The 72089-nt window shown below is 39.4% G+C and overlaps 2 protein-coding genes across 3 annotated transcripts; one reads left to right on the plus strand and one right to left on the minus strand.

The window, feature by feature from the left end:
- Positions 1-7759: 7759 nt before the first annotated feature.
- Dad1 (defender against cell death 1) lies at positions 7760-27550 on the minus strand. The gene is made up of 3 exons (XM_046465326.2): positions 27250-27550; positions 17881-18055; positions 7760-7996 (listed from the first exon to the last, which is right to left on the minus strand). Exons 1-2 carry the CDS (start codon positions 27458-27460, stop codon positions 17925-17927), a joined length of 342 nt encoding a protein of 113 aa, XP_046321282.1. The 5' UTR covers positions 27461-27550; the 3' UTR covers positions 7760-7996; positions 17881-17924.
- A 5947-nt stretch (positions 27551-33497) lies between these two features.
- Abhd4 (abhydrolase domain containing 4, N-acyl phospholipase B) lies at positions 33498-47027 on the plus strand. Of its 2 annotated transcripts, none has more exons than XM_046465295.2 (7): positions 33498-33606; positions 37166-37254; positions 39371-39743; positions 39904-40058; positions 41765-41876; positions 44236-44422; positions 45558-47027. In XM_046465295.2, exons 1-7 carry the CDS (start codon positions 33545-33547, stop codon positions 45645-45647), a joined length of 1068 nt encoding a protein of 355 aa, XP_046321251.1. In that variant the 5' UTR covers positions 33498-33544; the 3' UTR covers positions 45648-47027. The 2 variants fall into 2 exon arrangements, with proteins under 2 accessions (XP_046321251.1, XP_046321252.1); XM_046465296.2 differs by lacking the exon at positions 33498-33606 and adding an exon at positions 33616-33718.
- Positions 47028-72089: the final 25062 nt, after the last annotated feature.

The raw sequence follows: 72089 nt of genomic DNA on the forward strand, positions 1-72089 counted from the left end.
TGACCACACTAAGGTCCAGGGCCCAATGTCACTTCACTGATCCACTTCAGCTTCTCCACATGACCCACCCTAAACCCAGTCTCCAGTCCACCTCCTCATGTAACATGGGGGAAGAAGGTGAAGTGAGCCACACTGAGACCCGGAGCCATCCTTCCTGCTAATAAACATACTAATTGCTGCAGGAGGTAGGGGGTTGGGAGGGCTGCAGGACAGCCAGTGCCTTCCCTCTGTGTAGAGGCCACTTGGGCAACAAGGCAGCCTACAGGCCTCCTCCACACAGACACACACATACATAGGGTTTCCTCTGAGCATCACACAGAAAACTGCATTTTGAAATTAATAAACAGGTCAGACATTGAGTCAGTAGCCAGAAGTAGAACAGGAAGTGGAAAAAGGCTCCCACTTCCCTCCAGGTGTTTGGGGCTGGGCAGCCCCCTCCCATTTCCATGACGTTATGGTTGCTGACAGGGGCAAATAGGGCACCCTTTGAAGCCTGCCCACAGAAGCCACATCCTCTGGAAAGAAAAGTTAAAAATACAGAGTTAGAGATAACATCTCCCCAAGCCACGTGCCAGGAGGAGGCAGGCTGGGCCGTTACACTACCCCCAACCACAGGTGCAATAAGAAGGCTACCAAACCACATTGGGCGGGGCTGGCAGGCCCCTCTGCTGACTAGCACTCACACCCACACCCCCACAGCAGTGGGGGAGGTGCTGTCCCCCACTGCTGAGAAGCCTCCCTCACCCATCTCTGCCACCCCAAGATCAAACCTTTTCAGACACTTAGTCAAGGACAGATTTACAAAGCTTATGTCCAGCCCATCCTCCCCTGGGCAGGAGGGATGTGAGGGGATACCTCTGACCACACTCACAACTGGGCTGGTTCTCTGAAGGGCATTGTCCCCCAGGGGCCCCACCTTCGCTTGCCTCCATTCCAAGTTGAGACTGAAGTACAGGCAATGGCCCTGTGGACCTCTGCTCCTCCGGGACCAGGAGACCAGGACACTAACTACAAGAGAGGAGGCAAATAAGCAGAGACCTGAAAAACACCAGGCTTTATATCTTGTTTTGTGGTAATGTCCCAAGCCACCCACCTGGGGGCAGCAGTGCTCCACCAAAAAGGTCTCTCATGCCCTTGCTCTGTTTATTCTAGGGAGGGAAAGTCCCCAAAGTTTAGGAAAACCTCTTTTCAAAGGAAAATAAGATGGCAGGTGACTTCTCTTGTTTCACAGGCCCCTAATTGGTGCCAGACAGTCACTGCACTGGGGCTTCAGGCCTGCATGATCCTGTAGCCCTACAGAAGAGAGGAGTAGGGTCAGGCCCTCAGGCTGCAGGGGGCACTACCTGCCCAGGATATGAGACCAACTTGACTAAAGGCAGCCCAAAGAGAAGCTGGAGGTGCACTGCTGAGAGTTTCCAATCAGGATCAGGGAGCCTGGGCCAGCCCAGCATCCATGGTTTTCCTGGCCTCTTGCCCTGGACAGGTCACTGACCACCTACAGCCTGCTTCCCAGTGGGGTCCAACATTCTTTTCTAAGCTTTCTTTCACATAGTATACCTGCCATGTGCCAGACACTGCAGAAACTGTGCCAGACTCTGGGGATTTGGCCTCTGTACAAACAATGTGACTCCACACAGATAAAATTCAAAAGCAATTACTGGTGATAAATACTGGAACATGGGTTACCTCTAGGGTAGAAGGACTGATTGGAAAGGGGCACAGGAGAACCTCTTGAGGCAGAGGTTCTACATCTATTTCTGGGTTATGAGCATGTGGGATGTACACATGGCAAAGAGACATAAAAGTAAGATTATGTGTATAAATTACATCTCAATAAAGTACTGTTCCTGTTCAATGCTTACACACTGAGTTCCTGAGCTCAAGGAGTTTTTTGTCAGTGAGTACATGGGCATGAAGGAGAGGTGTCCATGGCTGCAATTTCATGGCTTTTGTTAATATATTATGGGGGTAATCCTCAGGCAGGAATCAGGAGAAAACCAGCCCTTTATCTATAAGCTTTACAGTCCCTCACTAGCCTTCTCTCCCAGGGCTTTTAACTTTTCTGAGCCTCCGTTTTTCATTACTCAGATGGAGAGAAGAATACCTGCCCACCTTCTTCTCGATGCTATTGAAGGGATTGAAAAAGATAATGGATTTGAAAATGCTTAGTGAACTGAAATTCCAATGCAAATATAAAAGCAGTGATGCCTCAGAATGCACAGAAAGATGAACTTCGATGAACTTAGATGCACAGAAAGATGAACTTGGACTTAGAGTGCACCACCACACTGAGATGAAAGTGAGGCTGATGCTTAACTAAGCCAGTGCCCAGGTGAACTCAGTGTTTACCATAGTGGATGGCTGCTGTCCTTGTGGCCCCAGGAGCTGCTCTTCATACCATCGTGTACATTTTGCCACTCCTTCCACTCCTTCCAGCTTCTGGGAGAGCTTGACAGTGGGGAAATTACAAGACCAGAGGCACTGGTAAGGCTCTCTATGACCGAGTTCCTGACAAAAGCCAGCGCGCTTGGCAACACAGCACTCCAGGCCTCCCTGGCTCCTCAGTGTCATCCCCAGTCTTATTATTAACCTCTTCTCTTGACCCCTGGGGTATTCCCTGCTTTCAGAAGAACCCCACTTTCCCCACTGGCAGAAGAGAGTCTGAAAGCATGAAGCCAAACCTCTGCAGTACCTTCCAGCAACCAGGTTTTCTAGGCAGCCTCCTTTTCTCAGACCAGAATACCCTAAGTCTTCCAGGGGCATTCCCCCTGGAAGAGGAGCTCAGTGTCTTGAAACATGTTCCCATTCCAAAGTCTTCTGGAAATCCAACTGAGGAGCAGGACACAAGGAAAAGTGACAATCTACCTTTCCTCTGAACCACCACATAAAATTTCGCAGTAGCGAATATTAGAGGAAGAGCTATAAATTTAAGACAGGACTTTGAAGACTTAAGAGAGTTTAAGTGGATGAAACAATGTGGTTTAGACAGTGATGAGCAACTGGTCTCCGTCTCATGCTTCCAGCCTAGACAGGAAGAAATTAAGTTAATCTTAAAAGGGACTTCTTTCCAGTGAAGACTGCAAGACACTATTTTTATCCTCCTCTAGAATGTCCTCCTTTCTCCTAGCTGACCAAGCTATTCCAGTGATTTACCAAAGGACATGGGTGGACAGCATCCTTATCTAGAATCCCTATTAACAAAGTCCTGTGTGTGTACATCACCAAAGCAAACATTACCTCCTCTGATTGTCACAATAAGCCTAACCAACAGGCATAATATTTATCTCCTCCTTTTACAAGTTAGGAAATAGGTAAAGTGGCTTGCATACACAGTTCCTAAATCCCCTGGCTTCCCACTAAGCACCACAGAGCCAAAAGTCTCAGGTGATAGGTGCAGACATCATAAGGGAAGGGACACAAACTGACTGGTGTTCTGAGTAACCCCTCCATAACCAGTCTCATGTTCTGCCTCAATGTGCCTTTCCTCTTCTGTGACTGTTAGCACCTACTGGCCCCTGTTTAGGATTAGAATGACAGAGCGGAGCTTCATACTTACACTCAATAAATATTTGTTGATGTTTGTAGTCTGAGGAGGAAGTATTTTTCTCATGAACAAATTTACTACTCAATCATCTGGCAGAAGTTTAATAATGTCTAGACACATTCCCCATGGCCAGTCCCTTAGCTGACTCTTTCTGCTGTCAACCAGAATGCCATCTACTCAGATCTTTCGTGATCACTCAAGTGGCTCTCTTCTATCCCTATTTAATAATACATCATACTGTACATATCTTTCACCCCACTTACAATTATTCCAATTATGTGCTAACTTAGCTCTTCCCTGCTAGAATTTAGGGTTAAGAAAGGGAGTTACCTAATTCTCTCTGATCACTTCTACATCTCTGGCACACTGTAGATATTCAAACATTTATTAACTAAATAGCCAGTAAAATGGATGCACAGTGTGAATATGAAGAAAAGCAGTGTTTCAGTGAACAATTCTCAGCATTTCTGATCACTGCTATGTGAGTACTGATGCAGGGCAGATATGTTATTAAGGTATTTTCCCATGAAGTATTATCATCACCATGGATATTATTTTATTATTCCTCTCAAGGACCTATCCAAATGCTTTGAGTCAGATAGAAATAAGGTTCAAATCCAAATTCTGGCAAACTAAGTCTCCATTTTCTCTTTTGGAAAAGGAGAATACCACCCGCCTACCTCAAGGGATTATAGAACACACCTCACAGGAGGGTGGGCATTAAATACCATGCCAGACATGTAGTAGATACTCAGTGTTCGCTCATTCAATCCTAGGCAGCAAGGACTGTGCCTTATCTTTTATAATCCCCCACACTATCTAGCACAGAGTCTAGGTGCCTAATTATTTGCTAGATTTTAGAGACAAAAGATGCACAGACAATAAGTGGCAGAACAGGCCCCTTGAATCAATATTTTAAGATCTTGTAAAGCGTTTTCCAACACCAGGCTGCCTGATGATTTGAAAATATTCATTGTATTCCACTGAAAAAAGTTTGAGTTGAGAATGGTGCATGTACCTATAATACCAGCTACTCGGGAGGCTGAAGCAAAATTATAAATTCAAGACCAGCCTGGGTAACTTCATGAGACTCAATCAAAAAATAAAAAAGAACTGGGGATATAGCTCAGTGGTATAGTACCCTGGGTTCATTCTCTACTACCACAAAAAAAAAAAAAAAAAAAAAAGAAAAGAAAAGAAAAGTTCTGTATGATCACAAACTTTGTCTATAAATTCTATGGAAGCAAATAAATTACTTTTCATCTGGTCCTTCATAAACTTCAGTCCCTTTTTTTTTTTTTTTATTCCGTCACCTAAGATCCTTGTTCAAGAAAGCGTTTTCTCCTGCAGAAGAAACCCATTTTTCATATTTGTTAAGATTTTTTGAATTAACTGTAGTTTTAAAGGACTCAACTTTATAGTCTAGTCATTCAGAGCCTAGGGACACACCTGATGACCAGAAGGTAGTAGAGTCATGCTGTTTGCACTCGAGCTCCTAGCTGCTGCTGACCAGCACTAGCTTGCTGAGCCTCCCAAACCAGGGAAGAGGCCTGAATGACCTATCTAGTATTTTCCAACCATCATAACAAAAGTATTTTGAAGCCCAAGATGAAAGGATGTGATTAAAGAGGACAAAGGTATAGGCTGCTAAGAGAAGAAAACATGAGAGATGGTTTCCATGTGATAGGGGACAGGAAGTATGTGGGTGGAGGTGCTCAGGGCTGGGTTTCCCACCACTGCAAAGAGTGGCAGGGAATAGACGATGTACAGTGGTTGTGGTAGATGGCTTCTGGCCCACCCCACAAGAGCATAGAAAATTAACCACCCCATAGAAGTGTTGAATTAGAAGCAGCCGGAAATGCTACAGTATACCTCCATCTATACAGTAGTACTCAAAACCAACTCCTTCAAAAAACATTTCAGCTAAAATAACACCAAAGAATTGGAAACCCAGTTGAGGAAGGGATAACAATGTATTTCTTTAAGCTTGAAGGAACAGCCCCACAGCTAATTCTTCTGTGCATAAGGAGTGGAGGACCAGAGAGCAAGTAAAAAAAAAGCCAGAAAACAACTTAGCTACCTTTAAGTTTAAACCTCAAGACATCAGTCTGCAGGTTTTTGCCATATTGCAAATGATGACAAGACACACCAAAGTTGGAGTTTCCCAAGTGATGATAACTGGTTAAGGTGAATCACCACCTCTAAGACACAAGTTAATCTCATACTTGGGAATTTAGTATTGGTCCCATGTTCCTCAAGATCATTGTCAGAAACTTTAATCTGGAAAGGCTCTGAAAATTGTAATGTCTTGCTTGATAGTTATTATTCTCAGCATTTAACTTGTCTTCAAATTCAGATGTTTTTATTTGAAATACCTAGACTAAAATAATCCAGAAGTCTCTTGATAATGCTATGACATCTGTATACTGAATTTTAAAGCAAATTTTAAAAGTGCTCCCTCATAATTTTAGTGAATGTATCCTTCTGTTACCAGCAGCCCAGCCATGGGACCTTGCCTGAATCCTGACTGCTAAGACTCAGCCCCCTGTCTGCTTAAAAAGTAGGCAAATGATGGGGAAAGGAATTTCATGTAGTTTGATCAAACTGGGGAGCTTTGACTGTTTCTTATGTAGTGTCCAAATCCAGCCACCCAAGATCCAGGCTGGTTATACATAGAGTGGTAACACATGGGCCAGAGATCCACAGCCAGATTTGTCAAGTTACATTGGAACATAGTTACACTCATTTTTTTTTTTTAAAGAGAGAGTGAGAGAGAGAATTTTAATATTTATTTTTTTTTAGTTCTCGGCAAACACAACATCTTTGTTTGTATGTGATGCTGAGGATCGAACCTGTGCCGCACGCATGCCAGGCGAGCGTGCTACCACTTGAGCCACATCCCCAGCCCTACACTCATTTTTTAAAAAGCCTGCTGATTCCTATCATGTTCTCAAACCTGAGTTTGTGTCAGGCAGAGAACTGACAACACAGAATTAACCCAAGCTTTTGACAAAAGTTCCCAGGTAACTGCAAAGTACACAGAAACTTGAAAACCACTGCTCTAGTTCAGTTCTTCTCAAATCTTAATGTGCACACAAATCAGCTGGGGACTTTGTTAAATATTCTGCTTCTGTAGTTTTGGAGTAATGCCTGGGTGTCTCCTTTACAGATAAACTCCTAGGTGATGGTCAACACTGCTAACCAGTGACTACATTTTGAGTAGCAAGAATCAAAAGCCCTGCTCCCACAAGACGGCTTCACACTGAAATCACTTGAGTAGCTTAATCTCCAAAATCACTCCAAGGATTTAATTTATTCTGGTGTGACTCAAGCATTGGTATTTTGAGTTCCCCAGGTTGTGCTACTGTGTAGCCATGCTGGAGAACCTCTGGAGCATGACTCATTTGGGGATTTAGCTTTAAATAGTGGAACTCTCAACTTGGCTTGTTTCCCATATATGGCAACTCTATTGCACACATGATGGCAACAGGGTAGCTTTCATGGTAACATATAAATATGCCCAGAACTATATTCAGCCAGCAGAACTATATTCTATCCAAGCTTTGTCATGAACTCTGATTTTTTTAAGATGTTGATGAACTTTTATTCATTTATTTATATGCGGTGCTGAGAATTGAACCCAGTGCCTCACACATGCTAGGCAAGCGCTCCATCGCTGAGTTACAACCACAGCCCATGAACTCTGATCTTAAAATACAAATCTAGCTTGGATTTCCTCACCTATCTACTAAGGATTAGAACCCCTAGAATTTTTTTTTTTATTTTTTGTTGTAGTTGAACACAATACCTATTTTTATTAATTTTTTTAATGTGGTGCTGAGGATCGAACCCAGGGACTCACATGTGCTAGGTGAGTACTGCTGAGCCACATGTGAAAGCACACTCTTTAGTTCAATTTCTAACAAAGTGCTTAATGGTGCAGCTCCAGGAATGCATTGTGTCAGAAGAGCTGAACCACCTGTAACAATCGAAGGATTAGTAAAGGATTGCCTGCTGCAGGCAAAGGACAAAGGACTGCCATTTCCCAGGTTGTCAGCAATGCCTTTTGTCATTAACTTCAAATACACTTAATAAAAGCAAACAAGTAGAGTCACAGTTACAAGTTACCAATTAATAAAGAGTTTATTAGTACACAGGAACGGGGGATTTTGACCAATAAAAAATAAAAAACAAAAAACCAGTCAGAGGCATAGGGAGGAGTAGCATGTAGTTTTTTAATGTGAAAGGTAAAAAGTTACAATTAATGGAAAGCAGAGGTCATGTTAACAAAGTTCATTACAAAGCTGGTCTGACACAAGACAAAAAATTTCCCCAGGCTCTCCACCTGCAGACCAAATGAGAGTCAAAAGTTGAGTACAAATCTGAAGAATCTATGGGTGCAACAAGCTGCTGTCTCAAGACCTTTTATCCAAGGGACATCAAAAAGTGAACCTAAAAGAAAGAAACAGAAAAGTAAAATGTCTTATGACACTACAAACAGGTCCCCCAAATCCATGAGATAGTAATGGGGTTCCTAAGCTCAGAACAGAATTTAAGCCAAGCTAGAACAAACACAATGAGGCAAATATTTTTCACAGAGTATTTTATGGAGCAGTATCTATAAAAATAATGTTTAAAGCTAAATTCCAAGCCCACAAAGGCAAAACTAACGAGGTACTGGGAAACATGGACTCTAACTCCAACTCTCTCATTAGTAAGCTGTATTATTTTACATAAGTCACTTCTACCTGCTGGCCCACAAATTCTTCAAGGTGAAGGAGTTGCAGTTTTACCTAAAGAAACTTTCTGATGTTAGAATACACCTAAAACACTGATTTTTAGCTTTGAGAAAGATAGGAAGAAAGAGAATTCAAGAAAGTAGGAAAAAAAATTCAATCTCAGATTTAATAAAGGACCAAAGGAAAAGAAAAAAAAATAGTTTTCATTTAAAGATAAGGTTATTTTGGGTAAAGTGAAAAATGACTCCAAGAGAAGTAGTTCAGCTGCTGCTACAGCAGGAGGGAACTGGGATCTGGAAATTGTGAGGTGTCACCATTCCAGAAAGACACAGCCTTCCTTTCTTGTCTTCAGAGTCGGCTTCCCACTTAGTGGACTCCATGATAGGTATAGCCAGAAACTAATCTCTTGCCCCTGGGGACTCCTTCCAATGTTTCCACAAGATGCCAATTTTTCAGCAATGTGCCATTAAAACGCTGTAACTTTCTATATATGCCATGACTTGAAAAAGGTTGGGAAACACTACCTTTCAGAACTGGGCTACCCACCCCAGTAGGTAAAAAGGGCATCACCTTATTTTGCATACCAATTCAAGTGACTAGACATTCCAGCATCAGAGCTTCCATCCAGAATGCTTTCATTTCACTAACAATGACATTTAAAGATATGCTACATAATTGCAAAAGATTTCAGTGCAACCATGAGAAATGTGTAAAAGAAAAAAGCAAAAACAGGGAGCTAAGTGTTCACAGTGCTAAATAAGAACAAATAGCCTATTAAAACTCACCTATTCATTCCATCAAATTTGTTAAAACAAACTCTAGTAACAGACTATGAACCAATACATCAGTTCTAATAACCAACAGTTCTAATGGTGAGAGAGGACTAAAGCCTAAGGCCATTTTAGTGAATAAACTCTTGACACATTGAGAATTATAAAAGGACTCCTGGTTTAACACAAAAGTCAAATTTTAAGATTTTATATTAAAATGTAAGACTATGAGGCCAGTCCATGTGGAAGGCAAAAGTAATTCATGATAGTAAAAGAGTCTCTTCTCTTAAGGCAAAGATATATTTACCAGACACTATTCCAAAAGCAGAAGTTCTAGAATTCTTTGAAATGATAGCTCTAGGTTGAGGATATAACTTGCCTAGCAAGTGTGAAGCCCTGGGTGAGATCTCCAGTACCATACATACACACATACATACATACATACATACACACATACACACACACACACACACACAAAAGCTAGTTCAACAAAATCAGACTATTCAACAGCTCAGAGTGGTTTTTTTGTTTTGTTTTGTTTTTGTTTGTTTGTTTGTTTTTAAAGAAAGAGAGAGAGAGAGACAGGATTTTTTAATATTTATTTTCCAGTTCTCAGCGGACATAACATCTTTGTTTGTATGTGGTGCTGAGGATCGAACCCAGGCCACACGCATGCCAGGCGAGCGGCTACCGCTTGAGCCACATCCCCAGCCCTCAAAGAGTGGTTTTAACTGCTAACAAGGGGATAAAGGTTTTGGTAAAATGACTAATAAAACCTCCTCCCCTGATACTGAAATTTGGAAATGTGCAAAATAAAAGACACCTACTGAGAAAGTTAGTAGGACTTCTTGAGTCTATTTTACCCATGCAGAAAGGACAGTGACATTTGATCAGTCTGTTCTAATCATCTTAAAAAAATAATAACTCTCTCTATAGATAGAAATGATAATGCCAGACAGGGTCATTTTTATTTGGAAGCGTATTCTTCTTTAGTTTCATCTCTATTCAGATGTTAGCACTACGCAGATATGATCAAATACTGAATTTTCCTTAGAATCCACCTCTTCCTGGACACCCAATTAAAACTGAAATTTGAAATAATGTAAATCAAAAACCATTCTGCAGAAATTCCAAGTTCAGAGCTCAATTTGAACCATAATTTTAGAAAACACAGATGAGATATTTCTAAAAATGAAAAGCACTTCAGAAATCAGCCAATTCTCTCACTTTAGAGATGAAGAAACTATAACCTCAAAGTCTGACAAATTTGTCCAGAGCTGTGCTGTTCAACACTGCAGGGACTGGTAGTTTAAATAGGTGATTATTTAAACTTAGATAAAATTAAGTGAAATTAGGTGCACACCTGTAATCCCAACTACTTAAGGAAGCTGTCAGGAGGAGCCTAAGTTCAAGGTCAACCTGGACAACTTGGTGAGACCCTATCTCAAATTTTTTAAAAATAAAAATGGGTTGGGAGTATAGCTCAGTTGATAGAATACCTCTGTGTTAGATCCCTAGTATAAATAACAACAACAATAATAAACTAAGAAGCTCAGTGATAGAGCTCTTGCCTACCACGTTCAAGGCCCTGCCTGGGTTCAATTCCAAGTACTAAGTAATAATAATAATTTAATTAAAAATTCAATTCCTCATGTACTTAGCCACATTTCAAATATTCAATAACCACAAGTGCTTAATAGTTACCACACTGGGCAGTGCAGACCCAGAATACAAGATGCAGTCCAGGTCATCCTCACTAGATTTAAGTCAGATCTGATATGCATTTTCCTGCATTTCTCCTGAACCACATTAGAGATGCCCGACTTTGCAGAAATATTTCAAATCGCCTGTCTTCATCCTTTCTTATGAACCTCTTCTATTTCCCATTAAAAAAATGCAAGCTTGGGGCTGGGGTTGTGGCTCAGCAGTAGAGCACTTGTCTAGCATGTGTGAGAGCCTAGGTTCAATCATCAGAACCACATACAAGTAAACTAAAAATAAAGGTACTGTGTCCAACTACAACTAAAAAATAAATATTTTTTTAAAAAAGCAAGCTTAATATTTTTAATGAAAACCTTCTAATGAGAAGATGTATACAGTCATCATTCCAAAGTCCTTGAACCTAACAGAAAGCAAATAATATAAAAGTTTAGAGTCTAAATGTCCACTATCAAGTTCATGCACAGTCACTTATTAGTTCCACAGCCAGGGAAAGTCAACTTAAATTCCACCGAGGTTTAATTAGTTCAGGTGTAAAATTGGAATACTATTTACTACTATCTGTCTACCTCCTCTCCTCAGGGTGGGTGGTAAAAATCAAATGTGTTAACGTAAGAAAAATTACATGTGGAAGGCATGTGAACCTACAAACTTGGTAATGTAATCAATGTTAAGACATTTTACAAATGTTATTTAATTTTATATAAGGCCTTATATAAAAAGTGTGCATTTTGTTGTGAACTTTAACATTTCACATTCTGTGAACAGATGGTGGAAATCTGGAAATAAGAATAAAAGCAACAACTGAAGGAAAAACAAAAGCAAAGCCCAACTTAGGAACCACAAAAACAGCACTATCCTCCTCAAACACAACAGGGATCATCACAAATTATATCATGGAAGGTTAGTTGCTTGAAGAGGCTTTGATTACTAGTCAGGCCACACACCTGTGTAAATAGGGAAACCAAGGCTCAGAGACAAGCTTAGCTGTCCCTTCAACTAATTAACCATATAAAATCCACAGTGCAGGTCTTCCACCTTGTCATCACAACTGCTTCCCACTGCACAGCCTCTTTTATCAGTATTTCCTTGACTGTTTTCTTCCACAGCACTTCCAAACACTTACTGAACAAGCATACACTAGGACTGTTAGTCCTGTGCTAAACCCTGAGGTCCCTACTCTCAGAAAACTTGAGAATCCAGTGAGAGAGAAACAGGAATGTGAAGGAACAGTTTTATAACAACGAGATAATGCAGCCTTAGAGGTATGCGCAGTCAACATGAGAGCCCAGAGGATCCTATACAACAGATAAAGAAGGGATGTCCTAGTATGGGATTCACCCACTCCAAGGGAGGAGAAAGTGAGGCAGGGAGTTAGGACAGCAATGCAATTCATAAACACAAATCTACTTGATATTCTCCCCCTCCCCACTTTGGTAGTCTTATGGACCAAATACAAAATAGAGTTCAGTCACCAAATACAAAGCCATCAATTAGTGTTCTTTTAGTAATAAAAAAAGCAGATTGAAGGTTTTAAAAATAAAAGGTAATTTTTTTTTTTTTAAAGAGAGAGAATTTTTTTTTTTAATATTTATTTTTTAGTCTTCGGCAGACACAACATCTTTGTTTGTATGTGGTGCTGAGGATCAAACCCGGGCCGCACACATGCCAGGCGAGCACGCTACCGCTTGAGCCACATCCCCAGCCCAAAAAATAAAAGGTAATTTAATCTCACCTTCCAACCAGGGGAGAAATGTGTTGGAAAAAAGGTAATATTGTGCCTACCTCAGAAGATTTTCTACAAATTCAGGATAATACCCTCTTGGAGAACTTATTTGGTTACTGGACCTAATTCAATATAAGGTAGAAATGTCAAAGACAAAATAAAAATAGATCCCGCATCAAAAAAAAATTTAAAGATTATTATCAGTGGGAGCTCATTGTTGAAAGCAATAAAAGGTCTAGAATGAACCAAAAAGGAAGCTCTTGAACTTACAAGAAAAGAAAACACAGGTAAAATCTGAGGATCTATGTGCACCTGTTTTTTTCTGTGTAATAAAACCCTTGGGCCACTCAAAGGTTCTGGGCCCTTTTGTTCCTAGCTCAACAGTGCCCACTTCTGGTCAGGCTATAAAGCAACCCCCAACCCAATATTTAAACCCACTTGGACCTCTGCTGCCCTCCTATGACTGGAAAAGAAACTGGGTTTTATCACAGAGGATCAGTGGTTTCTTCCCCCAAATTCTACTTTTTGTAGTACAATCTCGCAACAAAGGAAATGTACAATTCACTAGGTGGCAGCAGAGCTTAAAGAATAACATTTAGATTCCCTTCCAGAGGTAATTCTCTAGAATCATAGTTTGATGAATTCGAAAAGCCAACACAATTAATTGCATGTTTGTAAACAGTACTGTCAGCTTAAATGTTCTGCCTAACCCCACAATCTCCTTGCTCTAGCTCAGATTAAACAGTATAGATGTTTAAGGACTGGAAGGAGAATGTCTCCATTAAAAAAAAAGAAAGCAATGGGGCTGAGGTTGTGGCTCAGCGGTAGAGCGCTTGCCTAGCACATGCAAGGCCCTCCCTGGGTTCCATCCTCAGCACCACATAAAATAAATAAAAGTATTAAAAAAAAAAAAAGGCAACATTTTTTAAATTTTAGCCAAAGCATTTGGCATACAATCTCCCCAGGAGGTGAGCACATTTCAGCTCAGGTTTGTCCCTCTTCACTGAGTTCACCTTTCCCTTTGACCCAAGGCCCACATCAATACGAACTTTAATCTTCCAAATGTGACCAAATGTAGCTATGTCCCTCTTTGCCTCATTTTCTTCAGAAACCTGAGATGATATTTTTTTGAAAAGAACTTCAAAGAAACATGGAAAAACAAAATAGGAAATAATTATGGGAAGCACATAAATTTAACACTCAAATCTAATGAGTCTATCATGCAGTTATTAAAATTTACTGCCATCTTAGTGCCAATAACTGATCGTTTCAGGTGTTCATGGATTCTTGGGGCTCAGAAGCATATTAGAAACATTTTTACTTTAATATTCTCGTTTTTATAATAATCTAAAAAATACTGAGTCTAATCATAACCACGTAGATAGCCACCCCATAATCAGTATTACTAACAGATAGAGCAAATTCTATCACTGGGTTTCTCAAACTGCTATCTTTAGATATGTTTTCAGGAGACCACGAAGTCTCTGGAAAAGGTTTTATTTATTTATTTATTTATTTATTTTAATATTTATTTTTCAGTTTTTGGTGGACCCAACATCTTTATTTTATTTTTATGTGGTGCTGAGGATTGAACCCAGCGCCCCGCGCATGCCAGGCGAGCGCGCTACAGCTTGAGCCACATCCCCAGCCCGAGGAAAAGGTTTTATTAATATGCATTATATTTGTCCTGGTTGACCAGAACTGCCATGAAGTTCAAGTCTTACAAGACAGGGAAGGAACTAGGATTAGAGAGGGACTCAAAGACAATATCAGCTGACTCTACAATGTTTAATCTGTTCAAAATCTGTCAATTCCAGGTAGTAGATATAGGAGTGCTTGTTATATTATCCATATTTTTCTACCTTTTCAAAATCGTCAAAATAAAATTAAAGAAAGGAAAGTCACAAGGTGAGGACAGTGATAGAACATCTGGGCTGGGCTGGGGATGTGGCTCAAGCGGTAGCGCGCTAGTCTGGCATGCGTGCGGCCCGTGTTCGATCCTCAGCACCACATACAAAGATGTTGTGTCTGCTGAAAACTAAAAAATAAACATTAAAAATTTTTTTTTCTCTCTGTCCCCCTCCCTCTCCTCTCTCTTAAAAAAAAAAAAAATCTGGGCTACCTTTTTTTTAAATTAATTTTTTTAATTTATATATGACAACAGAATGCATTACAATTCTTATTACACTGGGCTCCTTTTTAAGCCTACTTCTTTAACTCTGCAATTGACAAATACCATAATATATGGTAAACAACTCTGAGTAAAAACAGGGCACAAAAATCATTGTTTTTTGAAGCAGGACTGTATTATCACACTTAATGACTATAATAGACTCTCTAAATCTCAGTTCCTGATCTGTCAATGCAAATAAGCCTACCCTTATGAAAATGAGATACAGAACAAGCACTTGAAGCATGGCACACAGTGAGCACTCAGTATCTCTTTACTTTCTTACTTTCCCTAGATCATATTTATTTTTTAGCTCAGGGCCATTTTCTTTTGATCTGACTTTTCTAACATAGCTGCTGGTTTTAAATGTCACCTTCAAATTCATGCAAGATCAGTTACACTACAGATGTTTATTTTTTTCATACCCAACTACCATTTGGAAAATATGGAGAATGTTCAATCTGTTTTATTTTACCTTCTAAGTTGGTATAAATGTTGAAAACTCACTTTGGAAACTATTTTTAATGTGTTTTGGTATACTGTACATATATCTGAGTTAAAACCACATAAAAGGGCAAATAAATGTATATTTAAAAAATTGAAAGGAGGACAGAGTAGGTAGTACACGTCAAGTCAAAGATCTCTGTGGAAAATGCTTTGGGCAATCCCCCAGAGAAGAGAATTTTTCTATGAACATACTGCTTTCTATAGAATGATTTAACACTGCAATCTGGGACTGGAAGATTTTGCTGAAGAGATTTTGCTGTACCTTGGGCCCATAACTCCCAGATGAACAGGTAGGTCTAAGGTTGTTAACATGGTTTGCACCACACAGTTTCTCCTGAGCCTGCATTTTTGTCTGTTTCTGTCATAATTTTGAAATAGTAAGTTCTCTACAGCAGAGTCCTCCTCCAATCATAACAGTCCTAGAAAATAATTTTCCATGATTTGGTATCTCCCTGAGCATAAAGAATATCCTTGAAATGTTTGTTCTGTCACCTTCCTAAGTATATACCATGACTCATCTAGGAAAAAAAGAACTTTAGATATCCACAGTAAGGCAACCAGAAGACTTATGGCCTTCCCAACAGTCTATCAGAGAGCCCAAGAATTACTTGAAATATATACAAGCATAAGAAGGTCAAGGCTAGAGACTGCACTTCCTAGCTGCACTCCAGGTTTTACACTGGTAACAGATAACTGGTGAGAGCTATTATCCACTGGTCACACAACTCATCTGCTGTTCCTGCTCCAGACAGCACAGTAACTCCCTTCTCAGTCTCTCACAGCACTCTGCTCAAAACTCTGGTAAGACTCTAACCATGTTGTATTTCATCTGTTATGTTTACATGTCTCCTCCTCCACTAGATTATTCACTTTTGAGGGCAGAAGCCACAGATTACTTCTCTTTATATTCTTAGTAACAAGGCACTGACTGGCAAATAGGGAGGGAAAAAGGGAGGGGCAGGTAGAAGGAGGACAAACTCAAGTCTTAATCAGGTCTCCAATGAGTGAAACTCTTAGGATAGTAGAATAAAGTGGTTCTCAAATTTTTTTGAATGGAATAAACTACCTCTGCCAATTTAGCACTATCAAAAATGAAATCTTAAACAAACTGTAACATAACTATTTTTGAGGCAATTTCAAAGGAAAGGATTTTTGTAACATTATTAGTAACTAATTAATTCATGCCAGAAAATAAAGTATAGTCACTGTCATTGCATGCACTTTACACATGTTTGCTCTAACTCTTATATTAGATTTCCCCTGACTAATACAAAAATTGTAGCTTTCCAAGTTGTGATAAAGAGGTTGATCCTGGAATGTTTTTCCCCAAAATCGGTAATACTTCCTAAGGTTCTCTTTTCTCTATCAACTGGTAACAGCAGCATTAAATTTTGTAGAGTATGAGGCTGGGGTTATAGCTCAGTGGTAGAGCGCTTGCCTCACACATGCAAGGCCCTGGGTTCAATCCTCAACACCACATAAAAATAAATAAAGTTATTGTGTCCAACTACAAAAAAATAAATGTTAAAAAAAATTGTAAAGGCAAAGAGTGTATGCATTCATGTAAGCTGCATGAACACTGGGCCAAGAGTACCAATGGACAAAGGCACTTCTCCACAACCAGGTTATGTGGCTGGGGAAGGCTACTGGATTGTTCTGAACCTCTGTTTTCTCATATATAAAGTCAATATACAATTTGGAAAACATCCATGAACTTATTAGACCTTTAGAGTTTTGACTGGCAGGGAAGGAGAGGCCAAAGAGAATTTTTTTTTTTTTTTTGGTGATGCTGGGGATTGAACCCAGGGCCAACTGAGCTACATCCCCAGCCCCAGAGAGAGCTTTTTGATTTCTATCAATCAACACAGTTCTACTTCCACTCCAGTTTTCTATCAGAATTCTATATATGAGCTTGTCTGGGTGGGGCAGGAGAGCTTCATGCTAAACCAAGGAAAATGGTAAATGAACTAAATGGCATCACACAAGTCTTTTCCTAAATTAATCCAATTTCCCCTTTAATTTCAGCATAGGACACACATTAGCAAAGGGCTACAGTCATTCATTCAACCTACAACATATGGCTTCAAGTATAAGTGCCATACTGGATACTATGAGAACAACAGCCCAGACTTTTAAGTCATTTGAGATGGAAATCAGAAAAAAATTTAAGAGCCAATCCAGCCATGCACAGTGGCACATGCCTGTAATCCCAGAAACTAAGGAGGCTGAGGCAGGAGGATGCTAAATTTGAGGCTAGAATGGGCAATTTAGTAAGATCCTGTCTCAAAATAAAATAAATAAAAAGGGCTGGAGGTTGCAGCTCAGTGGCAGAGCACCCCTGGTTTAATCCTCAATACCAAAAAAAAAAAAAAGAAAGAAAGAAAAAATCCAAAGGCAAAATCTGTAATTTGTGTTTCTTAAAAAATGAGCTATTTTCATAGTTATTGGTGTAAAAATTAATAAATTAACTATAGGCAACACTTATCTTCTGTTATCTTAAGGATATATAAAACAATAAGGAGACAATGACCCAGAGCAATAGCAGTGAAAGATCCATATTAATGCATACTTTAAAGACCACCTCAAAATTCTGCAAACCTCTCAGCAGCAATACAGGAATCCTGATAATTATGATCAAACCAGACCCATCTAATTTCTCTTCCCAAAATCTACATGACAGGACAAGGACTATGATTATCACTTACATTACTTCAGTCTCCTACTCCTCAATTAAGTAACTGGGAAATATTCAGCCCACAAAGTTCATGACAACAAGGTGCAGGATAGTGCTGGCAAAGAGAAAATCAGCAAAGGCTCGCTCTGGGGAGATGCCTTGGAAATCTGCTTTGTTCTGTGGGTTGATCTGTATTCTCAGGCACACTGCAAAAGGAGAACACAAAAATAATTATTTAGAAGTTCAAAACAAATATGACTACTAATGAACACACATACATCCTATGATGCAACAATTCCAGATATTAATGTATTTTCACATGAAAAGGCACCTACAAGGATACCCATGATAGCCTCCAATAGGAAACAATCTGTGTCAATCAACAGTAAAAATGATAAATTGTAGCATATGCAAACAATACAGCAATGAAAAGGAGCTTCTGCTACACACAATACAGATAAAATACACAAGTATCAGATATAAAAAGTACATGCCATCTGATTTATACATACATATCAGATGGCTTTATATATATAAAACTTAAAACTCTGCAAAACAAATCAGGATTATAGTTCTTTCATGAGAGAAAGGTGGCTGGGCAGATGCAAGGAGCCTTCTTAGGTACTGGAAATGTTCTATTATTTTTAATCTGTTATCTATTATTATTAGATTGGCAAATTTTAAAACTTATCAAAACTTATCAAGTTGTACACTTAAGCGTCATAATCTTTTTTTTTTTTTTTTGGTACTGGGGATTAAACTCAAGGGCATTCAACCACTGAGCCACATCCCCAGCCATTTGTTCTTGATTTAGAGACAGGGTCCCACTGAGTTGCTTAGTGCTTCACTTTTGCTGAGGCTGGCTTTAAACTTTCAATCCTCCTGCCGCAGCCTCCAGAGCTGCTGGGATTACAGACCTGTGCCACTATGCCTGACAAAGCTTCACAATCTTAACTGTTTGATAAAAGAAAGTTAAAGGAGCCAGACATGGTGGTGCACACCTGTAATCTCAACAGCTCAGGAGGCTGAGGCAGGAGGATCACCGGTTCAAGGTCAGCCCCAGCAACTTAGCAAGTCCCTAAGCAACTAAGCAAGACCTTGTCTCAAAATAAAAAATAAAAAGAACTGGGGATGTGGCTCAGTGGTTAAGCACCCCTGAGTTCAATCCCCAGTCCTCCCCACAAAAAGGAAAAAAAGTTAAAGGAAAAAAAAATCTATTCTCAAAGTTACATTAAAAACCACAAGTTTATTGAGGAAAAAAAATATTATCAAAAAACTCTAAGAATTTATCTCTTAATTTAAAGGCTTCTAATTATATCTAGAGAGGGATGTAGCTGAGGCAGTAACAAAAGAGCTGGGTGAATAACAAAACAAAGTTATAGGCCTAGGGATACAGCTCAGTTGGTAGAGTACTTGCCTCGCAAGCACTTTTAAAAGTACAAATTACTTTCTAACAAAATATATGTATAATATACAGGAGACATATATATTATAAATATAACTGCTCATCCATGAGACCTACCTCCTAGTTATAGATAAACTACTTTCTGATAGCTTCTTATTTGTCTCAAAAAAAGGTAGGAGACCTAAGCTATATAACTCTTAACAAAGAATTCGACACTGCCACATTTATATACCCTTGAAGATTCTAACATGGCACATTAGCAACCATCACAACTGATTTAAAAAAAAAAAAAAAAACTCCAGGACTGCACTTTTCCAAAATACCTTTATGCCTGTGATAAATTATTACGCTGCCTAAGAAAATTCAAATTTGCTTTAGGCTACCAGCCATTCCATCACTAAGAAAAAACAAAGACCTGAAATCTAATCCAAAGGCCAGAAAACTATTAGACTAGTTCTCCTGACTCCAGGACCATAGCAACAGTTTTCATTATGTTTAAAAATGTAAACATAGCCAGGCATGTGGTACAGACCTGTAATCCCAGTGGTGGGGGAGGCTGAAGCAGGAGGATCTTGAATTCAAAGCCAGCCTCAGCAATGGTGAGGTGCTAGGCAACTCAGTGAGACCCTGTCTCTAAATAAAATACAAGATAGAGCTGGGGATGTGGCTCAGTGGTCAAGTGCCCCTGAGTTCAATCCCCAGCACCCCCCAATCCCCCAAAAATGTAAACACTATGAAACTGCCACTGATCTTTTCAGGCACCCAAGCTCTTCAAAAATACAAAGGACACTAACTGAATCAAAAGCAACCAATTAAAATCCTGCTGTGAAAAGTACAGATTTATTCATTCATTTGGGAGAACAAATGGAAATATCCATTAATATTTATGGTGTTTTACCTTTTGACTAAGAAAACATTCTAACAGCATGTTTGTAAGTTGAAGAAAAAAATGAAAACAGTGCAAATGCCACTCAGGAGATTAAATTATACTATGAACAGACAATGAAATCACATGCAATTATTCAAAAGAATAAGGCAAATTTTCTATACATTGAAGTAAAGCTATTCACTTTCATTAAGTAGGAAAAAATAGAATTACTCCATTCCATATTTCTCTTTTTAAAAATATTTTATTTCTATGATAAAGTTATCGTTGGTTTTAGTTGGAATCTAGAAAATATCCAGAGAAATAAATACTAAACTATTAACAGTTGGTTATTAGTGTTTGGGGAATTTTGTGGGGACAAAGAAAAAACTCCTGGTGAAAGCTTATCTGCTTAAAAATTAAAATTGATGTTATCCTTATCACTGTAACCCAAGTTATTTCAATGACAACATAAGAATCAGAATTCCACAAGGATGGAAAGAAACTCAGAGGTCATAAAAAACAAGCACTCCATGGGGTGGGAGGAGGTGGGTATGCTGAGGAGGCTGCAAGAATCACCTGGGAAGTTTTCCAAAGTATACTTACCATTTACAGAATCTGGTAAGCCACCCCCAGGGGAGATTACAAACCTTCCAGAGCCTGTGTTACCATAAAGGTGTCACATCCCTCAGATGCACTGGGAACAAAAAAAAGTAAAGAATCTTGCCTGCTCAAAAAGCTCTTCCAGAAACAAGCCTTCAGCGTCTCCCTGAGCACTTCCAAAGATGGAAATTTACTACCTCCTGAGGCAGCCTGTTTCATTTTAGCAGTTCTAATTTAATCTGCCTCTCTAAATGTTCATTCATTCAGCAAAATATTTACTGAGCATTCTCTACGAGTCATGCATTGTTACAGGTGCTGGGAATATGGCATAGAAAAAGACAGAAAAAGAAAGAGTCTGGCTCCCAAGGAACTTATATGTCTATGGAGAGAAACATAAAACAAATATTGTAAGTAAACAAACAAGGAAATATCAAATAGCAATATGTGCTATAAAGAAAATAAAACAGAATATTAAAGAGTGACTGGGAAGCTATTTTTTACTCAGTGGCCTCAGAAAGCCTCTTTAAGAAAGTGATACTTAATACCAGTATCTGAAAGACAAAAGAATCAACCATATAAAGATCTGGGGACAGAACATTCTAGATAGTTAAAAAAAAAAAAAAAAAAAAAAAACCTAACCAAACAGTAGTGATCAGCAGAAGACAAATCCTATAAGATTTTTAAATCTCAGAAAAGAGTCTGGATTTAGTTCTAAGTGCAATAGGACAGTATTTCAGGGGTTTGAGTAGCTGAGTAATATAAATGATTACACTTTTATTTTTCTGAGTCAGGGTCTCGCTGAGTTGCTCAGGTTGGCCTTGAACTTTCAAATTCTCCTGCCTCAGCCTCCCTCAGTCACTCCCTCAGGCATGCACCACTAAGCCTGGCTGATAATTTTTTTTTAATTGGACAATATTAGAGAATATTGAATGAGAATGATCCAGTAGAGAGAGAGAAATTAATGATGCAGAATGGAGGGATAATTGCAGAAGCTGAATTCCTCAGAGACATGAGAAGACTAGATTCCCTGCATGAGTCAAGGAGCTGGCTGCTGACAGGAAAGGGACACATCTGCTTAAAATTTAAAATCATCCACCACCCATGGGAAGTAAGTCAGAGTGTATGGGAACAGCAGCAGGTGGGCTGTTATGATTCAATAGGAAGTAGAAGGATTCCTGCCTACTTTTATTGTTTTAGTTAAAAAAAAAAAGACTAAGATCATCAACTGAGAATAAGAAAAAGAGGAAAAAGAGAAAAAATTCAAAAAGCATATATTGGCAAAGTAAACATTAGCAAAGCATTATTACAGGAGCACTGGGCAGGGTTTGGTGCCAACCATGTTCCCACTCTCACAAAAAATTCCCATCAGCACCATATTTATAGTTACTTTTTTGCATCTCCCACTATTGTAAACTCTTTTAGAGTAGAGACTATGTTCCTGTGCTTCACCTTAGCAGAGAAACTAGCACATAATTGTTCAGTATTCCTTAAATTATTATATACAAGTTCACAATTTAACATATACAGTATTAAGCACTGAGGATGAAGAGATGAAAGATGTCCCTACCCTCAAAGGCTCACCTTTCAGAGGGAAAATAGGCACAACAGTAAATACAGTACCATCTATCTCCCTCCCTCCCTCCCTCCTCCTCCTCCTCCTCCTACTTTTCTCCCCCTCCCTCCTCTCCTCCTCCTCCTCCTGCTTCTCCTCCCTCCCTCCCCCCCTCTTCCCTCTGCACAAACACAAAGAATGAAGCAGGAATACAGAAGATTTCAATCTGCAGGAAGAGTCAGGAATGGGTTCCAAAGGAAAGACCATCTAAAAAGCAAAGGAATATTAAGACAGTCAAAGAAAAGTAAAATAATAGCTTCAGATATCATGAGTATTGAGGGAATTACCTGTCAATAATGATGGAGCATAAGGTACAAAGGAGACAGAGGCAAGAAATGCAAGAGAAAGGCAAGAGATGAAGCCAGAACATGAAAGAACCTGTGTAGTTTTTTGTTTTGTTTTGTTTTTTTAATTTTCTTTTGAGAAAGACAAATGTGGAGAGTAGCACATCAGGTCCGCAAGTCAAATCAAGCCTGCAAATACAGCAGAAGAGACTTCAGAGGCTCGAAGGCCAGTAAGGCGAATTATAGTGGCCTAGATAAGAGATATGAAAAACCTGAGGCACTGAGGATGAAGAGGTAGCAATGGACATGAAGATGTTTAGAAACAGAATAATCAGTCACAAATATGGCAAAGTTCCAATCTCCTAGACGGCAGTTATGAGAGATAATAGGATCCACAAATTGGGTGGTCAATACCAAAAGAAATGCTGCACCTCAGTCCACTCAGCCTAAAAGCTCCCTCCAACCCATGCTGGATAGTCTCCCTGCCTTTCAAATTCAATTTCTTTCGAATATGTAAACTAAGAGTAACAAAAGTATTTCCAATGAAAAGCCAAAATTGTTTCAAAGGTTAGAAAGAGAATAGATCAAAGTTGAAAAGTGATTTAGAAACTGATTTCAGGGACTGGGAATGTAGCTCAATAGGTGAAGCACTTGCCCAGCATGCACAGGCCCTAGGTTCAATCCCCAGCACAGACCGCCCCCCGCATCCCCATTTCAAGACCCTAAGATTTATTTTAAGAACACTCTTATTGATTTCAAGACCTAAGAGTAAAACCTGACTTCAACACCTAAGACTTATTTTAAGAACAGTCTTACTGTTTTACACATGTCCACCCTAAATAGCACTTTAAATAAACAGAGATTTCAGTTAGGCAGAAAAGAAACTAAAAGGGCTTCCAATACTGGAATGTTACTCTAAAAAGGGATATATGTCCTCCTCTAGCAATATTTTAACCATAAGATAAACAGCTGCTGAGGATGTTTGAAATCCATCTGGAAGAAGAAACATATTCTGAGGTTCTTTTAAAGCCTACTATACATACACTCATATGTGTTTAAAGCCTACTATACCATACATATACTCGTATATATGTGTATGTACATTCATATATACACACACACAAATATGTGTAACATATTTATAATTTACCATCCCCCTACACCTAGCTCCTTCCTGAAACCATGACTAAGTCTCCAGATCATGAGATGAGGGAACACAACAGACCATCTCATACCACTGGACCCAGATAACAGGTTTTTATTTTTATTTTGTTTTGTTTTAATATCACAGCATTCTAAAATTGGCTTAAAATGCACTGGTCAATTTTTCCAAATAGCATATGCTAAATTAACCCATGCAGAGAGAACAGAATAAAGTGCCAAAAAAGAAATTAGGGAAACAGATTAAAGAACTTCACCCTCCAATTCATTCTACATACTTAACACCAATTTTAAGTCTCTCCTTTACTACAATTCTCAGATGCTCTTCCTTATCCACATATATACAAATTCTTTGGCCTGGATCTCAAAGTTTCAGCATCTAGCATCATCTAATCCTTCACCACAATCTCCTACAATACCCTTTCTCTAGCCATACTGGCAACCTCCATTCTCCTACACACACCACACACATACACACATAAAAGTTGAAAGCCCGCAAACAGATACAAGTTTTCCTTTCCCAAAAATGAAGAAAGGATATGCATCAAAATTTTAAATTTCTAATTAAAACTAGTTTTCAAATAATGACCTGGCCTAGCAAAGGAGGTAGGATTTAGTAAACTCAAATGATGTCAAAAGCAATGCAAATGATACCTTTCTATGGCAACAATGAATTGTCATGAATCTTTTTTCTGAAGCCTCTTATTTCTCTGTCCCTATTACCTATTATCTCACAGATTTGGAAACCTCGACCCCCACCCACACTCCCATATCAGCCTTAAGACTAATATGTCTCTTCACTAAGCATTCTCCTCAATAACAAGCCATCTAGTTCCCATTAGAGAAAAGGACAGTGTGCCAACGCAATTTTAGCCTCAACAAGCTCAAAAATGGGACTTGGTGTAAGTAGAAGTCATCTGCTCAAAAAACTTTTGATTTTTAACACACTAACCTATCAATAGTCCATGTCCACTCTTCACCAAATCACTCTTTTCCATGTGGCCCTGAAAAGTCATCCTTAACCCTAGAGTCTTACAAAGTCATCTTTTAAAAAATATGCTTTAGGGATTTGCCTCAGGAAGACAAAAATCACAAAACCAAACTAATCAAGAGGTTTGACCTCTTGATTGGATAATAAAATTCTTATAGTTAGTATTGAGTTCACAGAGAAAAGAAGGCTAGGATGCTGCCACAGGTCTTGGTCCTCAAAACTCAAAAATGGTAACTAAATGTCTAATCAACCAGCTAATTCTGCAATTCCAGACCCAGACCCAGACCCAGTTAGCACACAAGTCCTTACACCAATTTTTAAGTTCTGAGAAGTAAAAATATCTCTGGTGTGTCTTAATTAGCACATTTTAATTAATGCATTTTACAGATCTAAAACTTTAAGCAGGCCACGGTCCTAAATCATCTCCAAATGATTCTAACACTATCTTTTGTCTGTGGCCCAACCAGATTGTAAATGCTTTGAAAATAAGAAACATACAGGGCTGGGGATGTGGCTCAAGCGGCAGCACGCTCGCCTGGCATGCGTGCGGCCCGGGTTCGATCCTCAGCACCACATACAAACAAAGATGTTGTGTCCGCCAAATACTAAAAAATAATATTAAAATTCTAAAAAAAAAAAGAAAAAGAAAAAGAAACATACCGCTCTATTCCCCTTCTCGGACTATTCCCAAAAGACCTAAAAAGAGCATACTACAGGGATACAGCGTCATTAATATTCATAGCAGCACAATTCACAATAGCTAGACTGTGGAACCAACCTAGATGCCCTTCAATAGATGAATGGATAAAAAAAATGTGGCATATTACTCAGCACTAAAAAATAACAAAATCATGGAATTTGCAGGGAAATGGATGGCATTAGAGCAGATTATGCTAAGTGAAATCAGCCAATCCCTAAAAAACAAATGCCGAAAGTCTTCTTTGATATAAGGGGGGCAAGGGGGGCAACTCAAAACAGAGCAGGGAGGAAGAGCATGCGAAGATTACCATCAAACAGGTAGGAAAGGTGGGAGGGAATGGGAGAGAGAGGGGGGAATTGCACGGAAGAGGGAAGGAGACCCGCACTGTTATACAAAAATACATATAAGAGGATGTGAGGGGAAGGGGGAAAAAAATGAGAGAGAGAGAGAGAGAGAGAGAAATGAGCTATGGTAGATAGGGTAGAGGAAGGGGAGGGGAGGGGGATAGGAAGGGGATAGGAAGGGCAGCAGAATACAACAGACACTATATGGCAGTATGTATAAACGTGGCTGTATAATCAATGTGATCCTGCAATCTGTACATATGGGAATAATAAGAATTCATACCCCATTTGAAACAAATGTATGATATATGATATGTCAAGATCAATGTAATGTTTTGAGCAACTAATAAATTTCTGATGTTAAAAAAAATAAAAATTAAAATTAAAAATAAAATAAAATAAATAAATAAAAGATAAAAAAAAGAAACATACCACTAATGAATTCCCCAAAGCATTTACCATAAAACTGAGTATTCAACTCAAAATTCAACTGATAGCCTGTCTAATGATCACAATGAAAAGTAAACAAATTCTGGTATGTTTTCAAAGTTAAGTAGTAGTCAAAACCAGTTTCTGGAATAGCCCATGTAGTGGCCACTTATAAACTGGACTGGCTAACACTCCTGGGCCAAGCCTGTTCTCAGCTTTCACTGCATCTGGTTGGGCAAGAAAGGTCAAATTTCGGTAAAAATTTATGGAGGCAGTTCTCATTAAATATGGCAGTTCAGCCAGGAATGGTGGGCCAGGACTGTAATCCCAGTGGCTCAGGAGGCTGAGGCGTAGTGGGCTGGGGATGTGGCTCAGTGGTTAAGCACCCCGGTTTCAATCCTGGTACCAAAAAAGAGGAAGGGGGCATTTTAAATGCTGGGAATTTAAAAAGAAAACTAAAACATAATTATGTGAATAACAATCGAGTTCAGGATAATGAAAAAAGTAGGACAGCTTCATCCACAAGAAATAAGTGGGAGCAGCTAAAAGCTAAAATCAAATAAGAACGGGATCAACAAGCAAAGCACCCATATTTATTTTCATCACACTTTAACTTAAAATTTTCCCCAGAGATCACTAATGATTAGGCCTACATGAGAGAGAGAACTCAGGATTGGATTTTTCATTTAAAAGTCTACCAAATTGAAAGTTAAAGTTAAGTGAAAGTTGGAATTGGATTTTTCCCTGGACCAATATGAAGTGCAGGGATCACAAGTGGAGCAGCGACATGAAGTTGTCTTCAGATATTAAATTCCAGCTCCTAAACGGCTGTTTAGTATTGGAAGACTGACAGACAACCTCTCTGGGCCTCAATTTCCCCACTTACAAGAAGAGTACTGTTCAGACTCTTCCAAAACTTTACAGGGCGGTGGTCTGCTATAAAATAGCGAGAACAGAACTGCTCATCAAAGTAACGCGTTATTGTTGTGATTACTTATAGAATTACCCGCTAGGATGAAGCTCCCCACACAAGAGATGAAGCCCGAGAGGAAAGAGTTGAAGGGGAAAGTCCCCACGAGGAGACAGTAACCGAACTGCAGAGCTCCGGTCAGCAGTATATACAGAAGATAAGCGTCCAGCAACTTCAGCCGCTGCGGAGTGGAGCTCAAGTACTCTTCTAAGAACCGCGAGATGACCGACACTACTGACGCGGACATGACTACCACGCTGGGATCTCCGGGCCGCTCGATCCAAACTCCTGGAGAATCCGACGTCCACAACCAAGGCAGCGTTTGCGCGCGCGCAGTGCGGCAGCCCAGCTCCGCCCCGCCCCCAGGAGCCAATTTGCGCAAGCGTACAAGCAGGGCGAGGCGAGGGACAACTAATGCGCAGACGCAAACTGCATCACACAGTGCGAACTACGGCCAGAAATAGTAAACGCGCCTGCGCACAGGATACGTCATTGGGCTGGAGACGTGTCCTCTTTTTATTCTATTTCCGCCGTCCGTTTGATGACGCCCACTGTTGCTCTGGCAACAAGATATTGTGGGTGGAAGAGGGGGAGAGGTTTAGCAGCGCGCTGCGTTGCTAACCACAGCGTTCCGGCTCTCTTGGGTCCTCCTGAGTCCTCAAAAACTAAATGTTTGAATCTACTTAGAGGCAATGTTTGACGCTCTCGGGGTTCGGTACCAGTCAAGCTTTAATTCTATTAAGGACTCTGCCAATACCTATCACAAATCATTAGAGCAAGTCAAGTTTCTCCGTAATGAGAACCACCGCGGTTAATTCTTGTGCACGCACCAGTGTAGAATTGTTTGGGGGCGAAGGGGGCTTGACTTCTACAGGATCATAAACCGAAACTCCGGGTCTGGCCCTGTAACCTAAACCTGCAGATATTCATTCATTCACTCAGCATTTATGGGGCGCCTCTCCTCCTAGCTTGGTGCTAAATTGTAGAGACTTTCAAGTGAGTCAGATAATACAATCGCTTCTTTAAAAGAGGCATTATGAGAATGGTCGCTTATCATGCATAGATCATGTCTTCAAGAGCTCTCCGCCCCCCATGCCAACGTCTAGAATCTGGTGTGATATCCCAGGGTGTTAACACTGAAAGGCCCGCAAATGCATGTCTAGTGCAACCCTACCCTCCAACTCATTTTGCAGAGGATTCTGAAATGAAGGTTTGAGGGTTTGTATCTTAACAAAACGATATTAACTATTTTTAGCGTTTTAACTTTTAAAATATCCAGATCCTGCCTTTTGACTTTCGTTGTCCTTATAATCTCAAATTCATCTGACCTAAACCTACTTTGCCTTTGCCTTTCAACTCCAAGCCTTCTGGCACATAACCAGGAATTTTATTTCAGCTTCTAAAACTCTGAGCTGTCCTAGGTACAGGAGCAAAATTTCTAAAACAGCAAGTGAACAACAACTTTTCTTCATTTTGACTTTTATTTGCGTTTAGACTGAAAATTCATCAGCATCAACAAAATATATTGATTTTCAGTGATAAGCAAAGGCTTGCTTAAGTTCTTGAAAAAAAAGAGAAATGTCCTTAGGAAGTTTTTCAGTTTATTTGAAGAGGTTTTTACTGTTATATGAACTTAAATTCAGCCTAAGCCCTCTTATATTGCTATGAAAAAAAGAGTCGATAACCAAACTGGTTCCTGTTCAACATAATATGGTAGAAAATGTCAGTTTCCCTGACAGTTGAGCCTTTCTCCCTGCCTCATCAGCAAGTAGAAGAGTAGAATTCGACTTCAGACTTTACAGGCTGGGCAGATGCTTTTTAATTATTCAGGAGTGAACTTCTCAAGGGGTTTCCATTCCATCCGCCAGGCTCCTTCCAGCACACTTCCTTATGTTTTCCTGCCTTTGATCCTTGTCAACCATCATTATTAACATCTTCACGGGAACTCCCACAGGAGGAAAGCAGAAGAGATGAAAAACATCAAATTCACTTACTGAATGCATCCCCTTCTGAGAACTGCAAAGTTCCACTAATATAATTAATTAAAACTTTTCTGGAGTATTTAAAACAAGATAAGATCTTATTCCATGTTCAGCTTATGATTCTATTTAACTGATCTATCAATAGAAAGTTGCTAATACTGGTGTTGGTTTTAATCGTATAAATTAGAACATCTACATAGATATATATAAATCAATTTCTCTTTCCTTCTCTCTCTCTCTCTCTCTCTCTCTCTCTCTCTCTATATATATATATATATATATATATATATATATATATATATATATAAAACTTTATGTGCACAGTAATGGAGTAAGATTGCAATCTCTTGAGTCATACAAACCTAGATTTGAACTTCAATTCTAAGATTTACTAGTTATCCAGCCCAACAGGTGAGTCTGACAGTTTCATTTTCCTTTTCTATAAAATGAAAATAACAATATCTAAGTCACTGGAATGTTGTATGGATTAAATGAGATCATGCTAAGCATTGACCACTTAGCATTAGTGGTTGACACACAATAAATATTCAATAAATGTTCAATACATATTTACTCTTATCATTTACATATATACATGTATGTACATATATATTATTAGTTCTGAAAATCAACTATGTCTACTTCCCCTATTTCTCTGAATAATTAAAAGTTGGCCACACTCCAAAGTCCCAGTATTCTAGGCACACACAAGATGGCACTAGAAGGACTGCAACCCAGACAATTCTAAAAGGCCAAATCATATTTATAAGCTGAAGCATAAGTCAGAGTAGACCTTAGAGGTTTTATTACAGAAACAATTAACATCATAAAACAATGGGAGAGTAGAGAGGCAAAAAGGCTCCCCTATGGGCAAAGTTCATGGTTCTACATCCTGTCACACTACAATGAGAAAGTACATTCTTTACTAAAAGAAACACAAATCCTTCAAAATTTGAGTAGAAAAGGGTTATTTAAAAAAAAAATCTCTGTATAAGAGTCTCTTTTCCAATTCTTATTTTTTTGTATTTTCTCTTTTGCTTTAAGAGTTCCTGTTGCTTCTTTCTACTGTGATTTCTTGTTAACAGTCCATTTTTTTAAACTATGGCCCTATTTGATGAAAACCCCTCTTTTCCTTTTTTTCTAATAGAACAGATAAAACAAGTTATTATGTTCAAAAGGAAATTTTTTTAAGGGGAATAAAATTGCAGACAGCACAAAGTCAAATTTCTAAAGTATCAGGTTTCTGATCCAAGTCCTAGTCAAGCAGCAGATATCTTCAATGAACCATATTCCTTCAGGCTTCCAGTCTCTGAGGGAGTGGAAAAACTTGCAGGCTCTTTTGTCTGATTTCCCACCCTCCCAGCTCTTTGAGAGTCCCATAATAGCCTCAATCTTGTTCCCTCCCTAGTACCCAGAAGAGAGTCTACCATATTTTCCTTTACAAGGGCATTATTAACCCTTGGTTAATAATAGTTATTGTACTCCCTGCAATGGGGAGCTGAAATCATCAGTGCCCAAGCAACACTGCACTGTCCAGTAGAATTTTCTGTCCTTGGGTTGTTCAATATAGCAGCAACTAGACACACGTGGCTTTTGAGCACCTGAAACATGGCTAATGTGACTAAGGAAATTTTTATTTTTATTAATTTAAAATTTAGTAGCCACATGTGGCTGTCTTTGGACACGGTAACTTTAGAACTGTTACACTGAGTATCTACATTTAGTCTAAGAATCACACCTTGTTCATAGTTCATTCAAAAGGAAGTGACGCCCATTTGCAAACAAAAAATCATCTGTTCCTGCAAGGTCAGAGCTATTAGTTTATCGGCTCCACCTTCTTTTGGAATGTTTATATTCCAAACATAAAAGAAACAAAAAAGAGAATTTGTCAAATTAATTTCCATTCATAAAGGCCACATTAATGGGTTGGGGTTATAGCTCAGTTGGTAGAATGCTTGCCTTGTATGCACAAAGCCATGAGTTCAATCCCCAGCATTCCCCCCCAAACAATCACATTAGTATGTTATTATTACTATTTTGGTACTGGGAATTGAACCCAGAGGCACTTTACCACTGAGCTTCATACCCAGTCCATTTTAATTTTTATTATTTTTATTTCCATCTGTCTTTATTGATTGATTGATTTTATTTTGGCACTTAGAATTGAATCCAGGGGTGCTTTACCACTAAGCTACATACTCAGACCTTTTTTATTTTTTATTTTGAGTCAGAGTCTCACCAAGTTGCTTGAGGGCCTTGCTAAATTTCTGGGGCTGGCCTTGAACTTTGGATTCTCCTCCTCAGTTTCCTGAGTCACTGGGATGACAGGTGTGTACCACCATGTCTGGCCATATTAATACTTTAATCATATAAAGTCACACATGTTGGAGTTAGAATAAAAATTATTGTTTCACATTTGTATTTGATATGTCTTGTCTGGAAGGCAAGAAGAAAAAAGTTACCTTACATTTTCTCCTGAGAAGCTTTTCTAGAATAGGCACTGAGAGTCCTTTCCACTTTGTACTATTTTAGCAGATCCAGCCTAATCCTGAGTTATCCCAGCTCTGGAGATACCTTAAGGGATCTAATAACATTAATTACAAAAGGCATCTTCCATACATTCAAATTTCCTGCTTCCAAGAAAAGCTGATTTGGCATACATGGAAACAAAATACAAATGCTTTTCTGCACTACCTCCTGAGGTAGGGTCTAGAGAGTTTTAATACCAGTTTTGCCCAATCATCTGTACTTTAAAAAAATCTTACATCTTATAGATTCTTAGAAAAGTGGAACATTTTGCTATCCTGTGTCAGAATTTCCTACATGGCCCAATTAATTACAGCTTCCAAAGTCCTTGGCACTTGGCACATTGTTTTATAAGTAATTGTTTATATGCCTCTGCCTCCTCACTAGACCTCCCCCCCCCCCCCCGTTCCTGCAATATATATTAAATATATTTAAATATTTATAAATGATCAGTTTAACACTTATGAGAAAGAAGAAATCTTGGAATCTCTCAAGTCCTGCAGGAAAACTTAAAAGAAAATTGCCTTGGAAAATCCCTCTACACCAGCATTCTCCCACCAATGCTCCACTACCACTCCAGTCTGGTTTCATCCTAACCAAGGGGATGATCTGAAATCTGGCAGCTCCAAGGACTTCAAGCCCTGTTTACCAATTCAAGTGAATTCTGCAGCCTGCTTCAAGATTTGGTTCCTCTACTGAGCCAGCTTAAAGTACACTCAGGATCTCTAGGGTAAGCCAGTCACCACACCTCCCATGTCTCCCACCCTGGTACATAAACAACATACTCAAAGCACTCCTCTCCTCTGGAGTTTGAGATCTCCAAACTGATGGAGACCAGAGTTGAGCTACAGACTCATCCCCTGAGCAGAGGAATGTCTGTTTTGTCAGACATCATCTAGGTTAAGGCCTAGTAAGGATGCACAGTTATGTCCAAATATTGTATGGGACATGCTTATTCTTAAAAATTATTCATTTGGGGGCTGGGGATGTAGTTCGGTGGTAGAGGACTTCCCTAGCATGTGGGAAGTCCTAGGTTCAACCCCCAGCACTTTCATCACAAAAGAAAATAAAAACTGAAATTCAAATTTATCTAGGAGTCACCTCCCCGTTTTTAAAAATAACTTTCTAAATCTGACACTCTACTTGGGGTACAAGCTCTTAGGCTCTTTGTAGGATCAACCATTGATGTTTCCACAAATATTTTAAGCTTCCCATTAGAAGGAACATCAAGAGAAGACATCTGGGGAAGGGAGCCATAAAAGGAAGCCCAAAGCATGTGTTCCAGAATGCAGAGGTGGTTCTGTCATTTTAAAAAATTTGTCCCATCATCCCAGATGTGGAACACTTATAAAAACTTTAATATAATATGTAGCATAAAATTATAAGCTAATTATAATATCATAAGCTCTATTTCCAACCTATTTTAATATACTCCTGTCGATTACGTGGGCATATTCGCAGAACTGAAAACTTGGGACTTTGTAGTTGATGAGAGAAGGGAGGGCTGATGGAGCTTCTGTGAGGGACTTTGAGTTTTAGCACTACCCATCTCCCGTCCCCCAAATGTGTGGCCAGGATACTGTCCTATTTTGAGACACCTCGCCTCACCCAGAGTCATCTCTGCCAGTAATAGGAAACAACACCATGTGCTCCACCAGCTCAACCCGCAGTGGCGAAGTTCACCTGTCAGCTGCCGCTGCCTGCAGACCGCCGGGGCCACCAGGACCGCGTTGGCCCCGCCTCTGGCGCCGGGCGCACCGGCCACGCCCCCTTTGTTATCCGATACTTTTCTGGGTCAGCTGGTGCTGGCGTCAGGCAGAGGGATGGGCTGGCTCAGCTCGACCCGGCAGGGCTTGTTTACTATGGCTGATGATCTGGAGCAGCAGTGAGTTAATCCTGTCTCTTTTCTCTTTCTCTCTTTCTCTTTGGGCCATGATCCTGGGACTGTCTGTGGCTGAGGAACAATTTTAGACACCTTCCCGCCTTTCCTTTTTCAGGTTGGCTTCCAGGGAGGGCTGGAGGGGTGCGTTTGCTTGCTTTGCTTTTGCCCAGAAGAGGCGGGCAGAGCCTAGGGAGCGATGGTAGATGAGCTTGCTGCAGCAGCTCAGTGATTTTGAATTTTCCAATTAGTCTTCACGATTGCCCCTCATTTTCCTCTACAGAGGGGTTAGACATAGTGGTAATTATTGCACGAGATTCCCCGAAAGCAAGCTTTGGGGACGCGGGTGCGGGGGTAGCGGCTGAGGATGCTTGTCCCGACTTGCTTCAGGACTATAGTTGTGGGTGTGAAAAGAGCCTTTTAGCCCGACAAGAAGGCGTGGGAAGAACGCTGAGGTCTCCCCTGCGCGGGATTGATGTGAAGTAATGGGTCTGAGAGTTACATTAGTTCTCGCCCACCAAGACACGTTGTTGCTTACAGTTCTGTTGACAGTGCTTTTAATCATCATAACGACGTCCTTAATACAGTGGTTTCAGAATTAGATTTGGTGCTTTTTTTTTTTTTTTTTAACTGTTTCAAGGGCATCAGGTTTAGGATGCCACCTGTAGGTGGTGTGACTAGCAGTTCGCAGTCTGATGGAAGCAAGAAAAAGTTGCTTGGAGAATGACTCAGCTCCAAACCAAGACTTGGTTTCACAGGAACAGGGCCTTGGACTCAGAATTCACTCTTTCAGACCTGCAAAACTGATAGCCTGAAAAACTAATTAAATGTATCACAATAATAAATAGCTTCCTGGTCTTGAAGGAACCTCCCTAGAGGGTATTGCTATCAAAGACTACTTTTCCAAGAGGAAACTTATAATGATTTAGGGAAACAGAATATTAGAGCTGAAAGAGATGTAAGATGTTCAGCTCCATGTTACGAATAAAGAACTTGGTGCCCTTAGAAATTGGAGACTTGACCAAGATCACAGAGGTCTAGAACAGGATTCTCTCCCAACACAGAACTTCTTCTGCTTTACCTGCTTCAGGATGAAAGAGACCACCCTGGCCAAGTTAAGTTGATGCTAAGTGGCTTCTCTGCTCCTTGCCTTAGCCTTTACCTTCCAAATAGCATTGAACAGATACAGTGTGCCAGGCACCAATTCCTGGAGTTTACCTGTAAAATTTTTGGTAAAGGAAAAAAGGCAAAATAAAGCTCTTCCCAAGGAATATCTGCTGAGCAGCCTGTGGTGCTGTTCTATGGGACAGCATCTCTCTGAGCTCTGCTTTGGACAATTATAGGGCAATGTGGGGTCCACATGTTATGATCTGACTTGTGACCGCCTTTTGATGACATGGAGAGAAAGATTGGCTTTTGAAACTGGCAAAATTTTGTTGACTTGGTCCCCAGGCTTCAATCAATCAGGAAATTTTGGCAGAATATTAAAAGGATTCTCTCTCTAGGATTAGATGGTTGAGAATTCTTGTATGGCTAAAACCATTGATGTACCACTTCACCTGCAACATAAGTTTTTCTTTCAGACCTCCAACATTCTTTTTTTTTTTTTTTTTAAATATTTATTTCTGGGCTGGGGATGTGGCTCAAGCGGTAGCGCGCTCGCCTGGCATGCGTGCGGCCCGGGTTCGATCCTCAGCACCACATACAAACAAAGATGTTGTGCCTGCCGAAAACTTAAAAATAAATAAATAAATAAATATTAAAAAAAAAAAAAAGAATAAAAAAATATTTATTTTTTTTTAGTTGCAGTTGAACACAATACATTTATTCCAAACATTTAGTTTTATGTGGTGCTGAGGATCGAACCCAGGGCCCTGGGCATGCTAGGCGAGTGCTCTACCGCTGAGCCACAACCCCAGCCCCACCTCCAACATTCTTGATAGTTGTAACTTGCAAAACAGTAAGAATGTAGACAGCCTGTGGTTTAACTGAAAGGAAAGAAGGTTTGTTGAGAGTTTTATCTTGTGCTAGGCATTATTTTATGTGCTTTAGATGGACTGACTCATTTAATACCTACTATAATCCTATGAGGTAGGTACTGTTATCTCCCTTTTAAAGATGAGAAAACTGATACAGAAAACTAATATGGCTGAAGTTACATTGTTAAGTGATAGTGGTGGAATTATAACTCTGGCCATCTGGTTTTAGATCACACCTCCCTTCAGAAAACACACACATGAAGATGTGGTTATATATTGTGCTTGTTCATGAATGGCCTTGAAAACTGAGACCAGAAGGTCCAGGGAGGAGGTAGTGAAGAACCTGGATTTGAGATCTGGGTTCTTTTTTTTTTTTTTTTTTTGAGACAGGGTCTCTCTAATATGCTATATGGCCTCCCTGGACATTAGTTTTCTCACCTGTAAAATAAAGAGGCTAAACTCTACTTCTAAGGAAATATCCTAATTGAAAGTTCTGGGCTTCAAATGACCATGAGGATACCCACCATGTGCCAAGGGGGCTGTGGTTATAGCCTCCCCTCAGAATACCCCTGCATTAATTATACTGATGTTCACAGGCCCTTCCTGAAGCCATCTGTCTTGTAACCCCCTTTACTTAGGCAGAGTTAAAGAAAAAAAGAAATATCATGTAGGATAGAAAGGAAAAGCAAAAACTGTCATTCGTTGAGTATCTAATTTGTGGTGGGCACCTGATGAGGTTCCTTACATATCTAGACAGGTTTACTGAATAACACCTGTCTGCTCATCAATGTTAGTACTGTGATTCATATCCAGGAGTTGCTCATTTGTTTATTAATTCCAAAACTGGTGATTTTAACCTCTGCTCTACAATGACTTAAAGTCACTGAGTATGGAGGAGAAAGCAGGATGGGTTTTCTTATGTTTTATTGTATTCTGTGTGTTGAGGTCATAGGCAACTCATTTTACTACTCATTTTACTTTGGTCTTGGAAAATAAGACCAAAATTAACCTGTGTTCTGTGTATGAAACATAGTGGGGCTTGAACCCAGTTCTACTGCCTTGTGCCTGCCCAATCTCCATGTTCTGGGCTGACTGGGTTACCTGAGAGCTCAACTGGGCATAGGCACATGCTTCACACTTGTAGGAGCCTGAAACAGGGCCAGGAGGGCAGGTGGCATGGGAATTGTCTTTCTAACCCTAAAGGAACAGCTAGTCCTAAGACTAGAAAAGGATAATTGAAATATTAGTTAAAAATTGCTTTCTCTCCCCTTTTAATATCCTTGAACATAAATTATGATAACCAGTAACAAAGGGGAGTTGAAACAAATGAGATAATAAATGACAAAGAGCTTTGTCAAGTTTATGGTATCTGTTGAAACAATGGGCATGTTGTTGGTAACAGACATTTCCCAGGGAAGAGTAACAGTCTATCAGGCAGTAGAGCATTGCTGACTGCTATAGTGGGCAGGTCTCCTGAGCCTGAGTAACACCCTGTGCTCTGATAACTCTTCTATCAGCAAGGCTGAGAGCTTCAGTATTTCCTTTCCAATGTTGCCAGTAAACATATCTGTGTCTCCTTGTTCTAGGCCTCAAGGCTGGCTGAGTAGCTGGCTGCCTACTTGGCGTCCCACTTCTATGTCTCAGCTGAAGAATGTGGAAGCCAAGATCCTCCAGTGTAAGTAGAAGGTGCAGCTTGTCCTCCCTCCCTTAGAAGGTCCAAGAAAGATGCAGGATCTGTCCAGAGCTGGGTACACTGAGCCCACTGAGTTCTGATTAACAGTATATGGGGTAGAGGAAAATATGGCAATGATCTGAGGGAAGATTCACACAGAGAACTCTATATTCTATGGTAGTGGTTCCTCGGCTTCTCCATAGCCATCCAGCTCCTGTCACATCCTACAACTTCACCTTAATCCCTAATGTGTCAACACACACAACACACATGCACACTTCTCTCCATCCCTCCTTCCTTATCCCCATTCCTCTCTTCCTCCTTCTCTTTTTCTCTTAACACATAAGCTCTTATTAACTTACCATTTTCCTTTCTGAGGACCAGCAATCCTACATTCTCTAACGTTGTTTCCTGTGTTCTGCCCAGCTGTGGTGTTCTACCCAGCTGTGGTCTACCACCTATCTACTTACCACAGTTTGAAACTCTCACAGACCAGCTCTCCTAGACATTATGTTGAGGCAAGGCATCCCATAAACAGCAGTAGCTAATGGCTCAAACAAGATCTTTGGGCTATGACTTGACCTTGGCTTCTCTCCTGTCTTCAATCTGCCTAGCCCATGATAGTCCCCACCCTGCCCTACTGCCCCCAGCCACCTTATCTACAACTCTGCCCAACAAAATGGAAAGATCCAGGCTATATCACCCAGACAACTCTGTTGCATGACAACAGAGCAAAAACTACCTACCTTGGTGTCTAAGCCCAAGGCTCAACACACTCCCAAAATTCCCTCCACCTGGCTGCCAAGTCCCAGGTTCAAGAGTGATAGATGCTGGTACAACCAATCTGGAAAGCAGTATGAAGATTCCTTAGGAAACTTGGAATGGAACCACCATTTGACCCAGCTATCTCACTCCTTGGTCTATACCCAAAGAATTTAAAACCAGCATACTATATAAACGCAGCCACATCAATGTTCATAGCAATTCAACTCACAATAGCTAAACTGTGGAAGCAACCTAGATGCCCTTCAATAGATGAATGGATAAAGAAACTGTGGTATATATGCACAATGGAATATTACTCAGCATTAAAAGAGAATAAAATTATGGCATTTGTAGGTAAATGGAAGGAATTGGAGAATATTATGCTAAGGGAAGTAAGCCAATCCCCAAAAAACAAAGGCTGAATGTTCTCTCTGATAAGTGGATGCTGATCCATAATGAGGATGGGGGAGATATGTAAAAATGGAGGCACTTTGGGTGGAGGGGAGGGTGCATGGGGGCAGGAAAGATGGTGGAATGAGATGAACATCATTACTCTAGGTACATATGCACATATGGTGTAATGCTACATCATGTACAACCATAGAAATGTGAAATTGTGCTGCAATTGTGTACAATGAATCAAAATGCATTCTGATGTCATATATACCTAATTAAAAATAAATAAATTTTTAAAAAAGTGATGGATGCAAGAGCTGCATGGTGTCAGTGGTGTCACTACCACCCTGGGCCCAAAGCAAGCTGGGAACATAACATCAAGGAATAATATGGCTCCTCTTACTACTCACAAGCAAATGGTATACAAATTGTGCTTGGACTTTAATTCTTTGGGGCATGTGGTACAAAAGAAAGAATTACTCTGATACTTACTGAATCTAATAGAAGACTATTCAAGACTATTCCAAATACTGCAAGGACAGGGGCATTTATAACTGAGGAACAGGGTGAAGGGTTCAGAGGATGGAAAATTACTAAGAGGAAATATCAAGGACAGGGGAGTCCTTATCAAATTGACTTTATGCTGAAGGATGGTCAAAGGTATGAGATGAGGAACTTGATCAACTATAAAAGGTGAGGGAATTTTTGTTAACCTCACCTTTTATGAAGTAGTAGGCAGGCTGAAGACAGGGTAGGTGCCAAGGTCAAGAGGAGCTTGCCTAAAGTTTGGTCAAGAAGAGAGTTGATCAGTTGTCAGAGGGTTGTACAAGAGAAGAACTGAGGGAGGTTGGGAAGAGTTTGGGACTGTCAAGAGAAATCTGAAGAGGAGTCCATGCAAAATGACTTTTCTGTCAGAAAACAGTCTTGTTGATTTCTCCTGGGATTCTCCCCTCCTCAGGTCTCCAGAACAAGTTCCTGGCCCGATATGTGTCTCTCCCAAACCAGAACAAGATCTGGACGGTGACTGTGAGCCCTGAGCAAAAGGACCGCACCCCCCTGGTGATGGTGCATGGCTTTGGGGGCGGCGTGGGCCTCTGGATCCTCAACATGGATTCACTGAGTGCCCGCCGCACACTGCACACCTTTGATCTGCTTGGCTTTGGGCGAAGCTCAAGGCCAACATTCCCAAGAGATCCGGAGGGGGCCGAGGATGAGTTTGTGACCTCAATAGAGACATGGAGGGAGACCATGGGGATCCCCAGCATGATCCTCCTAGGGCACAGTTTGGGAGGATTCCTGGCCACCTCTTACTCTATCAAGTACCCTGAAAGGTAACAAGCAGGCAGCTACTTCTCTTCCTCATGACTTGACTCTTTACCTTGTAGGAACTTTAAAGCATTAATTTCCAAAAGTCCTGTTCTTCCTGGGTGATTTAAGGGCTATGGTGCCAAGTGACTATAGCATGTTCTCCTTTTTCTTCCTTTAATACAGAGTTAAACACCTTATCCTGGTGGACCCTTGGGGCTTTCCCCTCCGGCCAACTGACCCCAGTGAGATCCGTGCACCTCCCACCTGGGTCAAGGCTGTGGCTTCTGTCCTGGGGCGTTCCAATCCCCTGGCTGTTCTTCGAGTAGCTGGGCCCTGGGGTGAGTATCCTGCTGATAAAGAAACCCTCTTCTTAAAGCAAGGCTGTCTCATTCAACCAAGCCCTGCTGTATCTGGTTTCCCCACCATCTCCACCTATTCATAAAAAGTGGGATCTGGACCAGATCTCTTGGGTGTTTCAGAGGGTTATTTTTTCCCTTAAAGTTTTGCTGTGTAGAGAATAGATAGAGCAGAACAGCTACCTCATACCTTGGCAGACCCTCAGGGAAAGAAAGAGCCTGGGAAGTGACTCTTTCTCTGCTACATGTATGAGTTTGTAGGACCAAGCTATCTGTGATTCAGGTGTAGTAACCACCACTGGATCCCATCCCAGGGGCTCACCTAGCACCTGTAGCAGGGAGGGTCAGAGCCTGAGCCTGAAGGTTAACTCACAATGGCAAGCACACCCCTCTAAGCCATGCCCTGCTTCAAGAAAACACTACATCTTCATCTTCTCTGGGTTGCTGAGTACTAAGTGATTCTTTGGGTTAAAGGAAGGAAGGAGGTAGAGTAGGGAGCCATGGTATAGTACTAGTAGCTCTACTCTTCATATTTTCATTGTCCACACCCTTCACTTTGGGAAATTTATTATTCTGATGAAGTAAAAGGCAGATTTCCTTTGTAGAAAAGATTAGTGACTCTTTTTTTATTCTAATGGCATATATATATACATAGTAATGTTCAATAGTCAATTACTGTGAGTTAAATCTAATGGCTAAATAAAAGTTATCTCTGTGGTCCCTACAAGAAAAACAGAATGGTTCCAAATAAAGGAGGTCATTAGCATTTGAGTAGGAGGTAGGAGTTCAAGAGTCCTAGAAGAAAAGAAGGCTAGCAAGAGACACAGATGCCAAAGGAGAGTATGTGGGCAGAGGGCTGACCTTAGTGTTCCCAGCACTGTGGACTCCACCAGATTCTCTACAAGGAGAAGCCCTGCTCTAACCACCATCCCCCTTTCTGGCCTTGGGTCTGGCAGGTTTGTGCAGTGTATCGGAGCTATTGGGGTGTTTGGCTGGCAACCATGGAAGACTGAGTCAGCAGAGGGGCAGGGCCCATAGATATCTACACTGCACCTCCCCAGCTACTTCTTGCAAACAGAAAAAAAGAAAGAAAGATGAGAAATTGACCCTTAGGCTCAGTTTTTACAGTCTCTTTGGGTGCTCTACTGGTTGGATGTGTACCATCAAGCAAGGTGAAAGGAACAGATTGTTCTAACACAGTGTCCTGAGCCAGATCGTTAAGGACACCTCTCCACATATTATTTCAGGCTTGAAAATGAGAGGACTCTTGGGAGGTGGTCCCGTTTCATCTACTCCCTTCAGAAGGTTAAAAGGCCATATGGGTCCCAGGGAGAAAGAAAACATGGCTCAGACTATAAGAAAAACATCTCCACCATAGACTCTTGTGGAGTTTATGGTCCTTTTAGGAAAAGACCTTGGGACTTCATTGAGCTGAAAATAACCTGGTTTCTCAGTGATGTTAGACTATCTTTAAATTCTTAGGTGACCAACTAACTATCATTTGAAGTCATCTGGAGTTTTCCAGCAGACTTCTATACTCTTTTTGCCACTATAATATTAAATGCATAAAGCAAATAAACCCTTCAGAGAAATAATATTTGGTTAAAGTTGTTTAAACATACACAGGCAGGAGTCTTATCCCCTGTACTGCCCAAACTGGCCACTCATGTTTTTCTATCCCCTCCTAGGGCCTGGCCTGGTACAGCGATTCCGGCCAGACTTCAAGCGTAAATTTGCAGACTTCTTTGAAGATGATACTATATCAGAGTATATCTACCACTGCAATGCACAGAATCCCAGGTGAGGGCGGCTGTCGGGGCCCACTTGGGGTGGATGGTTTAAAGAAAAAATTTCCGCTATATAGTGCTGTGCTTTATTTCTTCTACAAAGCACTGGCTCAGGGGAACACACACTTGTAGTAGCAGGCTTGATCATTTCCAAAGGGTTCTCCAGGGATGGGCACAAAGGGATGTAGAAGATAATAGATTAATTAAACATTTTGTCCATCTCTAGAGAAAGGTCTTCCCTCTTCCCTAGAGATAGGCAGTTGGCCTGATGGGCAAGAGTCTAGGAAACATTTTTAAAGACTTTTTTTTTTAATTGAAAAAGTGATACAAACATAGTAATTTTTTAAAAAGCAAAGTAAAAGAAAGCCTGAAGTTCCTAAATTTCCTCATTATTTTCAATTTAAGATGTCACCAAACATTGCTTCAGAGAACCTCCTGGCACATATTCTTTTATATACACATATAATACATCTATAGAATACATTCCTACAAATAGAATTGTTGAGTGAAAGGGTATGTGTTTGAATTAATTATGTGCATTTTGAAATAAAATCATTGGGACACAAATTCCCACTCTTCTGGAGGTTTGAAGGTGTCCCTGGAACCTTGAGAAAGTCTATCCCTGGCAACTCACTGACACAACAGGTCCCATTTCTTGCCAGCCTGTAGTCTTTGCAACATTGACAGCCAGGGCCAAGCCAAGGAGGCAATCTTCTCCTATAATAGATGTCCTGTGAGTGGCAGATAGCAAAAGGCCACTTTGGTGGCACCACCTTTGTGGAGTCCTCTCCCCAAGTTGCTGGGAGGCATCTCGGGAGCTAAGGTCACTTACTGCCCTACTAGGCTTTTCCAAGTTACCTGCCTTGAGCCCAAAGCTGTGAAGAAGGTGGGGCTCTGCCTTCCAGCAATACTATCAGCATTAGCCTCAGAGAACTTTGGGGTAGTGTGGGAGCTGTCCTGCCAACATTGCACATGAGTTCAGCTAATGGAAGGGCCCAGTAAAGCAGTGCAACGAAAACCCTCCTCAGTCACATCAGACACCTCTGTCTTCCTGCTCTTAGCTCATCTCAGCCCCCACATACTCAGCACCAGTCCCATAGGCCTATTCCTGTCCTTCCCTCAGAATTTTCCCTACCGTGGACCTAGTTCTGTACAGTAGCCACCCAGTCCAAGTCACAGAATAATCTTGCAACTGATTCATGACCTAGAGGAAGCAAAGATGACAACATGATAATCATCTCCCTTACCCCCAACTGCCATTGCTCAATTTTATAATTCCCTGAGTTTTTTTGAGTTGTAACTGATAAGTTCCTGATGACTTTGATCAGTCCCTTGGAAAACATGACATCTGGCCAAGAGAAAGATGTTTGAGGGGATACTTACTTCACTTCACTTAAACTTAGGGGTTTTGTATTTATTTTCATTCTCTTAATCATGAGAAAATTTGTAAATGAGAAAATTAAGGTGTATCCTGTTTACATGCCTTGCTAAGGAAATAGCCAGAATTTGAATTCATGTCTGTCTGACTCCAAATTCCATGATTTATCTACTTTGCTGTGACATATTAAGGAAAAGTTCTCAGGTTCCTGTGGCCTTGGCAGAATTCATCCTGGGGGTGCAAAGGAGACCAGAGGTATAACCATAATAAACAGGCAGAGCCTTAAAGATGGCTCAGACCCCTGAAAGCTGGAGTTTATGCTAGATTTGCAGATACCTCATGATATGGCCTCAGTTACTTCTATCCAGGAAATGACCAGAGAGTAAAATAGATTGGGTTGGCATTTGTTGCTTCTCTTTAGCAGAAATCATAATTCCCCTTGTCTTCCTAAGACTGGTTTTTAATCCCAGAGTCTTCTCAGGAAGCCCTCTTTATTGCTATAGTCCTCACTTTTCAGAGTTCACCTCAATTGGTTCCCCTACCCTCCACCCAACAAGCTAAGTTCCTAGTCTGTGCTTTCACAGCTCTCTACTACCCTTTCATAATCCCCAAGAGATTTTAAGCTAAATGCTTAATCGTATGATTAGCTATTTAACACTCAACTTCCCAAAATGTGAGCTTCAGGAGGGCAGACACCTCATCTATCATTCATATGTTCCCTCACCAGCCCAGGGCATGACACATAAATATTTGTTGAATGAAAGCAGTCCATTTCACTCTTGGATGGTTCTCTGTGCCATAGGGTTTTCCATTGTGTGATGATTCCATCATCTCCTAATCTTACCAGTATTTAATAAGCCCAGTGCTGGGTTTTGAGGGAAATACAAATACAGCACTAAGATTCTGACCCAGCCTCTGAAGGGACCAAGAAGTTGACATTGTCTGCTGCAGGATTTATTATATTCATTGTCTTACCCTGGTTTGTTTCTGTCAGTGGTGAAACAGCATTCAAAGCCATGATGGAGTCCTTTGGCTGGGCCCGGCGCCCCATGTTGGAGCGAATTCATTTAATTCGAAAAGATGTACCCATCACCATGATCTATGGGGCCAACACCTGGATAGATACTAGCACAGGAAAAAAAGTGAAGATGCAGCGGCCAGATTCCTATGTCCGAGACATGGTATGTTAGTCTACCCAAGGAGGGGGAGCCAAGGTGGAAATGCTGTGACTTGAATGATAGCACATGTTAATTGACTCTCCGTCAAACAACTCTGCCTTGGGTAGAGAAGGATGATCAGAGTAGGGCGAAAAGGGGAATGAACAGGTTGAGCTAGGGCATTAGATTTGAAATGTTTGACTGTCTTGGTAATATCAAAATTAGAGACTTCCCACTTCTGGAGAGCCCAATTAGCTAAAAGGCAGGTTCTTGTCCAGTAGCCAGGCATACACACATTGCCACTCCAGCACCCCTCACCAAATAATTCCTGCCCCAAACCAGTGTCATGAATAGTAGAGATCATCATGAAGACTTGCTGCTACACTTCTGCCTTCTCCTTTTTTCTTATTCCCTCCCCTCATTTGCCAAGGAGCATGTTTCTAGGCTGGGTACCACCCATGAGCCCTGGTTTCCTGGGTTTTGGAGCAGAATAGTGATGGAACTCACATGGAAGGAAAGATACAGTGAATGGCCAAAGAAGAAGTAGAACAGGATATGAAGAGTCATTGGTTCCCAAAGGAATGTACCAAGATCCAGGAAGAAAGAGCATTAGGAGTTAGTTAGTTTGCATTGCTAATGACCAAGATACCTGACAAGAACAACTTAGAGGAGGAAAAGTTATTTTGGGCTCACAGTTTCAGAGATTCAGTCCATAATCAGCTGACTCTATTGCTCCAGGCCCCTGGTGAGGCAGAACATCATGGCAGAGGATGTGGTGGAGGAAAACAGCTCAGCTCATGATAGCTAAGAAGCAGAGCTAGAGGAGCCAGGGACAAAATATATAATCCTCATGACATGCCCCCAGTGACCCGTTTTCTCTAGGCATGCCCCCACCTGCTTTTAGTGACCACCCAGTAATCATTCAAATTATCACTCCATCAGATGGATTAATCCATTGAAAGCATTATGGCCCTCATAATCCAATCATTTCACCACCTGCATTAGCCAGTATAGGAGCTTTTGGGAGACAAACCATAACACATTTCTGATAAGAGCTGGTGGATGAAAAGCAAGTTTAAGGAGAGAAGAAATGGTGGAGCAGCTTTCCAGTATTGGGAATAAAGGGCCATTTCAACCCTGATGGGTCTTTTCTCCACAGGAGATTGAGGGTGCATCGCACCATGTCTATGCTGACCAGCCGCACATCTTTAATGCTGTAGTGGAAGAGATCTGTGACTCAGTGGATTGAGCTGCTCTTGCTAGAGGAAGAGGAGAAAGCCAGAGAGTTGTTCTCACCTCCCTGTCTGCTTAGTCACCCCTCTGTTCTTTCCTCACCAACTAACATGTGCCAGCCAGGCAGAGTCTTAGGCTGTCCCCAAGATAGGACCACCGTGAAAAAGAGCACTTCTGATCCCATGCTGAGGGCTGGAGGCAGAAGTCACAAGAGGCCTTGAGCTCCCCCGCCCTGGGGAAGAATATGAAGGGTTGCCCAGTGCCACTCCAGTCTCTCCATGCCAAGTGTCACCCAGATGAAAGTTGTAAAGGAATTGCACCAATCCATGTTGCCTCTCTATGTGGCCTTTCATTCCTCTGAGCAGAGGAGGTCTCCCAACAGCCTTTCCTAGCTCTGGAGTGTTTATGGGGGTAGGTTCCATGCAAGAACATCTTCCCTCTCCATCACCTCCTCACTCCTATCCCATGCCAACTCCATCCAGGTTCTGGTTGGGATCGGGTCCCACTTCACCACCAAGAGCAGGTCCTGAAGCTTTGTTCACTTCCATGACCTCAGAAGTCATATACAAAGCCCTCAATGGCAGATGAGGAAAGAGACCAGGGCAGGACATGGTGACACGGCCCTGAGTGATAATAGTTCTGGCAGAGTGAAGACTAGAATGCAGGTCTACTGACACACACTGCATACTGCAGATTCATGGCAGACACCAAGGGGCTGGTCACCGACTGACTTCAAGCCTATCCTTATCCCATATTCTAGCCCCATTATGCAGACATGCTGCTGTCCTGCCCTGTGCCTGTCCTGGCTGCCTAAACTAAGGACACTCAAGTACTTCCTTCCTTGCCCCATCTTCTCCCTATGGGAGACTTCTGAGTCTCCCTTTGTGCCTTGGGCGTGAAGCCCCATGTGTAGTATAGAGCAAAGGTGGCTCCTGGTGGAGAGAGGGAGGAAAACCCTTCACCCCAGGGCCACGTCTGGATTCGCCATGCCCACCACTTTTCACAGCATTTTCTACCTGCCCCCAGAACTGAGGACCACTAAGAGCCCCTGCTCATGATCCACTGGGGAGCCTCAAGCCAGCAGGCCCCTGCCCTCATCATCCACAGGATGGTTCTTACTGCCTGACCCTCTATCCCTACCATCTGTCCCCATGGTCTCCCGCTCATCCAGCAAAGAACCTGTCAGCTCTCCCCCAGGGGCTCATTCCATGTGCTGCTCTGAGGTCTGGGCAGTAGGCTGGGCCTGGCCCCAGAAGCAGGGCAGCTCCTGTCTGCTCCTTCACTTTTGTAAAGCCAACCCTTTCACCAGAATAGTATTAACTCCTGGTGCTGTGTACTACTGGTCCAGCTGCCTTGGGCTCCTTTTCTATATTAATAAAGAAATAAGTAAAAACTACTGGTGGTGATGATACTTAATATTGCTGCAATGAGAGTACTAGGTGGTATTGACTTCACAATTGTCCATGTGGTGTCCAAGTCGGAGAAGGAATCCCTGGTCTACTTACACGCCACTCCCTGTCCTGTTTAGTGCTGTGTTTGCCCTCTGGACCTGGCCCAGAGTCCAGGCCAACACAGACCATCTCAAACCCACTTGTGATAGAAGAGGAGTCAACCAGAGTGTGGATGGATTCAGCCCCAGTTCACAGGAGGAGAATTAAGCAGAACTGGAGGCTCCCTGCTTCCCATTAGACACCTTCTCTCTAAAGTTCAGTGGGTCTGCACATGTACTGCTCCCTGCAGCCTGTTCTAACTCCTACTCATCCTCCAGATCTTAGCTCGTATATTCCTTTTGTAGGGGAGTCTTACTGTGAGCTCCCAAATTAAATTTGAATACCTGTTTATGTCTCTCTGTGCTACACTTCTGTTTGTAAAACTCTTCAACTTATGATCACTTATTTAACGTCTCTTTTTCCTTCAACATAAACTACAAAAGGACAGAGGTATATCTGGGACGTAGTTCATGAATAAATGTTTTGTACAAGTCACAGGAAATGAGATATGTCAAGTGTTGGAAAATGATCAAATCATGACACACGGTATGGCTGACTCCAGGTAAGCCCAGAATTACACCTCTGAGTGGCATATGATACTGTATATGCCATGACAAACAACTGAATGAACCAATAGAACACCTGGAAGAGTTACAAATCTCTGATCCATCCCAGGACCCTGTGTCTTCTCTGAAAATTGCTGTATAGAGGAAGAGGGCAGGTATTTAGAACTTACTATAAGCCAAGCTCTAGTGCTATAATAATGAATAAACATGGTCCCTGCTTTTGTAGGAAATTCCAGCCTACTTGGAGAGACATACTTAATTTAATAACTATGTAAATCAATGAGAACTTGGAGAAGAAAAGTGCTGCCCATAAAAGATTGGGGAAGCCTGGTGCAGGCCTCTGGCAGCTGAGGTTGAAAGTGAAGCAGGGAGGAGCCCCTGGGGGAGGATGGCTCTGAGGTAAGTCTGGGAAGCACCTGCTCACACAGACTGTCTGGTCATGGGAAGAATGTGTTCATCCTAAAAAGCAGTGGAAGGAACTGAGCTCTGGTCTGGATGAGTAAAGAGTGACAGGATCAGACTGATTCTGAAACAGCAACTCTGACTGCTCTGTGGGGGACAGCCTGGAGAAAAATGAGTCCCTCCCTGCAGGAAAACTCAGAGACTCCACAGTGGTAAAGGCCAGATATGCTGGCAGATTGGACTTGACTAGTGGAGAAAGATGTAAAAAATGTTTGGGTGATTAAAGGGACAACACCAAGGTGTCAACACCAAGTGATGCTATCACCCTCCTCAAGAAGGCGCTGAGTGAGATGGTACAGTGGTTACCAAACCTGCTCATTTAACAACCTGGAACCATTTTTTAAAATATAGATTTCTGATCTCTATTCCTCCTTTAATAAACCTGAAAGAAATCTGACCATCAAATCTGCATTAAAAGGCATTCCTAGGGGATTCTGATGCCCCAGCTCTGCAGTCACTTATCTAAGGGATTCTGTATCTCTGACTCTTGACCCAGAAAGCCCTTGTGTACAAGTAGGGCCGATGATCCTAAAAGTTCATCCTGCTTGCCCAAGAGTCACTTTTCTCTGGAAGGCTGTACAATAATGTTGATATGATTTCCCCAAACCCAATCCAATGCAAAAACACCTCTTAGGAGCAGGTGCAAGAGGAGTCAAGAAGGTCATTCAGGATGCTCTGTTCTCACTACTGGCTCATGAGCATGGAAACTTTCCTCAAACTTGGAGATCATCCTGCCTCAGGCTCCTGAGTAGCTGAGTTTACAGGTATGCATCATTGCACCCAGCTAAATCTCTTTTTGCATCAAAACACATACAATCTACAGAAATGCATCATTATTCTTATTTGTTGCACTGTCTTCCATTGTGAGAAACTGCCATAATTCATCCACTTCTCTGTTGTTGGATTTTAAAGTTGCTTCTAAATATTTTTATGTTTTAAACAAGGTGTGATTGACACCTGTACATACATTTTTGCCCATTTGACCAACAATTTCCTTCTCAGAAGATTGCAGAATTGAAGGGTATTTTTATAAGCAATGAAAATAGTTTATATCAAGCAATCAGAAAAGGAAAAGCAAAGCTGGGCATGATTGCATGCACATATAATCCCAACTACTTGGGAGGTTGAAGCAGCACAACTTGGTGAGACCTGGTCTCAAGAAAGAAAAAAGAAAGAAGGAAAAGGAATCCAGCAGAAAAATAAATGTTTTATCTATGTAAAGAGTATATGAATTAAGTAATTCACAGGAGACACATGAATGACCAATAAACATATGAAAAGATGCTCAACCTCACTAGTAATAGAAGAAATAAAAGACAATAATGAGATGCTAGTTTTACATGGAGAATGACAAAAAATTTAAAGGCTGTTGATAATATCTACAATGGCAATGGTGAAAAAGATGGACATTTTCATACAATTGCTGTGGGAGAGGAAATTGTACCAGATTTTTAGAGAGATGCACAAGTCAAAGTCTCTGCCTTTATGGAGTTTTCCTTCTAGTAAGAAAGACGAACAAATATAAATATGTAGATATCAGATAGTACTATGGAGTGTGGTCCACTTCTGGCCATGATAGCCAAACAGTGCATGTGGCTCTGCCTATGGCCTTAGCCCCACTGCTCCTGCCCTTGGAAGGGCCTTGCCTACCATTTTTTCTTTACTTTTTCAACAGCCTCATTAAAATTTATCCAAAGTTAGTATGCTCTGCAACTTGGGGAAAGGGACAAATTTCCAGTCCTAAACTTAGAGAAATCAATAGCCAAGGGATTTGGAACTTCCAATCTTAAAGTTAGAGCAATCAACAGACAAGGGATTAGAAGTGTCTGGGGCCTTGTTAGCACAGTGTTGTGAAGAATCTCAAGAGAAGCTCTATAGCTTCACTCCACAGAGGGGAAAGTTTTCCTTAGTGGGTCACTACTTGGGACTTCACATTTCAAAGTTTCATAGAAACTTGGAATCAATCCAAATATATCAGGTCTGTACTAGATACGCAGTGTCACAAAGTCTCCAAAAAATACCTTATAACAAGGAATTGTTAGGGAAGTTACTCCAATAACCCAGCAAGGTCTCTGGTACTGCCTAGGGTTGAGTTCAGTGAATCTCCACAGTTACACCTTGAGCTCAACAGAACACAGGAGAGACTCCAAAGTCATTTCCCTAGTATGATTCACTGGCCTCTCACCAAAAGAATCCAAAAGCAGGGTCAGAGATCTGGAGAAGCAGGAAGTTCCTGGGGAGCCTTGAAAGCCCCTCTAGCTGGGTGACTTAGGAAATTCCAAGAATAAATAGATATTTCTCATCCCTGGATGATTTAGAATTTGTTGAAGATAACTAGAAAACAAGGAGCATGGGCTTGAAAAAGAAGATACAATGTGACTAAGCTAAATAATAATAGTCAACAATAATAATAGTCAACTATGTATCATTCCAAGCTCTTTACATGTTATTTTAGTGCATCCTCCAAGAAAACCCTTTGAGAAGTGTTATTATAATAGCCAGTCCACTGAGGAGAAAACTGGGGCACAGTGACACTAAAGCACTTGGTTCCAAAGTTACATAGCTAGTCAATGGGCATATCAGGATTAAAATCAAGATGAAAAATGCAGAGCCTGTTCCCTGAGGTGTTACATTTGTGGCACTCTGGAAACTATCCACTAGACTAAATAGTCTCCATATGCCTCTGGATATAATCAGCACCAACTAATCTTTTGCATAAATTACTTTCTACTGTTGCAGAAATTTGCCCAACTAATGGTATCAAGATTGTTTCCCTTGGAAAATCCCATGCTTCTGGAAGTGGTATGAGCTCTTCATCACCAGAAGTACAAACAGTTGGGCTTCATGATCTGCAGGGTCTCTCCTTGCCCTGTGCTCAGTTCTATTGAACTGTTCCGCCTGAGATGCCAGGCAGAGGCTAATTAATCCACATAGGGAAGCCTGTGGAGACCAGTGGGTCTATTGCAGGCAGAAACTAATCTACCTCCCTACCTAGTACTATCCTGTTAACTCTATACATACATATGAATAGTGGCAGCCCCCAGGTCTGTTGGAGGAACCAGTTTGATATCTGCCTCTCTCCAACCAAAGGGCAGCACCTGCCTCAGGTGATTGCCACCATCCTAGACAGAGAGTATCTATGAAGTTCTTAAGGACAGGGCAAGAAGCTGCATGGTCTCCTTCAGAGGAACATTCCTTATTATATCTAAGCTAAATATTTCCCATCACACCACCAAACATTCCTTCTGTCCACAAGGACAAATAGCAGAGGATAATGGCTGCCTGTTTGCAACTCAAGGAGCTACTGTGTTCCTTCCTATGACTGACCCCTTCCTTCTTTTATTATTTCTGCAATATTCTAAAATGTTTATCATAATTTAATAGATTTAATTTTTCAAACTTTTCATTGTATAATGTTCAGATGTACAGAAAATCTTAATAATACAATGAATATCCAAAATCCACCACCTAATTCAGTTTTTAAATTTTTAATAAGCCAAGGATAATGAGAATTCCAAATATCCATAAGTCTAATTAATGATTATATTCAATGTTGAAATATTAAAAATAATTCTGACTATAAAATCAGAAAAACCTAAGCCCCATATTCATTAATTTGATCTTGGTTAGAATTAAAACTGAAGACAAGAGCTGTAAGCTTTAGTTAAGTTTCAAAGTTCTTTGACTTCAAAGTACTTTGAAGGAAAGAACCTTGACATTGATGCTTTTAAAAAAACAAAGCCCTAAATTAATCACTTTATATTATTAGGTAGATAAGAAAATAATCAGCAAGAATATTTATATATCAATTATTTTAAATTCAGTTAAATCTATATTTTCTGTCTTGTGTCATAGAATATTGAGTATTTATCCCAATCAGCCAACTAAAATTGTCAAATTTTAAAAAATAAATTGTTAATTTTTTTTTTTTTGGAATACTGGGACTCAAACCCAAGGACTTTCATGAGGCAAGTGCTCTACTACTGAACATTTGCTATGTAGCTATTCATATATGTGAGGGCAAGCTCATACTTCCTCATCCCTGAAAGATTTTGCAAAAAAATAGTTCCAAGTATAGTTGTCTTGTAACCTAGAGTTATGGCTTGAATGTTTATGTCCCAAAAATTCATGTTGAAACTTAAAACAATATTGAGAAGTAGAGGCCTTAGGAGGTGATACTATCATGAAGACAGAGTCTTATGGATGGAATTAATGAACAATATTATGAAAGGGCTAGCCCCATTTTGCCCTTCTTTCTCTTCTACCATGTGCATGAGCAAACACCTTCAATGCACCATCTTGGAAGCAAGAGATCAAGCCCTCCCCAGACACTGAATCTGCTGGTGCCTAAATACTGAACTTTCCAGCCTAATAAACTAACATAAGTCTAATACATAATGGAATATGTTTTGGATCCTCCATTTTATTCTACTAGTCCACTTGATATCTTTATGTCAATACACATTCTGATTTGCTATGTAGCTATTCCTATATAGGAGGGCAAGCTCATCATTGCTGTTTTTTAATTTTCCCAAATAAAATATTCCTTTGCTATTCTGAAGCACTTATATTTTATTTAAACTTTGTTTTACACACACACACACACACACACACAGTATTCTAATGTAGTTACATTGGATTTGCTTTTGAAATAATCAGGTATTTTTTTTTAATGTAAGATTTCCCAAGAACATGGAATGTCTTTCCTTTTGTTCAAATTTTATGTAAAATTATTTTCTTCATAAATATCTTACCTTTTTTGTTAAATGTATATGTCAGCATTTTGGAGTTCTTATTGTTATAGTTCTTATTGTGAATACATTATTCACACCATTTGCTTAATTCCTTATTAATTCTAGTGACATTACTAAATCTCTTGAGTTTTATACAATTATATTACCAGCTTGAAGAAATGTGTTTATCTCTTCTTTTCCAATGACTCAACTTACTATTTAATTTTGTGCTATTATATTTGCTAGAAAGTCTATAAGATAATGTCAAATAACAATGTTGATATCAAGCACCCTTATCTAGTTCCTAATTCTAATTCAAACCATTTTCAAATTAGTTTTATTCATGTGTTTGGTAATTGGTTTCATTATTTAAGACTGCTCTTTTTCTATGGTGGCCAAATTTTGTCAAATGACTTTCCAGCATCTAATTGACATCATCACATTACTTTAAATTTAATTTGTTACTTTCATAGATTATGGTGCTAGGTTTCCTGATATTGAACCAATTATATTCTTCAAATCTTTTAGATCATAGATCAGTATTTATTATCCTTTTGATAAACACTAGATTTTTATTTAATAGCAATTTAGAATTTTCCCTCACATTCTAAAGCAAGTCTGGTATATGTGCCTTTCTTTTATTTTTCAATTTTAGGTTAAAGTTATTTTAGCTTTACAAAATGAATCACAGGTTTCTGTCTTTTACTATGACCTATAATAGTTCAAATAATGTTGAAATTACCTGGTCTTAAAAGATTAAACATAATATAGCTGTGAATCTATCTGGTTATGCTCCCTTCCCAGTGTTAAATCTTTAATCTTTAATCTCCTTTCCAGACTCTACTATTGTAGATATCAAGATGTTGCCTGCTGAATAGACTCCATTGGTCTATTCAGCAGGCAATATCTTGGTATCTACAACTCTCATATTTTTCAAGAAAAACTTTCCTTTTTAAAAAGGGATTTTCTTTTTACCACAGCATATCAGGCAAACTCATAATTAATTTTCCTTGAATCTCTAGTTACATCTCATTTCTGATTCCTTGCTTCATATAAAGAGTTCTTGTGAATTAAAGCAAAATATTTTTCAACAAGGTAAATCCTACAGTGAAAATAGGCACTGGCTAAGCATAAATAACTTACAGAAAAAAAGAAATACAAGTGGTCAATAAACAAACTAAAGATATTTAATCTCACTGGGTATACTATAAATGCAATCTGCTGCCCAAGTTGTAGAAGAAACTACCTGCCCAAAGCCCAGATAGACATGTAAGTACAGGGCATTGGAATAGTTGGAGCAGTTGGGGTGCTCCCTGTACCTCCCCAAGGAACAGAGTGGATAATAGTTGAAGTTGTTACTCTTCCACTAAAGCTGGAGACCTGTTCTCTGAATAATCAGTGATCATAGCTGGGCATGGTGATACATGCCTATAATCCCAGCAACTTGGGAGGCTGAGGCAAGAGGATCACAATTTCAAAGTCAGTCTCAGCAATTTAGCAAGCCCCTAAGCAACTGAGACCCTGTCTCAAATTTTAAAAAAATAAAATAAAAAGGGCTATGTAGCTCAGTGGCAAAGTGCCCTAGTTTCAATCCCCAGTACCAATCAATCAATAATCAGTGATCTACCTAAATTTGTAGGGAGTAAACTGAGATCTGAGAGCAAACTACTGAGTTTCAAAACACAGAGAAAAATGTTAAGATGCAGAGAAGCTACTCCACTAGAGGGTGAAATATGCTGAAGTCTGTCACTGCAAGAGAATTCTTTACTTGGGCAACTGAAATGCTAAGGCCACTGACCTGCCTGATTCACACCCTCTAGCCCTAAAGAAAAGTTTACCTGTTGACAAACCAGCCCACTTATATAGAACCAAAGGTGAGCTCTCTCATTCAAGAGAAATGCCTTTTATGGAAATGGTCCTACCTAACTGGGGAGAAAAACTCACACCAGATACTTTAATAAAGCTTGTATTTGTGTCTATAACCAGATGCCTAAATACCACTAGTATTTGATTAAAAGTCAATAACATGAAGAGAGAGTACAAAGATGAATAAAAAGGCAACTAACATTGAAGAAATTCAAGATGACACAGGAACCTAAAAATAACTTTTTAAATGTATGCAATAATTTTACAACAATTTGAGTGGATATGGTATCCATTGAAGTATACAGTCTCTGAGCAAAAAGGAACAATCAAAGAACAAAAAAGCTTTTGGATATTTAAAATGTAATTTTCAACAAATTTCACTGGACTGAACAATAAAATGAACATGAAGACTTTTGGAAATCAATTAAGTTTAATGTCCTATAACAGAGACTAAAAAGTAAAGAATTCAGAAGTACAAAAATATATTTAAAACATGTGGAGGAAGAATCCAGAAGTCAAACATCTGTCTTAAAAGTCGAAAATGAAGAATTGAGACAATGAAAAGGAAGAAATACTCAAAGAAGTAGCTGAAAAAAATTCCCCTGAATGGAATGAGAGATCATTATGTTAAGCAAAATAAGTCAAACTCAGAATGTCAAAGGTTCTGTATTTTCTCTCATATGTGGAAGCTAGAGAGGAAAAAGGAAAAGAAGGGGGGAGTCTCATCAAAATCAAAGAGAAATCAGTAGAGGAAAGAAACCATAGGGTGAGAGGGTGAGGGGAAGTGCTGGAGAGATTTTAGATAAATTATATTGTCATATTTTATGGAGGCACAATATGTAACAACAAATGCCATCATTATGTACAACTATAATTCATCAATTAAAAAAATGTGGGGAAAAGAAAGGAAATTCCCCTGAACTTTGTCTTCATTATAAATTGGTCTGTGTAGAGCCAAACAAAATTAATTTTGAAAGGAGCAGATTCAATTTAATGAAATTTCAGAACTCCAAGGGTAAAGAGAAAAACCTGAAAGCTTCCAGAGAAGTGACAAAACAAATTATCAAAAAAAGGAAACGATCGGCAACAAACTTCTCAACAACATTCAGTACTCAAAGATAAAGGGACAACAGCTTTAAAATGTTGAGGGCAAGGAAAGATTAATGTGTTTCTGTTTGTTTATTTTTCAAAGCAACACTTTAATTTGGTAAGAGGATGAAACTACATAAAAAAGTATGAAGAGCCTTCATTCCTACCCTTCCCACTCTCCCCATGGCCCACTCATTTGCCTTCAAAGATAATTTTTATTAGTTTTTATTCATTTTTTATTAGTTTCTTCTTTATCCTTCCAATTGGGAAAAAAGTTAATTTAGATTTCTAAATTAATCCAAACATTTAATCAAGTTTGGGCAAAAGAAATGCTTATGCAACATACAAACACTCTGAGTATAGTATACCATGTGAAATAAAATGCTGGAGAAGGATTTCCAGCAAAATGAACCAGGAGAACACACAGGACACAAGAAACATGAAAGCCACTGAATGTACCCTATCGCAGGTGAAAGAAGCTTAAAAGGAAGTTCCATTAGACCCAAAAGCAGATTTACCATGAAGCTAATGAAGCTAAGGCTTCAAGGCCCCTCACTCACTTCAGGCCCTTTTGAAGGCAAAAGGTTGGACTCTACAGTGCTGTATTTATAATTTTTATCTTTTTCTCTTGAAAGGGTCTCCTAAATTGTACAAGAGTAGACCCACAAAACCTGAATTTATCTTTGACTAGATCTTGACATTTGGAAGATTTTTCTTCAAGCTGCAAAGGAAAATTGTTGTAGATGACATGAATTACATTTTCTTCCTTGGATCTAATCAAACTACAGTAGTATTTAGCCAATAGTATGATAAATAATGTTGGCTGATTTTTCCACTTCTAAATTAACCTATGGGCAAGATAAAAATATGCTAAATAACATTATCCTTTTCTTTAAAAATGTGTGGTGTGTATGTATTTGTGTATGACCAGGATACATATTCCAAAATGTTAAAAATTATTGCATCTAGGTGATAAGAATACAGGTGATTTTTATTTTTCTCTTTTTGCTTGCCTGGATTTTCTAAAATTTCCTATGAGGCTCATAAATTATTTTATAGTAAAAAGAGAACAGAATTGTTACTTTAATATTTTTCCTTACTTAATTCATTTTACATTTATCCTGACTGAAACAAGGCCACAAAAAAATTCTATTTGTCATTCCTGCCCCAACTGAATATTTATTTGAGTCAAAATCTATTTGATATCACCCTCAAATCAAGGTGGTCAGGTAAGAAGATGTCCTTCAACTTACAATGATAAGAAGAACACAATTTCACAGCTAAAGGCAGATAAAGAGAACATCATTTGCCAGCTACCTCCCACAGCTGTGACATTGATTTCTAAAGCCAAGGAAAAGACAGTTTAAATCAACACAGCTTGACAACAAAGCACAAGCTGAGTTAGTATGAAGAAGATTCATTGTCTGGTATGCTCATTTCAAATTACTTTGGAAAGGCAAAGTTACCACTGCTAAAGTTCTAATGTCTGAAAATCTGTGACTCTTCTAATCCTAAAGAATACTCCTGAAAACCACGATAAGAAAGTTTACATTGATTGCATCGTTACAACATACTTACAGGTGAGAAAACAAAGGAAAAAGCAATAGGTGCTAACACTAAGTTCCAATACAAAGCATTTTCATTATCTCAAAGCAAGCAAAAGAGCTTCAGAGAATACTTCCCTGACATGGGACATTTGACTTTCAGACAAAGGCTGCTCTGTACTTCAGAACTCAAGAAGACAATTCAAAGGTAACTACAATACACTTCCATCCAATTTCACTTGTACTTTTGGCTGTGACCTGTCTAAACTTAATCAGATATTTCTGAGAACCAGAAAACAATTCAGAATGTCAAAATGGTGTTTCTCCCAAACTGAAAAATTCTCCAAAGGTTAGTGTTGAAATAATAAGTGTGTTAACATCTGTTGCTTTTTTCTGATGTACCACACTATATTTAGCACTTCACCATGCACTTGTTCAATTTTCTCATTACAACTCATGCAATCAGCAATAATAAAATCTATATGTGGCAGATAGTATTTTCTAAATACAGCCACACAGTATCTCCTATCCTAGACACTCTTCTACAATGTGAACTTGCTATTCCTCCAAATCAACAGGGTGGGTCCTGGGTGTGTCTTCCTTCAAACCTATAGGATTTGATCAATTGAGTATAGTAGAATGATGTCATATAACTTCCAAAGCAAGGTCACAGAAAGGCCTACAACTTCTACCACCCTCTCCCGGGAAATTTGTTTCAGGAAAACCAGACATCACTTAAGAAGTCCTACTACTAAAGGTGATCAAGCTGGAGGATGATGTATGGGTGTCTCTAATCAACAGTGCCAGCTAAGCTTCCAGCCAACAGCCAGCCTCAGCTGCCAGTCATGTGAGTGAGCTGTCTTGGACAACCAGGCCAGTCAAACTGTCAGGCGACTGCAACTGCCAGAGACACTTTCTAAGGAGAATTTCCCAGCCAAGTCCTTTCTAAAGTCTTAACCCAGGTTTTATACCACTAAGTTCAGGGTGATTTTCTACACAACTGAAATCAGAACCCCATTTTGCAAATGAAGAAAGTGAGGCTTAAAGAGTGATTTGACTCCTCGTCTTAACCATCATTTTACCCTACTGCTAAATATTGGGATAACAAATTTTGTTTCCTGATAAGATATTCTTCTCAAGGAATGTGTTCATTTTAGCACATCCATCAGTAGAATGCTCTGTGGAAAGAAAACTGACTTCACTAAAGTGGAAAAAAATCTACAGTATTTTGTGATCGAGTCATTTTCTCGGATTCTATCTATAGATCTATTAAGTAAAATATTGAAAACTGCTTACATAACACTTACTTTAGTACAGCAAAGACAAGTGCCTCAAACTACTGTGGTAAACATCCTAATAAGAGAAATTCCCAGAGAATGACTTAAGTTTCTCTCTCTTTAAAAATCCACTTTTATGGGGCTGGAGCTGTAGCTCAGTGGCAGAGCGTTTGCCTAGCATGCATGAGGCACTGGGTTCCATCCTCAGCACCACATAAAAATAAACAAATAAAATAAAGGGATTCTGTCCATCTACAACTACAAATTTTTTTTAAATCCACTTTTAGTTGGTTGAGTTGACCTTTCAGAGGTTAATTCTTTCAGAATTTTCTCAAATCACAAGCTATATGTTAAGATTTTATAGATAAATTCAAAGCAAATTTTATACAATTTAGAATTTGTGTGTGTGTGTGTGTGTGTTGCTGGGGATTGAACCCAGAACCTTGTGCATGCAAGGCAAGCACTCTACCAACTGAGCTATATTCCCAGCCCTACAATTTTGTTTAAAGAATAATATTTATACAAAACAAAATTGAGAACTGAGAGAATATATGTTCTTATGGAATTTTAATATGGTTGTATGAAAGATTTGTCTATAAAAGAATTTACCCTTTTGAAAGTTGAATTCTTGATGAATTGTGATACAGTTCAATCCTATAATGTGTGTGTGTGTGTGTGTGTGTGTGTTGTGTATATGCACAATGCTGGGGATTGAGCCTAGGGGCATTCAATGTTATAGTGCCAGACCTTTATGTTTTTTATTTTGAGACACAGTCTTGCTAAGTTGCCCAAGCTGGCATCAAACCTGCAATGCTCCTGACTCAGGCCCTCAAGGTGCTTGGATTACAAGTGGCACCACAGTGCCCAGCTTCAATTTAACAGTTTTGAGAAGATATCATTGTGGTCAGTCATTACACACTTAGGGGCATTTGCCAACTCACAACCCATTCACCACCCTCAGGACAGCTACAATCATGCTATTTACTATATGCCTCTTGATCCCCTTTCCTTACTTGATGAAACCAGGATAGACAACAGATTTAATCGCTTGAGAATATGGAACTGTGACTCACTGATTCTAGGCATTCTGTGCTACTCACTTAAATGAATGTAATGAAAACTCAGGAAATGAGCCAACCATTGTGCAGCAGCCATATCTGCTATGAAGTATAACCAAGGTAGACAAAGGAGGCTCACAGGTTTATAGTTAACAGAATAAAACAGAGGCAGTGGCAATGGATCCAAAAATCAAAGGGAAGGAGGAAAGGGAAGAAAGGGTGGGGAGAGAGAAAGAGAAGGAAACAGGGGGAAAAAAAAAAGACAGGCAGACTTTATGCTTCTGGCTTTCAGATTCTAGGGCTTGTTGGGAAACCAGATGTACCTCCTGTCCTTGGGATGCAGAATATGATGTGGTATCCTATGGTGACATAGTAACCACCCTTCAGGATGGCTGACAATAGTGCTCACCTCTGGTATTCATGACCTGTGTAGTGCCCTACCACAGTGACTAGTGCTGGCTCATGTAATCATAAAATATTGCAGAAATGATGATGTGTGGCTTCTGAGGCCAAGTTACAAAAAGCATCGCAATTTCCACCTTGTCTTCTCTTTGCTCTGGGGAAAACCCTCATGGAGAAGAACTGGGGCTTCTTACCAATAGCCTACACCATCTTGCCAGACATGTGAGTGAGTCATCTTGAAAGTATATCCTCCAGCCCCAGCCAAGCTTCTGGATGACTGCAGTCATAGCCAACATCTTGACTGCAACCTCATGATGAAATGGCCTGAGCCAGGACAACCCAGTAAAGATATTTCTGAATCCCTGACTCACAGAAACTGTGAGACATGTGTTTATTAAGGCACTAAATTTTGAATTATAGGACATGCAGCAATAGGTAACTAATACATACTCTTTGAATAATTTCTTGTGGACTAGAGTACTTTGTAGATTATTATTAGTTGGGTAATAGAATGTCCAATGGTATTTTTCCTCAGAATTATCTCTGAAGTATAGAAAAAAAGCTGGATACAATAGATGCTAAGTATCTGGTGTTCTAAGTTCAAACAGCTGACAGCAATTGGAGTCCCTTTGAGTTCATCCTAGGGATTACTGGAAAATACTACAGCATACTTGTCTCACCAACAATGATATCACGCACACATAGGAAAGTACTGCAAAGAAAGTAAATTGAAGGTCTTTGGGGGAGTGTAGCCCCTCTCTCTGAAAATATAAGAGATGTTGTAGAAAGAATTATTCTTTGGATCCCTTAGAGAAAATATTCTACTTCTTGATTCAGTTCTGCTGGAGCAGTGTATTTTGCTTATCTGATCTACATTAAAAAGAAATGAAATTTAGAGAGAGATGATAAATCTGAGGAGCAGTGGCAGCCATAAGGCATCCTGCATACCCACTGTCTATTGTACAAAGATGTATTCGCCATTGTTCAAGAAAATGACAAGGAAGGGAGTTCCGGAGGACAGGCCCGCCCACCACACCGCAGCCCAGAGTTCCAGAGGAGAGGACCTCCTGGTGCTCAGGGATACATGGTGAGCCACCCCATGCTGGGGTTCCTTATTCACCAAAGCATGGCTGTACAGCCCAACATCAGGGTACATATAGGCTTGAAGCTGCCACCACCACGAAACTGGGATATCGCCACTTCTATCAAGGGACAACAATAAGGACCTGGTAAGACGTCACCAAGGACCCTGTGGGCCTGGCTGCACCAGAGATTTCTCTACTAGGGGTGCTAACAGTTATCCTGTTGCTGAGGTAACAGGGAGTCTTGCATGGGATTGCCTCTCTTGTTTCTCCTACTAACAGCCAACTTCTTATGATTACCCTCTCACTAGTCATATAATCTAATACCTCCATATTCTCACATTCTACCTCATAAACATTTCAGCCAACCCCCTAACCCCCTTCATCTATTAGAAACTATAAACCATTATGCAAACCTATTGACTAGAATGAAGAAGATAACCAAACTCATCATTTCTGATTATAATGCCCAAACGGTAAATGTAAAAATAGAAGCTAACTGATATGGCTGCACGTTGGGTACATTGAGTGCTGTAATATTGATCTCTCTCTTGAAAGTGAGCTATTGGTAACCTATAGGGACACTATAAGACAATAGGGCAGAAGCTGTAATACCTTGGATCTATACTGTAAGGGAGGAAGACACATGGACATCATGAAAAAACAAGGAGGAAAACACACCAAACAAACCAAGATACTACAACAATAGAACCCATAGATGGTGCAGTAGGTGAAACATCAGAGAAGGGGTCCAGGATATAGATAACTAAAATGATTTGGGAATTAAATACTGACCTAAGTGAGCAGATACAGGCAAAAATCAACCACTCCAACAAGAAATAAGAGAGCAAATACAGGTTGCAAGAGATTACTTTAAGAAAGAGATAGAGATACAGAAAAAAAAAAAAAAAAACAGAAAATCCTTGAAATGAAAGAAACAATAAGCCAATTTAAAAACTCAATAAATAGCATCACCAACAGATTAGATTACTTGGAAATCAAAATATACAACCTTGAAAATAAAGTTGACCTCACAGTGAAGATAGTAAGAAACCATTAACAGAATATCTAAGAATTATGGGATACCATCAAAAGACCAAATCTAAGATTTATTGGGATAGAGGAAGGTTCAGAGATTAAAACCAAAGGAATGCACAATCTCTTCAATAAAATAATAGCAGAAAATTTCCCAAGCATGAAGAATGAACTGGAAAATTAAATACAAGAGGCCTATAGGATACCAAATGTACAAAATTACAACAGATCTACATCAAGATACATTATAATGAAAATGCCTAGCATACAGAATAAGAATAGAATTTTAAAGACTGCAGAGAGAAAAATCAGATTACTTATAAGGGAAGATCAATTCAGATCTCAGCAGATTTTTCAACCCAGACTCTCAAAGCTAGGAGATCCTGGAACAACAAATACCAAGCTCTAAGAGATAATGGGATGCCAACCAAGAATCTTATATTCAGCAAAATTAAACTTCAAATTTCACAATGAAATAAAAATCTTCCATGATAAACAAAAGCTAAAAGGGAACGATTGTGGGTATAATGACTGTCACCATTTGGACCATGAAATAGGAAGGTAAGTATAGCAAAGCAACGAGAAAAAAAGATCATCGTGGCTTTGATTGTGAATCTGCCATTCCAGCCTTGGATTTCTTTCATAGAGAAAGAAATAAAAGTATCTTATATGAGAAAGAAATGAAAGCATTTACTAAAGCTACTGGGTTTCTGTGATGTTATAAACAGTGGAGCCCAATCCTAATGAATTTCATTTCAAATAGGTATCTCCAAGTTAACATGTCAAAAAGACAACTCTTGATTATTCCCCAACACTTGTTTCTCCTGGCACTATCATTCACCTGGGTGCTCACGGCAAAACCAAAGATTTTTTTCTCTCATTGTACATTAAATCCATCATCAGATCCTGTTGACTCTATCTTAGAAACAAATTAAGAATTTGACCATTCATTCTTCTATGTCATCTCCCTATTTTGACATTTTTTCCTTTTTTTTTTTGCAGTGATGGGGACAGAACCCAGGGCATTATTCTAGGCAAGTGCTCTACCACTGAGTTATATCCCCAGTTTTTTTTATAAGTTTAATAGCTATTTATTAATTTCATAGTGATTCAGGAGACTGCGTGAAGCTACCAAAAGTATCCCCAGTTTTTCTATTTCCATTTTTGTCCCTTAGAGTCTATCCTTCAAGAGTAAAGGATTCTTTTAATACCAGGTACAGTGGCAAACACCTGTAATTCCAGCGGCTCAGGAGAGTGAGACAGGAGGATCGAAAGTTCAAAGCCAACCTCAGCAACTTAGAGAGGCCCTAAGACACTCAAAATAAAAATAAAAAGGGTTGGGGGCCAGCGTGGTGGCACACACCTGTAATCCCAGCAGCTTGGGAGGCAGAGGCAGAATGATTGCAAGGTCAAAGCCAGCCTCAACAATTTAGCAAGGCACTAAGCAACTCAGCAAGACCCTGTCTCTAATAAAATACAAAATAGGGCTAGGGATGTGGCTCAGTGGTGGAGTACCCCTGAGTTAAATCCCTGGTACCCCAAAACAAAACAAAACAAAACAAAACAAAAAATTTAAAAAAAATAAAGAAAGAAAGAAAGGAAGGAAGGAAGGAAGGAAGGGCTGAGGATGTTGCTCAGTGGTTAAGCATCCCTGGGTTCAATCCCTGGTACCAAAAAAAAAAAGAGTAAAGGATCCTTTTAAAATGTAAGTTAGTTCATTCATTTGAACTAAATCACCCTTTCTCAAAATCATCCAATTTCTTCTAATCATACTCAGAATAAAACCCAAAACCCTTTATAAAAGGCAAGAAGAAATTAATCATAGTTCTACACAAGAGGAACAACTTGAAAATAAAATTAGAAAAATAACTATAAGAGCATCAAAAAGAATAAATAAATTTAGAAAATAAATGTAAGGCCTGTATACTGAAAACCACAAAACATTACTAGGAGAAATAAAAGTGAACCTAAATAAATGGAAATTGGAAGACTCAATCTTTTTAAATGACAGTTTTCCACAAAGTGATTTCTATAATCACAAGATTCCCAATCAAAATCCCAACAGTTTTTGAAGAAATTGACAAACTGATTCTAAAATTGGTATGAAATGCAAAGGATCTAGAATAGCCTAAAACAATTTTGAAAAACAACGTGATTGAAGGACTTATACAATTTAATTCCAGAACTTACTATAAAACTACAACTGTCAAGACTGCATAGTATTAGTATTAAAATAGATATATAGTTCAAATGAACAGAATTGAAATTACAGAAATAAACCGTTATGGTTATGGTTGATTGATTTTTCAAAAATGTGTCAAAGCAATTTAATAGAAGAAGGATAGTCATTTCAACAATTGATGCTGGAACAATAGGATAGCCAGACATTTTAGAAAATGAGTTTAGGCTGGGCACAGTGGTTTATGCTTATAATCTTAATGACAAGGGAGGCTGAGGCAGGAGGACTGCATGTTCAAGGCCAGTATGGGCAACTTAGTGAGGCCCCAAGCAACTTACAGAGACCTATTTTGAAAAATAAAAAGATCTGAAGGTGTAACTCAGAGGTAGAGTACCCTTAGATTCAATCCCCAGAACCACTTGGACCCTTACTTCACACCATACACATACACAAAAATTAATTCAAAATAGACCACAGATCTAAGTTAAAGTGCTAAACTGATACAATGTCTAGAAGAAACACTGGATAAAATAAAAGATTTCTTAGCTATGACACCAAATGCATAATCACTAAATATAAAAATTGATAAATTGCATATAATAAAAATTTAAAGCTTACACTTCAAAATATTCCATTAGGAAAACAAAAAGACAAGCCACAGACTAGAGAAAAATATTTGCAAATCATATGTGTGATAAAGAACTTATATTTAGAAAATATATTAAAAACATTAACAATTCAATGATAAGAAGATATCTCAAGTTCACAAAGCCCAAAATATTTTAATAGACATTTCACAAAAGAAGATATGCAAATGGCTAATAAGCACTTTAAAATTATCAACACAGTCTGAGGATGTAGCTCAGTGGTAGCCTGCTTCCCTAGCATTTGCAAGGCTCTGGATTCCTATAACAGCAAAAAACTAAATTAAATAAAACAAAAATAAAAAAAATTAATCATTTAAAAATTAAAACACCAACAAGATATAACAACACATCCACCAGAACAGCTACTATCACAAATCTGACAACATTGTGAGTTAAAATACTTTGAGTATAAAATAAATATTGATAAAGCTATTGGAGAGCTAAAAGAATAAATAGAAACCATGAAAGAATAACAAAACACTAACAAGAAAGATTAGTTCTGGAAAATAACACCCCCCACCAAAATCTAAAAACAATAATATAGTAATTCAAATTAAACTTTAACAGGGTAACACTGAAGAAATCAAAGACGACACCAGAAGATATAAAAACCATGGGGCTGGGGTTGTGGCTCAGTGGTGTAGCGCTTGCCTAGCACGTTTTTACTAGCATAAAAACAAACATATAGACCAATGGTTCAGAATAGAAGACACAGATGCAAGGCACTGGGTTCCATCCTCAGGACCACATAAAATAAATAAATAAAGGTATTGTGTCCAACCAGAACTAAAAAAAAAGAGATAAAGACCTCCCATGTTCACAAATAGGTAGAATTAATATTAACATGGCCATAATACCAAAAGCAATGTACTGAGTCAATGCTATCCCCACCAAAACCTCAATGACATTCTTCACAGAATTAGGGGGAAAAAATTGTTCTTAAGCTCATTTGGAAGGATAAAAGACCCAGAATAGCCAAAGCAATCCAAGTCAAAAAAGCAATGCTGGAAGCATCACAATATCCAAATTCAAATTATGCTACAGTATTGCAGGGCCTGACCTTGGACTCTCATGGAGGAATGCTTAGCTTGCTCAGTATGCAGCAGGGAAGTCCTAACAAAGAATACTATGTTTGGGGACAGAGTGCTGTCAGAACACTGGCAAGTGGCATTTCCTTGGTCCTTTGACAAGAAGTTATTCCTCTGTTGGGACAAGGTCAGCCTACATGGCAGTTTCTGGACTTCCTAATATGATGTATTGTGTATCACCTCTGGCCTATTATGACTTTATTTATATGTAAATTGGCACATACCCATTATAAAAGCTATTTTTGCTGCACAATAAAACTCTGAAACTGTCTTTGGAGGGTTTCTCTCCACCCTTAAGCTCCCCACAGTCGCTGTTGGAAGGACTACAGAGCACTATAGAACTTTAGTAACAAAACTGTGTGTTACTAGCATAAAAACAAACATATAGACCAATGGTTCAGAATAGAAGACACAGATGCAAAACCACACAAATACAGTCATCTAATCCTTGACAAAGATGCCAAAAACATACATCGGAGAAAAGACAGGCTTTTTAAACAAATGGTGCTAAGAAAACTGGTTATCCATATGTAGAAGAATGGGACTAGACCCTTAACTCTCACCCTGCACAAAAATCAACTCAAAATAGATCAAAGACCTAGGAATTAGACCAGAAACTATGCAACTCCTAGAAGAAAGCATAGACCCAACAATTTAGCATATAGGCTCAGGCAACGACTTTTTCAATAGCACCTCTAAAACTCATTAAATAATGACAAGAGTTAATAAAAAGGATGTCATCGAATTAAGAAGCCTGTGCACAGCAAAGGAAACAATTAAGAATGTGAAGAGACAACCTACAGAACAGAATAAAATCTTCGCTAGCTACTGGCAGAAGATTAATATCCACAATATATAAAGAACCAAAAAAAACTTAATACCAAAAAAAAGTCACAATTCATAAGTGGACAAATGAACTAAAAAACACTTCTTAAAAGAAAAAATAAAATGGCCAACAAGTATACAAAAAAGTTCAACATCTTTAGCAATAAGGAAATGCAAATCAAAACTATGCTGAGGGGGGTGCTGGGGCTGGGGCTGCGGCTCAGCGGTAGCACACTTGCTGGGCATGTGTGAGGCACTAGGTTTGATTCTTAGCATTGCATGTAAATAAATAAGATAAAAGTCTATCAACAATTAAAAATATATATATTTAAAAAAACTATGCTGAAGGGATGGGACTATATAGTCCAGTGGCAGAATGCTTGCCTAGCATGTGCAAGGCACTGCATTCAATTCTTAGCACCATATACAAATAAAATAAAAGCATTCTGTCCATCTGTAACTACAAAAAAATTTTTTTAAACCACACTGAGATTTTCATCTCACTCCAGTTAGAAGGACAGCCAACAAAAATACAAACAATAATAAATGCTGGAGTAGATGTGGAGGAAAAAGTATCACTTTTACACTATTGGTGAAATTATAAATCAGTAAAACCACCATGGAAAACAATATGAAGTTTTCTCAAAAGACCAGGAATTGAATCACCTTATGACCTAGATATACCACTCCTCAGTATTTATCCTACAGAATTAAAGTCATCATACTATAGTGATACATGCATACCCATGTCTATAGTAGCACAATTCACAATGGCCAAACTATGAAACCAGCTTAGCTGTTCATCATACACAATGGAGTTTCATTCAGCCATAAGGAAGAATGAAATTATGTCATTTGCAGAAAAATGAATGGAACTTGAGGAAATTAATGTTAAGCAAAATAAACCAAATTCCGAAAATCAAGAGTCTTGTGTTTTCTATCATATGTGGGAGCTAAAGAAGAAAAAGGAAAAGAAAGCGGGGGTACAGGGGCAGGGAATCTCATGAAAATCAAAAGAATATCCATAGAGCAGAGGAAAGGGACCAGGGAGAAGGAGGAGGGAAGGAAAAGGGGAAATACTGGGGAATTATATTCACCAAATTATACTGTTATAGCATGTTCATGTATGATTATGTAACAACAAATCTCATCTAATAACCTACAATTATAATGCACCAATAAAAATATGAAAAAATTCAACAGGCTAAACATACCACCGAAGACAAAAAATAGTGAGCAAGAATATAGATCTGAGAAATTTACCCAGATTGTGACTTAAACACAAAAAGAGAAGAGAAATATGAAAGACAGATTAAAAGACATAAAATTGTGAATGAGAAATTCCAACCAAAGTCTAATATAACCTCCAGAAGTTAGAGAATAGGGTGAGTAGCAAAGTCTAAAGATAAAGATGAAGTGAATGTGGGCATTCTGGATACTAAAATGTTCCCTGACTCTCTTTCCTCTTCTGGGCTTCTAGAATGCTGGTAATAAAATGCTTGCCCTCTGGATAGGGAATTGACAGAATCTTCTCTGGTAAATCTAACCAATCTAAGAGGAAAGAACTACTAAAGATACAGAAATCATATATTCCTCAAAGCACATTGGCAAGCTCAAGATATGTTCAGACCATCCCAGCAGCTTTATAGTTCCCTGATATAACTTTATCTCCTAGTATCCATGCCCTCTGCAATCCCCTTTCACACTGAATGGGGCTGACTCACAACCAATAAAATACTGAGGAGATGACAGTGTGTGGGATTCAAAGGAGGTCATAATAGTCATCACCACTTTCAACTTGCTCTATCCTGGATCACTCACTATGAAGAAGCCAGCTGTTATGTCATCAGAACATTTAAACAGTCCTATGGAGAGAATTACTGTAAGTAAAAAAAAAAATCATCAGTTTTAATTGAAGGAAATAAATAAATATTGGTTAAAGAAAGTAAATCAAGGCAGCCACAGTAACATACACCTGTAATCCCAGTGACTTGAGAGGTTGAGGCAGGAGGATAACAAGTTTGACACAAGTCTCTGCAACTTAGACTCTATCAAAACAAAAAATAAACAGACCTGGGGATGTAGCTCAGTGGCAGAACAATCCTGAATTCAATAGGAGAAATCATACACATTAAAAAAAATAGCAGATATAACCAACAGATGAATTTAAAACAAAAATAGTTTTAATTATAATTGCTTAATAAATAAAGTGATTTGATATTAATAATAATTATAGATCTATAGGTTAAATCATCAGGATATCATGGGAAAAAATCAGAAGAGAAAGGAAAGAAAATAACATGAATTGAATACTTATTATTCATAAGGAAAATGTTGCTCAGAGATTAAAAGCTGCCCAGCAGGCAGAATGAGAGTCAGTAGGTACAACGAGATCTGATGCTAAGGTCAAAATCTTTTCTCCAAAACACAAATGGAACCCAGAGGAGATTCTGGGGTGCAATCTTCCAGTGTGGACTGGTGATTACTGGGCCTGGAGGTGTGCTGATTTACAATCTCCAGATCAGTTGGCATCCAGTGAAGAGCCTAAAGCCTACCTAAGCCTAAACCCCCATCCAGGAGTTCTGCCTACAGAATTACCTCTTTTGCCTTAGCAACCCCACCCTGAGGGTGGAGGCAAGCATCATACTCCAGACAATCCCACCTAACTGCTGAAAATGGAAGCTGAGAATCTTTTGAACTCCAATGGAAACAATTCCTTAACTTTTCATCAAGATCTTTTTTTTTCCTTTTCTCTGCTTAACTGTGACATTAATGGTTCATGGATATTTATAGATATTCATATTTGCTTTTTTCTTTTCTCATTTCTAGTATTTTTGAAACCAGTTATTTTTAATGGATCAGTTTTTTGAGGACTACAAAATTTGATTAGCATATTTCAGTTTTGTTTTGTATTCTTTTATTTTTAAAATTTTTACTTTTTATTTTTATTTTTAAAATTTTTCTCTCACTTATCTGTTTCCCTTGAATCACTTCTCTTTTTTCTTCTGCTAACAGCCAATTTCTATTGTTCTCTCTTTTACTCTTCCTTTAATACTTTACTTCTATCCTCTCTCCTTCTTTCTCATAAACATCACATCCTACATCATTTCTGTTCTCTCCCTGTCCACCATTCAAAATTGTAGACCATCTTGCAAACATACTGTTTTTATTGTAGGCAATAACTGATCATATCATTACTATTTGTTGTGACAACATTGTAGATGTCATAATAGGAATTATTTGGTTTAATGCTGTATATTGTTTGAACTGCTTGTTATTATTTGTATCTCCCTAAATGGTGAGGTACTGGCCTTCAGGAACACTATAACTCTACAGGGTAGAAACTCTACTGCCTCATATCCATACTGTTAGATGGGTAGACACACAAACAACATGAAAAAGCAAGGGAACAAGTTACACCAAACAAATCAAGATACTTCAATAACAGAATCCGATACTACGGTAGAAGAAATGTCAGAGAAGGAGTTTAGAATGTACATAGTTACATTAGGACAATATAAGGAGTGACATCAGAGAGAAAATACAGGCAGTGACATTCACTTAAATAGATATTCTGAAAAAAAAATCAAGCAGATATCTACAAAATGAAGAAATAAATAAATGAAATTAAAAATTCAATGGAAAGCATCACCAATAAAGTAGACCACTTGCAAGACAGAACTTCAGGCAGTAAAAAAAACTATATAATCTCAAAAAGAAAGAGGCTAGTGAGAGAGAGAGCGAACACACCAGGAGTGGATTTTTATTGGGGAATAAAAAATTCTGGGGAAAATCCCATCCAATGAAGATTAAGGGGGACAGTGTCCCAAGGTCAGGTGAGACGATTGGGTCTTCAGGGGTTGTGGCCAGACACGCCTCCACACAGACAAGCCCTCAGACCAGAGAAGGGTGGGGAAAGCTCTGAACACAAAGTTGTGTCTAAGCACCTCTCGCCCAGCCGGGGAGGTGACTCGAATCACATGCAAGGATGGCCTCCCACAACAAGTCACTTTTAGAGGGAAACCAATTCAGATCTCTGCAGATTTCTCAAGGGAGGATGTCTTGGAATAATATATACATATCTCAAACTCTGAAAGAAAATGGACACCAGCCAAGAATACTATATACAGCAATATTAAACTTTAGAATTGACAATGAAATAAAAATCTTACATGATAAACAAAAGTTAAAAGAAATAACAACTAGGAAGACTGCTCTACTAATCTCACTTTGTAGGTTATCAAGAGGTACTAAATGGATCTAGAAAATTTTATAATCTGTTTGAGTATCTAAAAAAAGTTCTTTATTATTTGCAATTTTATAATCTGAGTATCTAAAAAAGTTCTTTATTATTTGCAATGGTTCCTTAAATCTCTAAAATAAAGGAGGCACAATTATATTCATTATATTAACTAAAAGGAACTTGTAATCCACATCCAAAAATAGAAATTTTTTTGAGAAGTTGTAGTAAGAGCCAAAAGAGTTGGAAGAGGCTGAGTGAGGCTCATTAGACTGATGCTCTGGGGAATCCCAAGTCCCACTAAACAAAAGAGGTGAATAAATCCCTCGAGAAAACAAATCTGCATCCCAAATCTCTCAGCTCTGCTGTCACCACACAAAGACATGGGTTTATTCCAGAGGTAGCTCAGCCACTGTCTCCTAGAGCCTCAGCACCTATAGAAGAAGCATCATCACAGACATTGGGCCAAGCGAGGAAGAAGAAAGTCTGTATCACTAACAACGAACTCATTAGGCCAAGAGGAAAATGAAGAATGTTCCAAAGGATAACTGCACTTTTCCAAGGCTTTCCCCAAGGACGAACTTGCTGAAAATGGAAGATTTTGAAGCAACCTCAACTCATCAGCCCCTTTGAGCTGAATGATGACAAAGTCCAAGGAAACCATCCTACTCTGGGGAATCCAACTGTCCACTCAGGAGGCTCTGGAAAAGGACACATGTTCTTAGAGAACACCACCAAACTCATGAGATGGACATCTCACACAAACACTATAAGATTTGCATTTAGAGCCCACAACACTATTGCAAACAAGAAATATCCACAAGACCCAGTTATCTTCTGTACTCCTGTGAGAAGTATACCCAAAAAGACCTGAT

This window comes from Marmota monax, unplaced genomic scaffold, assembly GCF_021218885.2.
Source record: "Marmota monax isolate L192 unplaced genomic scaffold, Marmota_monax_Labrador192_F-V1.1 WCK01_AAM20220418_F8-fsc00079, whole genome shotgun sequence".
NCBI lineage: Eukaryota > Metazoa > Chordata > Mammalia > Rodentia > Sciuridae > Marmota > Marmota monax.

Bases quoted from the DNA above. Each gene is read 5' to 3' on its own strand.
- Dad1 (XM_046465326.2), bottom strand. From the start codon at position 27,460: ATGTCCGCGTCAGTAGTGTCGGTCATCTCGCGGTTCTTAGAAGAGTAC. The intron at 18,056-27,249 runs GTAATTCTATAA...CTCCTTTTGCAG, and splicing joins GGGGAGCTTCATCCTAGCGG to TGTGCCTGAGAATACAGATC.
- Abhd4 (XM_046465295.2), top strand. From the start codon at position 33,545: ATGGGCTGGCTCAGCTCGACCCGGCAGGGCTTGTTTACTATGGCTGAT. The intron at 33,607-37,165 runs GTGAGTTAATCC...TCCTTGTTCTAG, and splicing joins GCTGATGATCTGGAGCAGCA to GCCTCAAGGCTGGCTGAGTA. The intron at 37,255-39,370 runs GTAAGTAGAAGG...TCCCCTCCTCAG, and splicing joins GGAAGCCAAGATCCTCCAGT to GTCTCCAGAACAAGTTCCTG.